The following is a 72,089-nucleotide window of genomic DNA, read 5'->3' as shown; positions in this document are numbered from 1 at the left end:
TCCTTAAACCTCCAAACAAAGGAACCCAAATCCTTTTCTCAAAACACAACGTTCTTTCCTTGTTTGGTACCAATAACTTCTCCATCCCACGGAGATACTCTTCTTCAAGGTTTCTTTCCTTGTGAGCTTCTTTCTGCGCGGCACAAATGCGCAGAGGAAAATCAGTTCGAATAACCATCTCCAAAGCCCTAACCCTTATGGGCTTGATCCTTTCCTTTCGACTTAGGGCATCGGCGACCATGTTCACCTTCCCTGGATGATACTTTATCTCGCAGTCGTAGTCGTTCAACAACTCGACCCATCGTCTTTGCCTCATATTCAACTCCTTCTGGTTGAATATATGTTGTAGGCTCTTGTGATCTGTGAAAATTGTACACTTCGTACCATAAAGGTAGTGTCTCCAGATCTTTAAAGCAAAAATTATTGCGCCAAGCTCCAAATCATGTGTGGTATAGTTCTTTTCATGTACCTTCAGTTGACGTGACGCGTAAGCAATAACTTTTTGGCGTTGCATCAACACGCAACCCAATCCTTGACGCGAAGCGTCGCAATATATCACAAAATCATCTGTACCTTCCGGTAGTGCTAAGATTGGCGCGTTGCAAAGCTTATCTTTCAATATCTGAAACGCTTCTTCCTGTTTGATTCCCCAATCAAACTTCTTGTCCTTCTGTGTGAGTAGCGTTAATGGTTGAGCGATCTCTGAAAAATTCTCAATGAATCTTCGGTAATAGCCAGCCAAACCCAAGAATTGCCGAATCTCGGTTGGCGTCTTTGGCGTTTCCCAATCCTTGATCGCCTCGATCTTGGTTGGATCCACGTGGATTCTATCTCCATTTACCACGTGCCCAAGGAATTGCACCTCTCGTAGCCAAAACTCGCACTTAGAGAACTTGGCATACAACTGTTCCTTCTTTAGCAGCTCCATAATGGCTCTTAAATGCTGCTCGTGCTCAGCCTTCGTCTTTGAATAAATCAAAATATCATAGATGAATACAATCACAAACTTATCCAAGTACGGCTTACAAACTCGATTCATTAGATCCATGAATACTGCAGGTGCGTTTGTCAACCCAAACGGCATAACCAGAAACTCGTAGTGCCCATAACGAGTTCTGAAAGCTGTCTTTGGGATACTCTCCTCTTGTATCCTTAACTGATGGTATCCAGATCGCAAGTCGATCTTTGAGTAAAAGCTTGAACCTTGCAGTTGATCAAACAGATCATCAATTCTTGGCAGAGGGTATCTATTCTTGATCGTCAGCTTGTTCAGCTCCTGGTAGATGATGTTTATTTGAAAATCATCATCCTTCTTTTTGACGAGTAGTAATGGGGTTACCCCAAAAGGGAATTTTGGTCTGTTATCTTCCTTCTCTATCCATTGCTAAAACTTCTCTGTCAATCCTTGCATTTCCGAAAATGTAAGTCGCTACGATGCATTGACTACGGGTGCAGTGCCTGGAATTAAATTGACGCGGGATTCGACTAATCGTTGAGGAGACGTTTCCGGAAAGTCTTCGAGGAAGACTTCGGGGTATTCTCCAATCACGGGGATATCTTCGGGTTTTGGTTCTTCGGCTTCTTTTTCCACGACATGAGCCAAGAATGCAACACATCCTTTGTGCGAAAATTTTTGTGTCTTCTTTGCCTGATAATCCGTAGGAGCGTATCCTGCTCCATGAATCACAATCATTTCTCCGTTCGTCGTCGGGGTGCGGATGACAATCTCCGCTGGGTTGTTCGACAACCAGTCCATCCCAATTATCACATCGAAGCTTCCGTTAGGCTTGTTCTATCGAGAACTGGGTATCTAGGTTACTTACTACTAAAACAACTATATTTTCTGAAGCTAAAATTTGACAATACTGTCAAATAGAGCGTAACATTGACTATTATGAGACGTACCGATATCCACGCTTGGATTCTATCCCCGCTGTTGAGCTTTCATCCACGTGCCTGAGTGTTCTTAGGGCAATACTTCCTGAAATGCCCCACATCACCACAATTAAAACATGCTTGGCCACAGCCTTGATCGTCACCATCCCTGCCTTGATAGTTGTCGTCGTCGTTATTTCCTCCGCGATTTCCGTTACCATCTTGACCTCTATTTCCATGTTTAGTACCTTGCCGACATGTTTCCTTGACATGTCCTACCTTGCCACAGTTACCACATTTTCCATATCTACACCGCCCGTTATGGTGACGTCGACAGTTGTCGCACTTTGGTAGGATACCCGTGTACTCTTTTCTCTGTTTGGCCTTGTCGTCGCCACTCGACTGGGTACCCTGTTTGAAATTCGCCAACTTCCTCTTGTTGTCCCTAGATGACTCTACATGAGTCTCCTTCTTCTCCTCAGAGGCTGAAAATTTGTTCATCCTGATTGCCTCTTCCGTCAGGGCTACACTTAGATTGATGGCCTCAGAGATTGTTGCAGGCTTTGATGCCGTTACCATGCTCATGATTTGGGGTGCCAATCCCCAAATGAAACGCTCAATCCTTTTAAACTCCGGATCTACCATGTAAGGAACGATACGCGATAGAACTTGGAACTTCTCCACATACTCAGCTATTTTTGGACCTTCCATCTTCAAGTTCCATAACTCAGTTTCTACCTTCTGGCTTTCTGTTCTCGAACAGTACTTTTTATGCATTAGCTCTTTCAGCTCGTCCCATGATAGAGCATACGCAACAGCCTCGCCCATTGTCTGAACCTGAAGTTTCCACCATGACAGAGCCCCATCTCGGAACAGCCCGGAAATGTACGTGACCTGATCTCTTGGGGCGCATTTGCTCGCACGCAAAACAGTGTCCGTCTTCTCAATCCAGCGTACGAAGGCTACGGCACCCCCAGTGCCGTCGAAATGTAGGGGTGGCAGCCTAAGAACTACTTGTAGGTGCAGCCGTTGGGTGGGTTATTTCCTGAGGTACCTCCGTTGCGCTCGGAGTGATGGTCCTCGTATTGTGCGATGACTGCAGCAATGATTCCCTGAAGTTCCACCTCATTGGTGGGTATGCGTACATCCCGTCTTGGAGGCATCTTCTAAATGATGATCGTATGGGTCAGGTCATAGTAAGTAAAGTGTACGTAAGTATACAACAATATCAACACATAACATCTCATGTTATAAATAAATCAATCACATAACATCTCATGTCATAGAACATAAACAATAGATCACTGCGATTGCATTGCCACAAATCGAGACCAGAATGTAAGGTTTACAGGTACCCAACTGTATCATACAACATCAATGACTTAATAGGTGACGACCCTAGGCAAGTCGTGCGATCGCTGGACATGTTCAGGAATCTCTGGTTCGTCCATTTTCAAATTCCAGGACTCCATCTCAAGCTTCTGTTATTCCAGTCTTAGAACCATATTTCTCCTTAATCATTTCCTTGAGCTCGTCCCAGCTCAGTGCATAAGCAGCATCTGTACCAAGGGTCTGAATCTGAAGATCCTATCATGAGAGTGTGCCATCTAGAAATGACCCCGAGGTAAAGGTAACACTCTGTTGGGGTGAACAGTTAGTCATTCTTAGAATGGAGTCAATCTTTTCGGACCAACGAACAAATGCAATGGCGCTTACTGTTTCGTCGAAGTTCAAAGGCTTGCAGTTCAGGAACTGCTTATAGGTGTGGTCAGTTGGGGGGGGGGGGTTATTTCCAGTAGTGCCATCGTTGTGCCTAAACCGGAGAGATTCATGTCGTGTAATTGCCTATGAGTTGCGTTTTCGCAGCTCGGCTTCTATCCTTGGCAACGTATTGGTGTTTGTGTCATGCCTGGGTGGCATTATCTTCTGCTGAAATGGCATGAAGCGGGTTAGACAACATTCCAATTGTCTATGAGATACATGGCACCATAAGCCATCATGTAATCACCCAATTTTACACGTAAATATACTCAATGTATGGGTGGGGAAAATAAATTTCTGAGCCTTCACATAGGCTTGCCAATTTGGCTTGATGCTTGTAATAGAATGAACTCGAGGCTACATCGCCTTGGTCATTAGCTATTTCCTGCTACATTGGTTTTCATTAGCTTGACTCGCAGAGTCCACCGGAATTTCTGTGCACTACAATTCGTTATTACGTGGGCCCCCGTAATAATAAATTATCTTGCACAGTTACCCCACATTTTCTCTCGTCCAAGCAGATGATCAACCAAGGAGCAACAGCAGGTGCATTGGCATGAACAGGGTCATGCTCCAATGCGGGGTCAAGAGCAACGCCTGGCTCAGGGCCACGGCTGGCTCCGGATCAACAAACTCCATCTCAAAAATCAGCTGGATCAACCATCACAGGGGGTTGCAGGATCCTCCAAGGGCTGGTCTAAGTGCAGGATCCTCCATCACAGGGGGTTGCAGGACCCTCAATACTGTGATCAAGCTCAAAGCTGTGTGCAGGAAACGGTGCAGCTAATGATGCCGTATTAGGGTCGGCGTCATGTGAATGGTGCTGCACTCCCTGTATATGCGAAAATGCGGATGTCGGAAACTCAATGAGTCTGGGACAGGGGAATGGGCATGAGTTTCCCCCGCAGGAGCGTCCGCAAGCAGTAGGTTATACCAGCAGCAATAGGGCCTCGCCCTCGAATGGGTCCTCCTCTAGTAGATCGTTATCGTCGACTGAGGCCATGTCAGGGGCATATCAACAATGGGATAAGCGGCAAGGGGCACAGGAGCAGGGATCACCGCGAGTGGCAAATTCCCAACAAGATGGCCATCAGTAGGCTCTGCTACGACTTCAGGCAGCGCAAAGGGCTGAATGTCGTCATTGTCTGTGCCGGTAGTATCGGAAATGTGCACCTCGTGCTCCGATGAACTATGTCGTCTGATGCTATGGCCATGGGATTTGTAGTGTCCATCTTTCTTGTACATGATGAAAGCATGACGTTTGTAACATAAACACATATACGTATAACAATCACATCAACATATAAACATGTTAGTCAGCAATAAGCAATCAAATAATTCTCCTAGTCCCACTAGCCTCCCAGCCTCCCAGACTGATATTCCTAGTCCCACTAGCCAAATTCCTCCCAGCCTCCAAGGCTACTCTATCATCTACCTCGACCTCTCAGATCGAGCCTCGGCCCCCAAGACCGAGCCTCAACCTCCATGACTGAGCCTACTCTTCCTAGTCTCACTAGCCATCTACCTCGATCTCTAAGATCGAGCCTTGGCCTCCAAGACCGAGCCTCAGCCTCCAAGACCGAGCCTAAAAATAATAAATAAAATGTGCTCAACATTTGTTTATAAAAAAAAGGTTTTGGATCTGGACTTAAGTGGTATACAGTAAAAATGTTTTCGTGAGAGCCCTAGTGATCATAGTCTAGACTCGAGAAGGAATCCTAGTTCGCTATGATCAGAGCTCTGATACCAAGCTGTCACACCCTGGCTTTGCGGAAGCGTGGTTAATTTGGATTGACTTCTTAATACCATAGCTTAACCATAACAAAGCTATGTGAAATAAAACCATGCAAGATCATCCATTAAGTTTTTAAAAAACCAAATACAACAACATCGTCTTAACAAACACAAACATCAACATGACATAAACACAGTTTAAGGACTGTGACTTGTCCAGGAAAGAGTCACATTCCCCAAACCCGGATGACCTCGTAACTAGTGCAGCGGGAAAACGTGTCATACCGCGCCAGATCCTTTAATTCCCTGAAATACATGTAAGTTGAAAAATCAACAAAAATGTTGAGCGAGTTCATGTGTTTAGTATGTGCGCGCGGATAAACCTTTATAATCATTGTAAGTATGAATGTTTTGTAAACTCTGGTATGAAAGCAAACAAGGAAACATATCAGTTAATGTGTAACCACATGGTCCAACCTGCGGGCGCATGGGAGGGGATAGGACAAGGTCACCACATGGTCTAACCTTAGGGCGCATGGGTGGTGTTAAGACAAGGTCACCACATGGTCCAACCTTAGGGCGCATGGGTGGTGTTAAGTCAAGGTCACCGCATGGTCCAACCTTAGGGCTCATGGGTGGGGTTTGTTATGCTCAAATAGGCCTATCACTTCTATCCCTAGATCGTACTACGAGGACTAATGTTCTTAAGATTTCGCCTACCCAATCACATAACCTAACAGTTCCTTCCTTAGCTGACCATACCATGTGTAAAGTATTCATAATCAAAGTAACATGTATTTCACCCCCGCAGTTTAGAAAACTGAAAACAGTTAAGAGAAAAGGGGGACATGAACTCACCGTCGGTGCGTCTCTACCAAGTATACTCCAATCAGGCAGCTGTGCAACGACCTACATGTGCTAACTCTATTAGACGGACGGCCGTGCCTTAGCTTTATAGTTTAAGTTTTTGGGAAATAGTTAGACAACTATTTCGGGTTTACTTTTCGTATATACTTGGTAGTTAATCTCCTTCCCAAGGATGGGGGATTTAATACATGTGCGTTTGAATTATATCATTAAGTCTCGCTTAATATATATATTTATTTCCAATTCCAAAATATAAATATTTTTCTCAAAAATATTATATTTTCATTTCACATAATTTTCCCCAAAAATAATATGTTGATAAAATACGCGTTCATAAATATTTTCGTATAATGCGTAAGTTACGTTTTATCATTCGAGTGGTAATAAATATTACCAGTGTAACTTATATAGTTATCGTAGAGGCGTTCGTATTATTTTGGATCTGTTAACGTTCGAAAATATTATTTTTACTCTAAAAATAATATTTATGTATTTTCACAAAATAATCATAAACAGTGTGATGAAAATATATATTTACTAAACATATATTTATCACGTTTAGTTTTGTGAAAATCCCACCTCCAATATTTTGTAAATAAAGTCATGGCGAAATTTATATTTCGAAAACATGTCAAAAAAAATAATTCTAACACTTGTAGTGTAAATAATTTTAAGTGTTAGGTTTTTAGAAAAATTTCGCCAGAGTTTCCTCTGTAACTGGAGGTGGCCACGCTTTCAAGCGTATCATTTTCTTTTACTAGATCAATTTCAACAACTTCTTTATTCAATCAAACAATTTCCGACACATCAAACTAGTCGACAAGTATGTGAATCGCATAAATCACATGAACTTGTAGTTTTTCCGAAACTATAATGTAAATCCCATTATATTTTGTGGATCTTTATATAAAGTAATTTGATCTCGTGAAAACCTCGTTTTTAGAGTAAATCCATCTTTACAACTTCTCGTCATCTTTTACAAAGATTGTTATTTTGTCGAAACTTTTCATTTCACAAGTGTTTACACACTTGTGGTTTATAAAAATCATGCTTGTTAGTGTAAGATCCATTTTTAGAAAACATGATTTCTTTGACAGTCGGTCTTTTGAAAATACCACTTGCAGATACGTAGATCTGCTAGTTTTAAACACTATTCCACAAGTAAAACACTTTTACACAAGTTCATGATTCGCGTGTGGTAGAGTTTCACCTTTTAACCCTTGTTCTATTCATAACAACCTTATGTCATGATTCGTGATCATGACCAAACCGGGTTAAACGATGATCCGAGCTACCACAACATAGATCGGGTCTAAATAATCACAAATTTCAATTACTACAACATTTACACAACTAGTGAGCTTTTAACCATCATTTTTCATGTTTTTAGTAGACTTTAATGCTTCATTTTGTAAGATTCCGAGTTTTAACCGTTACACCACATATTAACCGCTTTAGATTAGTTCAAGATAGTGTTTTAAGCATCATACCTCTAGCTCGAGGCTAGGGAAGAATCTACGCGCAAATGAGGTGGATAACAGCTAGGGAAAGAGGTCCTTCGAGCTCCGAGTGCACCAAGCTTCCTAATACGTGACCCTTGATTGTTTGAATGATCTTGGAATGAGGAGATGGCAACCGAAAAATGGATGTAGGGGGAGGGGTGTGTTCGGCCGAGAGTTAGAGAGCAAGAGGGAGAGTAGTTTTGTGGTGATGAGTTATGAATGAGCTTAATGTGCATTTACATGTTCTTATAGACAAAAGTGTGGTTTAATAACCAATGGATCCCTTGTCATCTAGATATTAGACACAAGCTATTATAATAATCAAAACTGGTACATGTCTAGTTACATGGTGACCGATCGGCCCAAGGGGGGGGGGGTTCTAGTTCGTTTGCAACTGAATTGGTTAGATACTAGTTAAGATAAATAGGTTAGTTAAGTAGTTAACTCGGTTAGTTGCGTGTTGTGTTTTAAAGCGGGTGTTAGGGTGTTCAGGGACCCTAACTGGCTCAGAAAAAGATCAATAATGTTAATGTCAATATTTTCATGTTCCGGGTATAGTCCGGTTGTTCGGTTGGATAGTAATCCGTTAAAGCGCTTAATAAAGCTTTAAAGTGTCGTTAATAACATTTTTTTTGTGACACAACTTATTCCCGACACTTTGGAAAGTGTCTAGTAATATTTTTCTCATGCTTTGGCACTTTATTAGCTAGCTAGAAGCTAAATTGTAAATTAAAGTGCTGTGTTTTGTGCTCAGTGTATGTTTTAGGCACATCCGATCACTGTATCTTATTCCTAGAGACGCAGTTCTACAACCCTTGTATCCCTACACTCACTATGGGTGTAGTAAAATATTTCTGGCTCATACAGGCCTTAGAGGCAGTATCTGCCTGATGCTGGCTTTATCAGCGTGTTCAATAGGTTATCCGTTCATAGTGCTACTGTGCTTTTGTGCATCATGTTTGTCACTAGAGTTCAGTATGTAAATAATGTAGTGACGGAAATCAAAGTATGATGCAGATATGTACAAGTATCAGGAATCAAGTAGCAGTTCATCAGTAATTTCAAGTAAGCACAGTAATTAAGCATCAATTAATTTTTAGTTAAATCGTACGGATACCTGGTTTTGTGAGGGTTGTCACATCAATTTTCATAAACTGTTTTCAAAATGAGTCGATTAATTGTATTTACCAGTGTAAACTGACGTATTTTCCAAAAAGGCTAAAGTGCAGGTACTAGGCGGAATAGGTTGGCTACTCCTAGCATCAATAAAGAGTCTTGCAAGCTTAGATGTTTATAAATCTGTTGAACAAAGTTCCTTTTATCTTGATCCGCCTGTGGATCCCTTACAACCGTTTTTGTAATAATTGATATTACTTTCATTCGGTTTCTAATGTTGTTATCTTTAGCTTCCGTTGTGCATTAAGCTGTGATAATTTGACTATGATGATATCAACTACGTCACGATACTCCCCACCGGGCCCACCGGTAATACGTGGAAATATCGGGGTGTGACACCTATAATTTTCAACTAAAAAGTAAATGAATGTCTAGGATTAGTTCACCAAGTTCACAAGCAAAGGGGTTGTTCAATAATGAACCTAACCATATATATATAGAAACGGGATCAGGAGAGAACGATTTGAAGTGTGAGAACAGTGAGAACGATTTTCAGCCATAGGATCTTTGTGATTTGTGGCTAAACTAATGTGGTGGCATTTTTGTAAATAATGGGAAACTTATAACTACCAGGAGGGGTAAAACTGGAAGATCCAAACAAGGGTGCAAATGCTAATCACATGCCATTTTCCCCTATCATATTTAAACGCCAATAACTTTTTTATACGTGATTATTTTTCTAAAAAAATTACACCATAACACTCGGTGTTTTTTTATCTTTCCAACGAGTATACTATTGACATACTTTTCAAAAAAAAAATGAAATGGGTTTTATGGCGTTTTTCTGAACTGGGTGTTTTATGGCGTTTTAAACTAGTTATTTTATGGCGTTTTTTGAACTATGTGTTTTATGGCATTTTTCTGAACTATGTGTTTTTATGGCATTTTAACTAGGTATTTTCATGGCGTTTTTCTGAAACTGAGTGTTTTATGGCGTTTAAAACTGAGTTTTTCATGGCGATTTTCTGAACTGAGTGTTTTATGGCGTTTTAACTGGGTATTTTCATGGCGTTTTTCTGAATTTGGTGTTTTTATAGCGTTTTATTTGAACACCTAGTTCATGTGTGTGGGTTTTTTGACAATATTACCCCTTAGTGTAATTTAGCATCAATGCCACATGTCAACTCCAAAATCGTTCTCACCGTTCTCACACTTTTCACCGTTCTCTCTAAATCCTGACCCTATAGGGTCATGATTTAGAGAGAACGGGGGAAAGTGTGAGAACAGTGAGAATGATCATGGATCGTCAGATCAAAACAATCTATGGACTAGATTGGCGCGGTGGCGTTATTGTAAATAACACCAATTCTATTAAGTGGACGCGTTTCATTAAGGGTAAAAGGGTCTTTTACCACTCAAATTCAAAACGCCAACAAAAATGATAACACGCCATTCAAAATAAATAAAACGCCATTAAATACAAAATGCCAAAAATTAGTGATAAAACGCGTTGGAGATTACAGGAAGAGGAAACAACACAGTAACTGAAATTCAATTATTAACATTTATTAGAAGAAATTTCCTCCTAAATTACGCGTCAGAAACATCATTATATAAACAACGTTAAACATCTCTTCTATAATCACTTCAATCTATCATTATGCAAAAAAACATCTTTTACAAATTAACGCCAAGTTTAACCAAAACGCCAAAAATGGAAACCATCGTTTGGTGGAGATACACTCTGCAATCAGACGATTCATCATACGTTTTGACAACAAAAGGAGGGTGTATGTTAGGACAATCAAAGCAATTTTGAAGATGGAAGAAGAGGTACAGAGGGGTATCATATCGCTTGGCATCGCTCTGGATAATGAATGTCATGAAACACAAAAGCTTATGAAAACATTAACAAAGAAATTTGGACCAATCAAAACAAATGGAAAATCGGACCCAGTCATGACATCATGGCGTTTTGATGAGGAAACAGACATGGTGACCGTTATATGACAGCGGAGAGCAGGGAGACTACCTGCTTGAAAACATCATGACAAAGCAGAGGATTGGGTTCATGCAAGAATTGCCCAATGCCACTTGTTTGAACACAGACATGGACTTAAAAATGGCGTTGATGCAGGACATGTTCAAATGGAGGCTTCAGAATCTTCTACAACAAGAAGCCGATGAAAGTGAAAGTGATGACATGGATGAAAGTCTAGATGAAGACTCCAAGGAAGAAGAAGACGGAAGTGATGGATACTTCTCGGATAAAGTACCTTCTGACGAGGAGTTTTTTTTTTTTTTGGTTTTCTTCGGTGTAATCTTTTTTTTTTCTTAAGATAATTAAATGCTATATTTCTCCATTTAGTTTCAAAACACCAAAAAAATACTACAAAAAGTTATTGCTTACAAAACGCCAAAAATTATAAAAAATATTTTTCATGTTTAATATTTTCTCTGTTATTGTATTTTGTCATCTTGGTCTACATAACGCCATTAAAACACGTGGCAGATCTCCGTCTTTGAAACAATCTACATTGATCAAACAATAATGCATCAGTCCGATGTGAGTTCAAAGAGTCTCATTATTAGCATAAACTAAAAACACAAACATTCAATGTGAAGAGTAAAGCATCATAACTAAAAAAAAACTAAAAAACACACAATCTAATGTGATTAAGTTCAGAAAGTCACAAAATTCATCATCGATGTAACAACAGTTTCTAATGAAATAAACTAACAACATAACAATTAGATGTGAAGAATACATCATACCTAAATAAACTAAAAACGGCACAAATCATAAACATCACAAAACTCATCACCGCTAGCGCAAATCATATAAAATTCACCAAATCTGATGTGATTAAGTTCAAAGACGTCAAAAAAATCATCACCGATAAAGCAAATCCTATGAAATTTATCATATTTGATGGATTAAGTTCTTTAACAACACCAAAATTATCATCGTTTGTAATGAGATTAATAGATCTGAGATAAAAGAAATCTTACATGAAGTCTGATGAAGAACAAGATGAAGAGGTGGTCTACAGCAGTTCAGCTTTTGGATTGTGTGGAAAGCTTAGAGAAAATATCTTATATGTGGAACACAAAATTGCAATGATTTTACCCCAAATAAATTGAAATCAATCAACAGAAATCGAACCTCCAAATAGTTGTTAGATTGCGATGAAGGTGAAGAGTTGAAAAAAAGTAGATCTTAGATGTAGAAGAAGACATTTTACAATAGATTGAGAATAAAGGAGAGAACAAAGATTTAGAAATGGCTGAAATTTGGGGGAAATGAGATTAGGGTTAGGAAGAATAGATGTAAAGGAACAAAAAAAACCCGGTTTAGCAATAAGGAGGCGTGGATAGGCTGAATGATGAACACGGTAGCAAATGAAATGAGGGGTTGACACCTGTCTGAGATGAATGTGGAGGGGACAGGTGTCCCAACCTTTGTTCTTTTATTATATATAGAGATTAATGAATCGTAATGAATTATTAACAATGCCATGAACGCCAAAAAATAAAATTTTTATTTTTTTGTAATTTATGGTGTTGTAACGCATGTATATGAGTTTTTTTTTCTTTTTTTCATTTCTAACCCAAAACTTTTTACTTTTGCAATTTAGACTCTTTGTTTTTTTACTTTTAACCCAAAACTTTTCATCTTTTGTAATTTAACCTCAACTCTTTTTTATATTCAATTTTTATCCACCATAATTGTTATCTTTCCCAAATTTTTCGTTTTGTTTTAAACTTTGTGAGGTAATGCATCACAACGTGCGTGTGGGGTTCAACATTTTTTATGTATTTTTTCCGTTTAACTGGCCCATCGAATACATCTATTTTTCTCTATTTGATAAGTTTTTTGCATCGCACGGGTCCTGGATTAACTTGGTTATTTTTTCTATGTTTTACGTTTCGGTTTAATTTCCCTGTAACGAGCGTGCGTGATTCAAAGATTTTACATCTGCTTTTCGCTCGACGTTATTTTTTCCGTTTTTAGTTATTTTGTTTTTACGAGCTTTTCTAGTGTTGGTGATTGTTGACCGTGGTATAGCATTGATACTACTTGACACAGTTTTACGACAACGACGGCAACACAGGGCCTTAATACTAGTATATACTATTATAAAAATTAATCAAGTGGCTCTTAAATATAATAACATCCCTACTTTAATGGGTGAGTTTCACCCACAAACATATTATATATTTGAGTAAAACGCCATTTTCATCATTGTGGTTTGGCCAGATTTGGGACTTTCATCCAAATGTTTGTTTTTTCGCATTTGGATTCAAAATGTTTGAAATCTTGTCATTTGCATCCAACTCTTTAACTTCAACCATTTTTCTTCGTTAAGTAAGGGGTAGTTATGTCTTTCTTGTTAACTTAAACGACAAATTGGTCCTTTTCATTTTGTGTAAAAAGATCGAATACCATTGAAAAAGACCGAGTTGCCCTTTAAGTTAATAAAAAAGACATAAATATCCTTGACTTAAAAGAGAAAAATGGATGTAGTTAACCAGCAGAACGAAAATGACAAGATTTCAAACCTTATGGATCCAGATGCGAAGAAACAAACTTTTGGACTAAAGTCGCAAAACTGGCCAAACCTCAGAGACGAAAATCACATATATTATACATATAACATTTACCAACTCACATGAACAGTGGTTTCTATTTTTTTATTTTTTTTGTCCTTTGTCCTTTTATCTTTTCCTTTTTTATTTTTATAGCTTTATTTTTTTTTCTTTTTAACTTTTTGGATCTTTTGTCTTTTCTTTTTTTGATTTTTATTGCATGAATATTGGTTGCCACCTGCATGGCATTGGTTGTTTTTAGTTTTTTTCCTGCTTCAACTTTTTTTATTTGCTTTCCCTTTTATCTTTTTGAGTTTTTTTTATAGTTTTGTATTCTTTTATACTTTTGTAATTTCTTTTATATTTTGCTTTTTATTTGTAGTTTTATGTTCTTTTACCTCTTAACTTTCAACGTTGATACTTACGTGTTTATTTTTATTTACGTGTTGGTATAAATTAAAATTGATTTGCGTTGTTTTTCGTTTAGACATAAATTTTTTCGCGGAAATGAGTTGGGTCAAATATAATATGTTCTCATCCGTATAATTATGTATGTTTTTAGTTAGTCAATTTTTTAACGTAATTTTTTTGGAAAATGAGTCGGGTCAAATATAACTCACTTTCGCGCTTATTTTTATTTATGTTTTCAATTTCTCTACGTTTTGACGTAAATTTTGTTCGAAAATGTCACACCCCCAAAATCCCACCTGCGGAGTACAACCGCTTGGAGGCGTGACTGACCAGGATCCAGCCACCAATCATACTGAACAAGCATATAATGATCATAAAAGTTTAACCACTACGATTGGTGTTTCAAAACAATTAAGTTTAAGTTGCAAGCGGAAGCGTAAGTTTAAAGTTATAACATAAGTTCAAAAGTTTCAAGTTTAACATAGCATGCAGCAGTCCGTGTCCCACAACGATCCTCCTCCATGCAAGCTCCCACTGAGTACCTATGGTCCTGCAAAGCATGTAGTAACGAGTCAACAACTAGTTGAGTGAGTTCACGGGTGGGCGTTTGTTTTAGTTATTCCGAAAACAGTTTTCCTTTAACTGGCAATCCTGCCGTGGGGGTTACCCCATAGTTTAAAAACGTGACCTGTTCATTCCCAGTTACTCCGGCACTCCGGCCGTGGGGGCTACCCCATGTTAGTTATCAGGCATTTCGGCCGTGGGGGCTACCCCATGTACATCATCTGGCTCTCCAGCCGTGGGGGCTACCCCATGTGTATACTAGACTCGTTACCGTATCGATTGCTGACTGTAGTCATGTTTATGTGCCCTGAAAACATCAATGTCTATCATCATTGACGTGCCCCAGATCCATTAGTTCACGCCCGTCCTCTGCGGCACGGTGTGAGGCTTGTCAGACCTAAATAGCGCTATCTAACTAATGACCCGCTCGCCATTGGCCCGGCGATTAGTCGATACAAAAAAAGGAGGGACTTCGTGATAGAGTTTTAGTCTAGTACGTTTATCCGTCCGTCCGGACGAGGAATCATATTCCTGAACCACTGACGTCCTACCCAATGAGGACGAGGAAACCACGTTCCTTAACCCCGTTCCCAACCCAGGGAATCCCATGCTTTGTAGAGGGTGTGAACTCACCTTGGTTTGCTCGGCAGTTAATCACAGAAAGTCAATCAAGTCGCAAGTAGTCAATAACGTCCTAACACGGATATCACTTATAATCAGATTCGAACCAAGTAGTGCACAAATGTTCAACACGTTTGGCAAGCACGTTTAACAGTAACAGTTCACAGTATTCTAAATCAACAGTAGCACATACGGTTCACAAGTTCAGCCCAACTACTTAGGCCCAAACACGTAAAAGCAGTTAACACAGAAGCCCATCAGTCTGGCCCATTAACTAAGGCCCAAAAGTGGTCTCGAGTCGCAACCGGACTCGCAAGCATGATCTCGAGTCATGCTGTGTGTGCTGATCTCAGGTAGTTGCGAGTCGCAACTGGTGTCGCAACCGTGGTTTCGGTTCATCATGCTGAGGTCTCGAGTCGCAACGGGACTCGTAACCTGTGGTTTCGGCTTGTCCTGTTATGGTTGCGAGTCGCAACCGCGTGGTCTCGAGTCATCCCGCTGTGGTTGCGAGTCGCAACCGGGTGATTGCGAGTCGGTAGCAGTCGTTTTCAAGTTCACGTGTTGATGCAGATGTAGTCAGATTAGTGGTACAATATAATCAGGCCCAAATCCGGAAATAACCAATAGAATCCCACTAACATATTTCCTAATCAGGCTATTAGTCAAATGTGGATCAAAATCACAAGGGTTTTCAATCTTCAACTATCATTCAAAGTGTTCTTCAAATATTCAAACCCATATTCATCAAGTACTCAACCTTTATTCAACAAAACTATGAACAACCATCAAGATACAATTTACTAGCATGCATTCTAACATGACAAACATACTCCTTAGCCGATTTCATGACATATGTAAACCGATTTCATGAATCACCAAATCTAATAGTTTAAACTCTCTTTAACACATGAATACATTCCAACACTAAACTTTTTAACATACATAAAACATCATCTCATTCATGCATCTTATTTAAGTACAATCATAACATGAACATACTATCACTAAGCATTTAACAATAATCATCAAGAACACTAACAATAAACATCATCTCATGCATTTTATCATTTAGCATGACTAACCTAAATCCATAAACATTAAAAGCACTAACCGGTTAATGAAGTGTGTGTGTGTGCCGATCCGAAGTTCCAAATCCGAGAGTTTCTTGTGTCAACCGAGTGGATCCGAGAGTCTTGGAAATGTGTTTGTGTGCTAGAGTTCTAGTGGGAGAGAAGATAGAAGTGTGTGTGTGTTCTAATGTTCAACAAATGGCAAAAACTAACTAAGGGTAGTTTATATAGTCAAGTTCCAAGTGTGTGCACCCTTAGTGGGTTTCGAGTGGGGGTTCACGGCCCAAAGGCCCAACCGGCCAACGGTTCTCGGCCCAAAGGCCCATTCGGTCACTATTCACTCGAGACCTCATGGTCTCGAGTCGGGTTCTTTGTTCTCGGGTTGGGTTCTCGGTTCCCTTATAACACGTATAAATATATACAATGCACACATAACAAGCACATATCACATAAAAAGGTTCACATTATCATTAAGTTCAATCAGTTACTAGTCACATAGCGTACAAGCAAGTCACATCACGACACAACGAAAGGTTCTAGATTTCGGGTTGTCACATCATCCCCAAGTTGAAAGAAATTTCGTCCCGAAATTTGATGGCACTCACTGAGGAAGCTAGTCAAGTTGCATGGTTTTCCTGGTTATCCTGGGGTGTCACATCCACCCCCCGTTGATCTGGAATTTCGTCCCGAAATTCCGTAGCTTCAGCCTCAGTAGCGTTTGTACTGTTCTCAAACAGTTGGGGATACTTTTGTTTCATCCGATCTTCGCGCTCCCAGGTAAACTCTGGGCCGCGACGTGAGTTCCAACGAACTCGAACAAGGGGTATTCTAGTGCTCTTGAGGACCTTAACATCCCGGTCCGTGATCTCGACTGGTTCTTCGACGAATTTCAACTGTTCGTCGATCGTGAGTTCCTTCAGAGGAACTACGTGCGTCTCATCTCACAGACACTTCTTCAGATTTGACACATGGAAAACGTTGTGAACTGCACCGAGTTCTGCTGGTAATTTCAGTCTGTAGGCCACCTTGCCTACTTTCTCAAGGATTTCGAAAGGTCCAACGTACCGTGGGTTGAGTTTGCCGCGTTTACCAAAACGAACCACACCCTTCCAGGGTGAAACTTTGAGTAGAACCCGCTCCCCAACCTGGAGCTCAAGTGGTTTCCTGCCCTTATCGGCGTATGCCTTCTGACGGTCACGAGCGGCCGCCATGCGTTGTCGTATTTGAGCAATCCGCTCAGTAGTGTCTACCACATGTTCTGGACCAGTGATTTGACTATCTCCCACCTCTGCCCAACAGAGGGGTGACCGGCATTTACGTCCGTACAATGCCTCAAACGGAGCAGCTTTAATGCTGGTGTGGTAGCTGTTATTATACGAGAATTCCACGAGTGGCAGATGTCTTTCCCAGCTGTTGCCAAAGTCGATTACACAAGCGCGAAGCATGTCTTCTAATGTCTGAATAGTTCGCTCGGACTGCCCGTCCGTCTGTGGGTGATACGCTGTGCTCATATCAAGACGTGAGCCAAAAGACTTGTGCATTGCCTGCCACAGTTCCGAAGTAAAACGTGCATCTCGATCAGAGATAATAGAAGTGGGCACCCCGTGCCTCGAAACAACTTCCTTGAGGTATATCTCTGCTAGAGTGGAGAACTTATCTGTTTCTTTAATTGCCAAGAAGTGTGCGGATTTTGTGAGTCGATCCACGATCACCCAAATAGTATCGTTCCCGCGCTGTGATCTAGGTAGGCCAGTAACAAAATCCATGGAAATCTGCTCCCATTTCCATTGTGGTATCTCTGGTTGCTGAAGTAGGCCTGAGGGTTTCTGATATTCCGTCTTGACTCGCGCACAAGTCAAACACTTGCTGACATAAGTTGCTATGTGGGCCTTCATGCTAGGCCACCAATACGTGGTCTTAATATCGTGGTACATCTTGTCCGAACCAGGGTGTACCGAGTAGCGAGATTTGTGTGCTTCATCCATCACAAGTTCCCGTAAACTGCCATAGAGTGGGACCCAAATGCGTCCTGTTACATAATAAGCACCGTCTTCCTTCTGTTCTAAGCGTTGCCTCGACCCGCGTAGGGCTTCGGCTCTAATGTTCTCTGGTTTCAGTGCTTCTATCTGAGCAGCTCGTATTTGCGAAGGTAGACTAGAATGGATCGTGAGTTGTAAAGCTCTTACGCGCTTAGGCGTAGTGTCCTTTCGACTGAGGGCGTCCGCCACTACATTGGCCTTGCCCGGGTGATACCTGATAGAGCACTCGTAGTCATTCAGCAGCTCGACCCATCGTCGCTGACGCATATTCAGTTCCTTCTGCTTGAATATGTGTTCTAAACTTCTGTGATCGGTGTAGATGGCGCACTTGGTTCCGTATAGGTAATGCCGCCATAACTTAAGTGCGAAAACAACAGCTCCCAGCTCTAAATCATGCGTAGTGTAGTTCTTCTCGTGGACTTTGAGTTGTCGTGAGGCGTAGGCTATGACTTTATCTCGTTGCATCAATACACAACCAAGACCCTGAATTGATGCATCACAGTAAACCACAAAATCGTCTGTGCCCTCTGGCAGTGAAAGAATAGGTGCACTACAAAGTCTATCCTTTAGGTGCTGAAAAGCTAACTCTTGTGTATTTCCCCAATGATAAACAACGCCTTTCTGTGTTAGTAAGGTCAGAGGCTGCGCGATCTTAGAAAAATCCTTAATGAATCTCCTGTAGTAACCTGCCAATCCCAAAAATTGGCGAATTTCCTTCGGTGTGCGAGGCGCAGGCCAGTTCTTAATAGATTCCACTTTGGATGGATCAACGTGAATCCCATCCTTGTTCACCACATGCCCTAGGAAATGGACCTCTCGAAGCCAGAAGTCGCATTTCGAGAACTTCGCGTAAAGCTGTTCCTTCTGAAGGAGTTCCAGAATAAGCCGTAGATGTTGTTCGTGCTCTTCTTTGCTCTTAGAATAGATCAGGATGTCGTCGATAAAGACTATAACAAACTTGTCCAGGTACGGTTTGCACACTCGATTCATCAAATCCATAAAAACTGCTGGTGCGTTCGTCAGCCCAAACGGCATGACCAGAAACTCATAGTGTCCATAACGAGTTCTAAAGGCTGTCTTAGAGACATCTTCTTCTCGAACTCTCAGCTGGTGATATCCCGATCTCAGATCAATCTTTGAATAGTAGCTCGACCCCTGCAACTGGTCGAACAAGTCGTCAATACGCGGTAGAGGATAACGATTCTTCACAGTCACTTTGTTAAGCTCGCGATAGTCAATACACATTCTGAAGGTACCATCCTTTTTCTTCACGAAAAGTACTGGAGCTCCCCAAGGCGATGAGCTAGGACGAATAAAACCCTTATCCAAGAGTTCTTGTAGTTGCGTGGAGAGTTCTTCCAACTCTGATGGTGCTAAACGATAAGGTGCACGGGCTACAGGCGCAGCTCCAGGAGCTAGTTCAATCTGAAACTCGACTTGGCGATGGGGCGGAAGACCAGGTAATTCCTCAGGGAATACCTCAGGATAGTCGCGTACAACCGGAAAATCTTCTAACTTCTTCTCTTTTTCTGTGGTATCAGTAACTAGAGCCAAAATCGCAGTGTGGCCCTTTCGTAAGCATTTCTGAGCCTTAAGAAGAGAGATGATATTCTCAACAGCACTTCTCTTGTCGCCACGAATCATGAGAGGTTCACTACCTATTCCAGGAATACGAACGATCTTCTCGTTGCAAAGAATCTCTGCTCGGTGTCGGGATAACCAATCCATTCCAATGACAACGTCGAAACTACCCAAGACAATAGGAATAAGATCAATAGAGAAGGTCTGGTTAGCGAGAATAAGCTGGCAACCCTTAACTACGTGTGAGGCTTCCAAACTCTTACCATTAGCTAGCTCTACGGTGTGCTTGTCGCTCAGGGGTGTAGGAATACGCTTAAGTATCTTACTAACTTCTAGTGACACATAGCTAGTATCGGCACCCGAATCAAATAAGACTGTAACATAAAAGTCGTCGAGAAGGAACTTACCCGTCACCACGTTGGGATCATTCCTTGCTTCACCTTGACCAATCACGAATACTCGTCCCCTAGCACCATTGTTGTTTCCATTGTTACCATTCCCCTGATTGTTGTTGTTGTTCTGATTCAGTTGAGGACAATCCTTCTTGAAGTGACCTTCAGCTCCACACTGAAAGCATCCTTTGTTGTTACCCTGCTGCTGTCGCTGGTTCTGCTGAGGTTGCTGACGATTCTGATTGACGGGGTATGCGCTTCTGCAATCCTTTGCAACATGGCCAGGCTTGTTGCATCGATGACAGTTGCCCCTGGTGCATGGCCCACTGTGGTGTAGGTTGCAACGATTGCATTTGGGGTGATTTCCTTTGTACCCACCATGACTCTGACCACCAGACGATTGCTGACTAGGGCTCTTGTGATCATCCGTCTTTCTCTGCTGAGACTGAGATTGCACAGAAGTTGAACCCTTGCTTGAAGTTCCATCCCATTTCCGTTTATCCCCACTAGAAGTACCAGAAGTAGTTGCAGCACCTATACGCTTCGGTAATTTGTTCTGCTCCACCGCTTGGTCAGTGAGACGGTGAGCCAACTGTACAACCTGCTGGATAGTAGTCAAGTTCGCTGAAGTCACATGACTTTGGATCTCTGGCACCAAGCCCTTGAGATAAAGTTCAATTCGCTTATATGGAGGGTCCACCATAGTAGGACACAACAAGGCAAGCTCATGCGATCTCTTAGTGTATGCCTCAATCTCTGACCCAGACATCTTGAGATTGTAGAATTCATCTTCCAGCTTGTGAATGTCGTCACGACTGCAGTATTCCTCCCTGATCATTTCCTTGAAAGTTTCCCATGGGGTGGCGTTGGCAGCAACCAACCCTAACATCTGCACTTGAGCTTTCCACCACGTGAGAGCCAAACCCTCGAGAGTACCAGTAGCATACTTTACCCTGCGCGCTTCAGGGCATTCACACATTTCGAACACAGACTCCAGTTTCTCAAACCAGTGTAGGAGACCTACTGCTCCTTCGGTGCCGCTAAAAGTAGTGGGTCGACAGTCCATAAAGGTCTTAAAAGTGCACACCGGTGCCTGAGCATACTGACCTAAGGTAGGTGAAAGAAAAGACAGAGTTTAACACAAAGGTTGGTTCACGAGAGTAGGATCCAAATGATCCTAGAACAATTTCGGACTGCAGGATATACCTCCCGCGTTTGCAGCTGCGAGTGCTGCGGCAACTCGCTCGTTGATCAAAGCCGTCAACTGGGCTTGTGTCATGTTAACGCGTCCAGACATGGTTCTTCATAATAAGAGTAATACGTGTGAGAGAGGTTCGCGAAAGTACGATAGTAGGACAGAGTAAGCACGCACGTGTTCAAACAACAGTAGCTATACTAATCAAGCATACCATGAGCAATGTACTACGTAACTAACAAGTAGGCAATATACATACATCATATTACCTAGAACGTCGAGCCTTGCATGAGGAGCGAAGTGTCGTTGTGGACCGTTGAGCACTAAACCGGTTATAGTCTGGTTTTAACAAAAACGTTTCTCCTTTATTAAAACCAAGTTCACTATAACCAATGGCTCTGATACCAATCTGTCACACCCCCAAAATCCCACCTGCGGAGTACAACCGCTTGGAGGCGTGACTGACCAGGATCCAGCCACCAATCATACTGAACAAGCATATAATGATCATAAAAGTTTAACCACTACGATTGGTGTTTCAAAACAATTAAGTTTAAGTTGCAAGCGGAAGCGTAAGTTTAAAGTTATAACATAAGTTCAAAAGTTTCAAGTTTAACATAGCATGCAGCAGTCCGTGTCCCACAACGATCCTCCTCCATGCAAGCTCCCACTGAGTACCTATGGTCCTGCAAAGCATGTAGTAACGAGTCAACAACTAGTTGAGTGAGTTCACGGGTGGGCGTTTGTTTTAGTTATTCCGAAAACAGTTTTCCTTTAACTGGCAATCCTGCCGTGGGGGTTACCCCATAGTTTAAAAACGTGACCTGTTCATTCCCAGTTACTCCGGCACTCCGGCCGTGGGGGCTACCCCATGTTAGTTATCAGGCATTTCGGCCGTGGGGGCTACCCCATGTACATCATCTGGCTCTCCAGCCGTGGGGGCTACCCCATGTGTATACTAGACTCGTTACCGTATCGATTGCTGACTGTAGTCATGTTTATGTGCCCTGAAAACATCAATGTCTATCATCATTGACGTGCCCCAGATCCATTAGTTCACGCCCGTCCTCTGCGGCACGGTGTGAGGCTTGTCAGACCTAAATAGCGCTATCTAACTAATGACCCGCTCGCCATTGGCCCGGCGATTAGTCGATACAAAAAAAGGAGGGACTTCGTGATAGAGTTTTAGTCTAGTACGTTTATCCGTCCGTCCGGACGAGGAATCATATTCCTGAACCACTGACGTCCTACCCAATGAGGACGAGGAAACCACGTTCCTTAACCCCGTTCCCAACCCAGGGAATCCCATGCTTTGTAGAGGGTGTGAACTCACCTTGGTTTGCTCGGCAGTTAATCACAGAAAGTCAATCAAGTCGCAAGTAGTCAATAACGTCCTAACACGGATATCACTTATAATCAGATTCGAACCAAGTAGTGCACAAATGTTCAACACGTTTGGCAAGCACGTTTAACAGTAACAGTTCACAGTATTCTAAATCAACAGTAGCACATACGGTTCACAAGTTCAGCCCAACTACTTAGGCCCAAACACGTAAAAGCAGTTAACACAGAAGCCCATCAGTCTGGCCCATTAACTAAGGCCCAAAAGTGGTCTCGAGTCGCAACCGGACTCGCAAGCATGATCTCGAGTCATGCTGTGTGTGCTGATCTCAGGTAGTTGCGAGTCGCAACTGGTGTCGCAACCGTGGTTTCGGTTCATCATGCTGAGGTCTCGAGTCGCAACGGGACTCGTAACCTGTGGTTTCGGCTTGTCCTGTTATGGTTGCGAGTCGCAACCGCGTGGTCTCGAGTCATCCCGCTGTGGTTGCGAGTCGCAACCGGGTGATTGCGAGTCGGTAGCAGTCGTTTTCAAGTTCACGTGTTGATGCAGATGTAGTCAGATTAGTGGTACAATATAATCAGGCCCAAATCCGGAAATAACCAATAGAATCCCACTAACATATTTCCTAATCAGGCTATTAGTCAAATGTGGATCAAAATCACAAGGGTTTTCAATCTTCAACTATCATTCAAAGTGTTCTTCAAATATTCAAACCCATATTCATCAAGTACTCAACCTTTATTCAACAAAACTATGAACAACCATCAAGATACAATTTACTAGCATGCATTCTAACATGACAAACATACTCCTTAGCCGATTTCATGACATATGTAAACCGATTTCATGAATCACCAAATCTAATAGTTTAAACTCTCTTTAACACATGAATACATTCCAACACTAAACTTTTTAACATACATAAAACATCATCTCATTCATGCATCTTATTTAAGTACAATCATAACATGAACATACTATCACTAAGCATTTAACAATAATCATCAAGAACACTAACAATAAACATCATCTCATGCATTTTATCATTTAACATGACTAACCTAAATCCATAAACATTAAAAGCACTAACCGGTTAATGAAGTGTGTGTGTGTGTGCCGATCCGAAGTTCCAAATCCGAGAGTTTCTTGTGTCAACCGAGTGGATCCGAGAGTCTTGGAAATGTGTTTGTGTGCTAGAGTTCTAGTGGGAGAGAAGATAGAAGTGTGTGTGTGTTCTAATGTTCAACAAATGGCAAAAACTAACTAAGGGTAGTTTATATAGTCAAGTTCCAAGTGTGTGCACCCTTAGTGGGTTTCGAGTGGGGGTTCACGGCCCAAAGGCCCAACCGGCCAACGGTTCTCGGCCCAAAGGCCCATTCGGTCACTATTCACTCGAGACCTCATGGTCTCGAGTCGGGTTCTTTGTTCTCGGGTTGGGTTCTCGGTTCCCTTATAACACGTATAAATATATACAATGCACACATAACAAGCACATATCACATAAAAAGGTTCACATTATCATTAAGTTCAATCAGTTACTAGTCACATAGCGTACAAGCAAGTCACATCACGACACAACGAAAGGTTCTAGATTTCGGGTTGTCACAGAAAACGAGTAGAGTAAAATATAATACGTTTTCATTAGACGGTATAAATTCGAGTCACTTTGCGTTTTGACATCGCCGCAACGCGCCGTAACTATTTTCTTACGTGCTTATCTTATTGCACGTGTCGGTATAAATTAAAGTTGATTTACCGTTCGATGTAATTTTTTTTCCAAAATATGTCAAGTCAAATATAACACGTTTCTATGCTTATTTTTATATATTTTTTTTCTTTCTTGCTTTTTTTTTTCTAGACTTTATTATTTCTATTTCTATAATTTTCTTTATGTTTAGTGTTTTAGTTTTATGTTCCTTTTTTATTTTCATATTATAAATTTGCAACAAGTTGTTGCTTTATATTGTTGTAATGTATGTATTGCGGGTTTTTCAAAAAAAACTTGCATTTTCCACTTTTAACCCAAAAGGTTTTATCTTCTACATTTTAACCCTTTTACCTTTTTACTTTTAACCCAAAGTTTTTCATCTTTTACAATTTAACCCAACACTTTTATATTTTCAACTTTGATCCCCCATATTTTTTCATTTTTCGCAACTTTTTCGTTTTACGTTTCTTTTTATATTTTGCGAGTCAACATGCCGCAACGTGCGTGTGGGGTTCAACGTTTTTTCCCGTTTGACATGTCAATCCCAGTGCGTCTATTTTTCTCTATTTGACAAGTTCGTCGCAACGCGCGGGTCCTAAAATGTAAACGCTTTTAGAATGTTTTCGTGATTATTTTATGAATGTTTTGTAAATTTTGTTTGGATCCAAGTAATTTTGTATCTTAAAAAACCTCATGAAAATCTACAACGAGCACGACAAAACAAGTCGGGTCAAATATAATATGTTTTCGTGATTATTTTATGAATGTTTTGTAAATTTTGTTCGGATCCAAGTGGAGTCAAATTGTGGTTTCTTTTTTCCTTTTTAAAGGCTCTAATTAATCTCTTTTCATTATGCCTGTCAACTTTTGCGTTATACCCGTTACATTTTCTATGTATGACTCGGGTCATATATAATACGTTATGATTTTACTCTATAATTGGATCTACTTTATGTTTTGATTCAATCGTAATGTTTATATAGGTTACATTGAGTTTAATCAAATACATTAAAATGCGTGTTTTCATATGGTTAACGCATCACATAACATTTGGACTAATTCATTCGATGTTTGCGAAGAATCCGCGACGCAACGCGCGCGGGTCTTAATGCTAGTTGAAGTTATATTTAAGATAACGTTTAAGTTTTCATTTACAATTAATTTAAAATCAGTCCATCTCGCTGTCCAATTTAAATTTATGTCTATGGTTTTCGATCGATGTAAAAGATATATCAATATTCTTTTGAGTTTATTTCTTTTGGTTGGTTATTATATTGAACCAGAATAGATATCAAACGAAACCCCGCAGCGTAGCGCGGGTAATCTCACTAGTTATATAAGGGTGAGAGGGGCACTCCTCTAAGAGGGGAGTGACCTCTCTTACACACACCCAATCAGCACGCGCCACGTCAACTCCCCACTTAACTCCCCCACACCCTCAATTTGATGGCGGCACTCCTCTTTTGGGGACTTGTTTTTTTATTCAAAAAGAAAAAAAAAGAAAAAAAAGGAAAATAACTTGATTGATTGAAAATCTGGTGGGCCACCATCTCCCTCTCTCCCTCTCTCCCTTATGCGGTAACTAGTCCCCGACCTTCCATCCCCTCCATGCGGTGAATGATGATGGCGACACTCCTCCCCGCGCGGCAACTAGTCCCCGACCCCCCTCCCCGAGAAGTGCCCCGCTCACCCTAACAATTAACAACTTTTGTTAACGTTAACAACTTTAACAGTAAGTACTTTTGATTGGTACACGTGTTCAAAAATTACATGTCCATGTATTAACCTTTTTTTTTACTTTTAAAAATTTTCAAATCCACCCCTTACACTATAATAATACACACCTTTAACCCAATGATTAAATTTTATCTTATAACTTTTATTCGTTAGTTTTTTACAAAGCAATATATATATATATATATTTTTGAAAACAGATTGTCTCTAACCATCAAAAAAGATCAGCACCAACATTAGTACTATTAGAACCCTTACTAATATTCATTTATATTTGTATTGGTTTTCAATTGATGTAAAACACGTAACGACATCCTTAAGGACTTATGTTGACTTTAATTTTTTTAAGTTTTCTCTTCCGGTTGCTATATTGAGTGTCGGTACCATATTAATGAACCCAACCAATATCGACTGGATTCTCACTATTACCATTGCATTTAGGATTTCGTTTGAAATTTATTAAAAATCAAGTCGCCCCGTCACGAAGCGGGAATGGAACCCACTAGTTTTACTTTTACCTATTTATGATGTTAGGACTTATATGAAAAATAGAGAAAGTTGAAGGGGTTTGTAGAAATATACACCATCTATCCATCCATTATTTTCTAGAACCAACTATTTATCCATTCGATCGCAGCAGCTACATACACAAACCCTAGCCCAAGAAACCCTAAATTCGCCCGCCTGAACATGTCGCACTTTGGAAGAGCAGGCCCGCCGGACATCAGAGACACCTATTCGCTCCTCGTTCTCAACATCACCTTCCGTATGTTTACAATTTCTTTTGTAAAATAAAATCCCCAATTTCTGTAACCGATTTCGTCTTTTTCAGGTACAACTGCTGATGATTTGTTTCCCCTTTTTGATAAGTACGGAAAGGTTGTTGATGTATTCATCCCCAGAGATCGCAGGTATTGTTTTTCCCGATTTCATTTGTTGAATTGTTATATCTGCGTCGATGTTGTGTCATCTTGTAAGTTTATCTCGTATACATGCGTACTCCATATATCCGTAATCTGTTTGGATTTTTTCGTGACGAATTTAGCATATATATATATATATATACATGTATATGTATATTTTCTTCTAGCGAGGAAGTTTGTCTTAGAGAGCAAGTTCAATTCCCACTTGTGTCATATTGGGGTGGGTATTGGGCAATGATGGAGACAAATCCACCGAGTGGGGTTCGATCCTGAGCCGGTTTTCATCCGGCTGTCACTTCAGCGAGGCATCTCGTGTGGAGGCAGTACGGTTTCCGGGGGAACGCCGTAACCAAGTCTGACCAACCTAGCGCGGGCCCGGTTAAGACAACATAGTCTGGGTAGATCTTGGCTAGGGCCACGGTTTAGGCGGTGTGACATTGGGTCGCTCAAAAAGAAAGTCACCGTTCAAAAAAAAAAAGAGCAAAAATAAGAATTTAAAAGGGTAACCTGTGTTACATCTTATGCTAAATTGCTTTTGAAATGAAAGAAGTAATGTTTTCTAAAGGCTCGTTTTTGTTTTTCGATATAAAAGCGTATAACTGGTGTTTTCAGTTCTGTTAGAATGGAAGTGATACTGTGTATGTTATACTTTTTGTGCTTGTAGGACTGGAGATTCTCGGGGGTTTGCTTTTGTTAGGTATAAGTATGCAGATGAGGCTCAGAAGGCAGTGGACAAGCTTGACGGTGAGTACTGTATTTTTTTTTTTTTTTTTTACAATATGCATTGTGATTCAAAGCCGTTTATGTTTATGTGGTTTTTTCAGGAAGAGTTGTTGATGGCAGAGAGATAATGGTTCAGTTTGCCAAATACGGGCCAGATGCTGAAAGAATGTGAGTCAATTATGTTACTGACTAGATGCATTAACTTATAAGCTGTCTGGCAAAAGTTTATCTCAGTCTTATTTTTTTAATATAACTTGTCTTGTCTTATTCATTTGATGATTTGTGGTTTGAATGTATAAGTTTACTTTATTTCTTAAATAATAATATGAGTTTGTATTTTTTGATACTTTGTTTGCTTTTAGTCACAAGGGAAGGATAGTGGAGCCAGTAGAAAAGTTGAAAGGAAGGTCAAGGAGCCGAAGTCCCAGGCCAAGGTAAAGATTCTTTTGTGCAAGCATATGCTTGTTTTGAAGATGCGGTTATTTTGAGTCGTTTTGCTAGGCAGGTTGTCTGTATTATTTTTAAAGCTATTTAAAAGAAGCTGTGAAATGCTTATTTATCGTTTTGCCTACTGATCAAGGTTATAAGATTTAGCCAATGAATACAATGAAGATATGCTACTAGATTAGTGTTGTAGTAATCGCTAGTCGCCGACTAGCGATTAATCGGGGATTAATCAGAATTAATTTGAATTAGTCGGGATTAATTGGCGCCTAGTTGGGATATTTACAACTAGATAATGGTTTTCTTGGAGATTATTCTCGAAGTTTTATCTGTTGAAACTTCATGTTGTTATTTAACTGTTTAGTTAGTCGGGATTAATTGGCGCCTAGTTGGGATATTTACAGCCAGATAATGGTTTTCTTGGGGATTATTCTCGAAGTTTTATGTGTTGAAACTTCATGTTGTTATTTAACTGTTTAATTGGTTTTTTATATTGTTTTGAACTTACATGGTTATACTTTTGTAGTTTTACCTCTAATGTTGGTTTAAGCTTTTTGTTTGCAAATTTCAAACAATTTTTGACTATAACATTGATGTATAAGCCTTAAAGGTCTAATTTTGATTTCACTTTATTGATAACCAACTACCATGGAGTATTTCTGTTTCTACTAATAATGCTTTGTTTTGATCATTTTTTAAGTTCCAGGTACAGAGACGACCACAGGGACAGAGATTATAGGCGGAGAGACCGTAGCAGAAGCCGGGACCGATATGATGAGAGATATCGAGGTAAGGACAGGGATCGTTACAGAAGCAGAAGTCGCAGCAGAAGTCCTGATTATCGCAGAGAACGTAGAAGAGGGAGATACGATGATGATAAGGGCAGAAGTCCGTCTCCTAACAGGTACACCCACACACACTTGCATATACACATTCGTATCTGTATGAATGAATGCTTCATGATACTCTATTGAACTGTGTAGGAGTGTTTCTCCTCCTGCTCGGGGCAGTGCTAGCCCGCGCAAGAGCGTGTCTCCGCGCAGGTCACCTTCTAGAAGCAGAAGTCCCGTAGCTCGTGATGAAAAGGAGCGCTCGCCTACTCCAAAAAGTGTTTCACCCCGTGGCAGGTCTGACTCTCGAAGCCCATCACCACAACGATCTGATGCTGACGTGAGTATTTTTTATATATGTATTGTTATTATTTCTCAAAACATATGGTAGGCTGTAGCTTATAAGTTATATTCATGAGGTGTTGATAATCGAACTTTGTTTTACAGGAGTGAAAAGTGAAGTAAATCGTTGAAGACTGCATGAATTAAAAGCGATGTTCCTTTTTCTGATGAGCTGGATGAATTCTTGAACTCGTATGCGTATTTCTAAGGTTAAACTTTTTTCCGTTGTACTCTTTGCATATGTAGTTTTTTATGTTCTGCAGTATGGATTTCTTTCTCTATCTGTGTTAAGAGTTATCCTTTTGGATATTTGTGAGTGTCTGGTTTCATGTTTGCGTGCATATTACTGAAGTTTTTTGAAATGGACTATAGTTGCTGTATGCTGTTGGTGAGAACCGGTCCAGCTTGCAGCGGTTAAGCTGTTGGTTGATGTCTTTTCTTGGTGGTTGAACAATTTATTACGGTTGTGAGTGATGATGATGGTGATGGTATTGTCATCTTGGGCGGTAAGAGACCAATACCTTAATAATGCTGAAGTCAACTTAGGATTTTGACTTACAGTTGCTTTGTTTTTGGGCCAATAAAAGGGGTTTGTGGTAGCTGGATGATATTAAAAGATGGTTGAAGTTGATATGACGCAGCACCTGATTTTCATTATTTGTAGCTGCTGAGTATTCAAAACCCGTGACTGGTGGTCGTTTAAACAAGTCTTGGGGTTTCATTATTTGTAGCTGCTGAGTATTCAAAACCCATGACTGGTGGTCTTTTAAACAAGTCTTGGGGTGGTTCGAGTAGACAACACGGTAAAATTACAATAACAAGTAAATTTTGGTGACATTGATTTATTTTTTGGCCGATTCCTTAAGGTTGCTTTATAGGTCATTAACCAACTCTAAAAATCATTAGAGCAGATGGGTTGGTAAGTATGTCGTGTGCTGACTTGTTACTTGTGAGATTATTCAGTCGTTTGTTGGTCGTGATTTTTAAGCAATTCGTAATTGTAGTACATGTGCATGTTGAGATTTCTGTTTCCAATTGGTTGTGTAAGTTGTGATTTTGTCTTCATTTTTGAGGTCTTTTAAGTTGTGTCGATAGTCAAAAGATTCTCGACGGCTGCTTACCCAAGCCCACAAATAAAATACATAGAATTTTAGTGTTCCTAGTTTTATAGGTCTTTTAAAGATTGTTAATATAAAAGCTAGTAACTAAGAGCTCCATTTCAAGAAAGCAAAAACATTCATTATGAAAATGTTTAATTTAATCTCTACAAAGTAATCCAAGTATGGCTTTTCATAACAATTGTTTGCGTTTATGGTGAGAGTTGTTTGATAGTGTAGAAAGTTGCGTGTGTATGTTGAACGGCTGTAGAAAGGCGTGCGATTAGAAAGTAAAGAGTGTGGGGGGCCATTTTTTAGCATAACAAAAAGAGTTAATAGCTAAAATGGTCCCTGAGGTTTGCTCACTTTTGCCACTTTAGTTCAAATTCCAAAATTTTTAAATCTGGGTCCCTGAGGTTTGCATTTTTTTGCCATTTTAGTCCAAATTTAAAAAAAGTCGAATTTTATCAATTTTTTTACTGAAATTTGTCTTTATCCTTATTTCAAACAAGGGCAAAATTGTCATTCTATATTATTATTAAACAATTTATATTAAAGAAAATAAAAAAACCCTCTTTAAAAAAACCATCTCTCTTTTCACAAGCACCACCACCACCTCTCTCTCTCCCTCTACTCCTCTCTGCCGCCACCACCGCCACCTCCTCACGTCGGCGACATTAAAACACAGATGAAAGATCAGTGGGTTAGACACTAACGGATGAAAGATCAGTGGGTTAAAACACAGATGAAAGATCAGTGGGTTAGGGCAAGACCCAACACTGCCGGATGGATCTTTCTCTTCTCCGTCTCTCTTCCGGATGGATCTAGGTTGTTTGCAGGTGGTTGGTGATTAGGGTTGTTTGCAGGTTGTTTTGGATTAGGGTTTCGGTGAGGGTGGTGATGGTGGAGACAGTGGGGGATTGTTTGCAGGTTGTTTGGGATTTGGGTTGTTGCAGGTTTGGGGTTAGGGTTCCGGTGGAGACACCGCCACTGCCGGCAACCACCTTAGCCACCATCTCTGTCGTTTCCCTCTTTCTCTCTCCGACTTCCTCTCTAATTTCCTCTCTTCGATCTCCCTCTCTCTCAAAGATTTTCGGTGTGTGTATGTGTATGTGTCTGATTAGGGTGTTAATGGGTGATGGATGTGTCTGATTGGGTGTTAAGTCGGTGGTGGTGGGTTTGTGGTGGCGGTGGTTCTCACAGAGGTAGCAGGGGTGGGGGTTTGGGTTTTGTGGGGATGATGGTAGTGCAGTGGTGGTGGTGCGGGGGTGGAGGTGATGCCGTCGGGGATGGTGGTTGAAGCCGTCGGGATGGTTGTGGTGGTGGGAAGATGAAGATGAAGTTCTGGAAGTTGGAAGTCCTGGATGTTGAAGATGAAGTTCTGGGTTCTTGCCCTTTTAAGGGGTTTTTTTTATTTTCTTTAATATAAATTGCTTTATAATAATATAGAATGACAATTTTGCCCTTGTGAGAGATAAGGATAAAGACAAAATTCAATAAAAAATTTGATTTTTTTGAAATTTGGACTAAAATGGTAAAAAAATGCAAACCTCAGGGACCCAGATTTAAAAAATTTGGAATTTGGACTAAAGTGGCAAAAGTGAGCAAACCTCAGGGACCATTTTGGCTATTAACTCTAACAAAAATTTAATTTATCTAGGTTTGTTACAAGTAAAATATATGTAACAATGTTCTAGTTTTTAAGTGTGAACTCATTATTCCATATTGGTGTAGACAAAAACTAATAAATGTCGTTCGAATCGAAGTCTTTCAAAATAAAGTTTATACCAAAAATTTTCGAAGACGGTAAACTCCCAACACACAAAGTAATTACTTAAAACATAAATTTAATGAAATTAAAGTTTACATGAGTTATTTGATATTGTTGTTCTGATCATTTATTATGCTAATATCAGAACCTCACAATGGAATCATCTCTTACACTGGAAGATTTAATTACAGAAACATTGTTAGAAACTTGGTTATCAATGAAGTAAGAGGCCGCGATGATTGATTGAATTCACAATTCTTTAACTCAAGTGTTAACTTATTCAAGAAATTTATCGGTAAGGCTTACTTTTATGAATACAATATGGGTGGTAGACGATATACAACATGTTGGTGTGTTATAAGTTTATCAACTTGTGGCCGGATGTAGCCTTGATAAATATTGCCTTGTGAGCTTTTTGACCACCGGCTCCTCATCTAATGATCCACGGATTTGAGCCCACACCCGTTCTAGTTGTTCAAATCATTCTGGTTGTTCGACTTCTCTAGTTAGCTAATCATAAACTTTCTAATGTAGTGTTACATGTTGCGCTAGAAGACAATATACTAATAAGCCTTGCAGACAAGGGTTTAGGCGTCTGTCTTAAAGCGTTCAAGAGGGCCATCAAAAAGTAGAGAACACTGTGGCGGAAAAAGAGCAACCTTTGATCAAACTGAAAGAGAAGATAGACAACCTAGAAATGAAAGACACTTGGTATAGCTCAAAACATTTTTCTGATAATCTTATTCATACGCAAGCATCCTTAAATACAAAAAGTGAATGAAGGGAAATAACATACAACACAAAAGAACTGAAAAGTAACAAAAGACTCGGTAAACCAAGCAACAACCCAATGTTAGACTGACTTGACTAACTTATTCAAAAGTAAATCAACAACCAAAAACCCACGAGAAATGTGCATGCACTTATTCTTTCATTCCCTCCCTCAAACTTGATGGAGGGTCATCATCCAGTTTGCAAACTCCAAGCTCCTTCCTCGGGTGGGTTTAAGAAGACTTCCCGATTCAAAGGTTTAGTGGGAACGTCAGCTCTCAAGAACCACATTGCTCCAAAGTAATTTCCCTTTTGCTCACCAAATCTCGCAAGAAACGAAATCCAACTCCAATGTGCTTAAACCTCCCATGAAAAACTGGATTATTTTGATAGCTTTATTGTGGAAGTATTGTCACATCTAACAGCGGTTGCATCTTCGTTCTTGACTCTAAACTCTTCAAGTACCTCTCAAGCCCACATCACCTGACCAGCACAAGTTGCATCAGCAACATATTCCACCTAGCTCTGTGGAAGACAATGCAACTATATATTGTTTCTTTGAACACCATGCCACTCCAGCATTATCCCATAAATAAACATATCCAGAAGTACTCTTTTTGTCATTCAAATCCCTTGAAAAATCATTGTTAGTGCATACTTTCATTTCTCCTTGTCCTCGCCTGTACCAAATTCCAAAATCCATAGTGCCCTGCAAATATCTAAGCATCCTTTTGGTAGTGCAACATGCCTCAATTTGTTTCCCACCATTTATGGTTTTGATCTACATTAAACTTCTCACCATTTGCTTAAAAACAATTTCATCTCGAGTATCTGCACTAGCCACCAACTTGCATTTGCATCCAGGTGTAACTGGATTTACAACAACATTGCATTCCACCATCTTTATAAATCTTTTTAGTATCTCAGCTGCATACATTCTTTGAGAAATGCGAGTCTCAAACTCGGTTTGGACAACCTCAATTCCTAAGAAGTACTGCATCAAGCCCAAATATGACATCTCAAATTCCTTTTCTATGGATGATCTAAACCTCAACAGCATTCCTTGATCATTTCCTGTGTAGATTAAGTCATCGACACACATTAACATACAAAACACTACCCCTTGAATCTTTCTTTATTAACAAAGTATGTTTATTTCCGCTTTTCATGAATCCTTCCTTGATAAAGAATATGACTCGATGCGACTGAGCCGGGCCCTGGGTATGCTTGCTTAAGTCCATATAAGGCCTTTCGAAGCTTATACACCTTGTTCTCACTTCCCTTCGTAGCATGGCCATTGGGTTGTTGGAGATACACATCTTTTTCGAGGGTTCCATACAAGAAAGCAGACTTATCATCTATTTGCAATATATCCCAACCCCTCTGAGCTGCCATCGCAATCATGATATGTATAATATCCATTATGGCAAGTGGAGTGTAAACCTTGATATAATCAATTCCATATTCTTGCCTGTACCCATTGGCGACCAAGCAAGCCTTATATATCTTTCCCATTTCATTAAACTTTGTTCTATACACCCATAAATACCAATGCACTTTACATCCTTTGGAAGGTCCACCAAGTCCCACGTATGGTTTCTTTCCATAGACTCTAACAAACCGCCAACAAAGCAGCCTCTGCATAGGTTATAGGGTCTTGGTGATCAACCTCAAGAACATTTACTTCATCATCGACATCATTACCTGTTATATAGTCACGCAAGTAACTTGGTTCTCTCCTTTGTCTGCCCTCCCTAGCTGATGTAGGGCTTGGACCTGGAACATATTTAGTAACACCACCTTGCATGATAGTGGATCCACTAGTATTCACATTTGGCTCAACATAAGAATTACCTTCATTTTCTTCTGAATTCACTTCACTGTCACGCCTTGTCAGATCTTCATCAACCTTTCCAGCTTGAACTTCAATCTAATTCTACGCCTTAGTTCCTTCAAAGATCACATCTTTACTAACTATTATTATCATAGTTGAATGATTAATAAGTCTGTACCCTTTGGACCATTCACTAATTCCCGTTAAGACACAAGTAATGCTTCTCCCATCCAACTTCATGCGTTTCTCTTTGGGCACGTGAACATGAGCTATGCAACCCCTCACCCGAAAGTGCCCAACTGTTGGCTTAGAACCCATGGCCGGCCCTGGGGGTGGGCGGGGAGGACCACCGGCTAGGGCCCGATATTTCGAGGGGCACGTTTTTTTTTTTATGAAAATAACTCGATATGTATATGTAAAATATTAGTTTAATACGGTACACCCATACAAACACCAACATAGGCCCCCTTACAAAACTATTCTTATAGTTTAGATTGGTTATTAACCCCTTTGGCATTAGGTTTAGACCTTTAGAGAGCCCAATACCCAATTTCATTAAGGCCTAAGGGCACATTTTTTCGAGCTCGAAAAGGGTACACGAATTCTCAAGGCCGACCCTGTTAGAACCATTCCAAGATTCTTGTGGAGTGACGCTTGAAAGACTCTTGGTTGGACACCGATTTAAGACATAGAAGGCCCAAACCATTGCCCCAGCCCGAAACATAATTGGAACTTTTGTGGCAGCCAATAATGTAATCACCACATTAAAGAATCACGCCATTTTGTCATGGAATGAACCATGTTGTCAACTGTTGTTCAATCTCATTCTCCAGGCAAAACTCATTAAACCTGCCAGAAAGACACCCTCCTTCAGAATCCATTCTAAGACATTTAATTTTCTTTCCCATTTTTTGTTTCAACTTTACTTTTAAACAACTTGAAATAATCAAAGGCTTCAAATTTCTCACTAATCAAGTAGATTACGACTATAATCATCAATAAAACTTAAGAATACCTATTTCCACTATGAAATATAGGTAAGACTGGACCATAAATGTCCGAGTGAATGAGTTCCACGAGTTAGAAAACAAGCAACGAAATGGCGAGCCAACCGGTGAATCCAACCCCAATTTCGAAGCTACAATGACATGAATAGATTTCAGCCATATACTACTGTATCTAAACGGATGTAAAAGTATAAACTGATCAAGATTTAAGAGCTTCTGATACAAGAAATAACCTGGACCATGATGCATCGATCCAAGAAAACCTTGTCCGGGCATCTTTCCACGCCGCCAGCAGTTCGTCTTCTTTATTCCAAGGTATTTACAAAAGATTTGTCCATTTGTGTTTCTACATTGTAGGTTAAAATACTAGGGAATCACTTGTCTCCAAGTTTTAGGACAAAACCCAGATAAACGAAACAATAATCAAACAAAACCTAACAAAAAGATATGTGAAATAGCAAACCTCACTATCAACAACGGTGCCATACTTCTAAAACAGAGGACGAATATCATCAGCAGTACAAGTCCAGGGAACATTCAGCAATCTCGTTCTAGAACCCTCATCTTCTACAAACGGCGGGTTGTGATCAAAATATGAGAAAATTAGGTCTTTGAGGTTTGAGATTAGAGAGGAATATGAATCCAATAGGTCGATTAAGGGGTGATAGGATTTGAGATTGGAGGGAAACCAAATAATTTTGGGGAAAAAGTAGGTCAAACGGAGGGAATTGAATTTTTTTAAATTGCTTTTCAAATGTATATTAAAAAAGTAGAATGTATAAGATACGGTTGGGGAAAACCACATCTTTTGGTGCAATTTTCTTTTTTTTTAAGTTTGTAAGATGCGGTTTACGGGATCTAACTGCATCTTCTGCTTTTGCCATGGCATCTTTGGCTCATTTGTGTACTAGTGCCGGAAAACCCTGGTTCCACCGTAAGTCGCCGGACTTTCGCCGGAATTGGAGAGGGAGAGAGAGGGGGTGATGGTGGAGGGTGGAGGAAGGTGATGGTGGGTGGAGGTAGAAGATGAAGTGTGGTGGTGTGGTTTTATAAATAAAAAGAGAAAAATGCCCGGAAAGTCCCTGTGGTTTGGCCTTTTAAGAAAAAGGGTATTTTTGTCATTTCACATCATTTTAACAGAGAAAAGTAACTGAAGTTAGACCCAGGGACTATCCGGGAACAAAAAATGAAAACTTGGGGACTATTCAGGTAGTTTTAGAAAGTTGGGGACTATAGGTGAAAAAAGGCGAAACCACAGGGACTATCCGGGCATTTTTCTCTTTTTTATTTGTTTACATGTGAGATAGTAAGTGCAACCGCAATATCAAGTGGGAATCTTGGTAGATTCCGAACCATGCTACCTTTCTGCAACAATTCTATCTTAGATGGACTTAAAATTATTGGCGAGTGGAGTGGGGTGTGGTGTCACACCTCAATCGATGGCGGAATCATCGGGGCATGACACTGAGCGAAACAGATTGTCCAGAAGTTTCCATAACAATTATCATCACTATTCAGTTTAATAACACGTCCCATACCGTGTCCCAAATAACAAACAAATTATTACAGATAACAACCAGTCAAGTATTCTGTTCCGACAACTCAGATTTAAATAAAACAAATAAATATTGTCCAAATGCTCCTAAAGACCCAGCCTGACAAGATCTACAGACAACTATGCTCTAGTTGCTTTTTCCTGACAGGCAACTATTTGTTGGGGGCCTCTAGAGCTTTATTCTAGCCTCGCTTTCCTAGCAAGCAAACATCTTAAACACCTGTCACATACGTTAAAATAAAGTCAATACATATAATGTAAAGGTGAGCATACAAGTTTGATAATAGCATATAGAGTTCGAATAGTTTACGCATAACCAACACGTACACAGAGGAAAACGAAGCATGTTAATTATCGACATGGACCTATCGATACCAGTGACTGCGGGTTGACTGTCCAAGACAGTTCGCAATACATGATTACCACCGTAATCCATGCAAGTAATTATCCTTAACAACCCCCAGTGTGAACGGGTGCTGAGTCCAAACTATAGTACTACGTCGTTAAGGCAGGTACACAACATTCCACGTGTAAACACAATCAACAAGCATTCATTTAGTCACGTAATACATGCATAATCAGTTAGCGTTCAAATAGTTTGAGTAGTGTGTTCGATTGTGATTTTTGATAAGTAACGCATGTAACACCCAAAAGTTCTAAAAGCAAAAAGGGATCGAGTATACTCACAGCGATTGATTGATGGATTGAAGGGAGCGCTTGAGAGTAGGGTTAGCCTGAACAGTTCGATAGCATAACGATAAATACACGCAAAATGGAAACAAGTGTAAGTGGGTCGAACAGCCTGGTCGATCGAACAGCAGGTTCGATCGAGTGGGTTGTTCGTTCGGCTGGAAGATCCGTTCGGGCAGTCTGTTCGATCGGCCGGTAGGCTCGATCGGCTGGACTGTTCGAGTGGATTGTTTCTTCCCTTGAGTAGGATGTGTTTGTGTATGATGGTTTGACCTTTTGAAGTTTTCGTTGTAGTATTTGAGAACACTGAAGTGTTCTTACCTTTCAGGTCGATCGATCGAACGGTCTGTTCGATCGGCCGGCTTAACCGATCGGTTAGGAACTTCAGTAGTAGTCCTCAGCATAGGATGTCACTCGATCGAACAACATACTCGATCGAACAGCATGCTCGATCGGGTGGCATTCCGATACGTCCAACGAATTGAAAATCGATTAAAGGTTGAAGCATAGTATCTCATGATCCGATGAGTAATGTTATCAAACGGCTCGTTCGATCGAACATCACATCGTTCAGCGCTATACTTCATAGAATTGTCAAATTGTGGGGCCATATGCTAGCCGATCGGCTGGCCTGGTCGATCGGCGGGCGTGTCTGATCGGTTGGGCTGTTCGTTCGAACAGCCTAACCGTTCGGCCAGCATCCTGACCTGGTCGGCCTGTTCGTCTAACACTTGGCTGTTCTGATTATTTGACGTTATATTGAGGTAGTTTGATAACGAGCTGAACCTTGGAACCTTCGTTCTTACTTGTTTCCCCTGCTCGGACAGGAATCACCCAAGTCCGGCCGGTAAACTGTTCGGAACGGTAGTTTAATGTTTAACCCGAAATCGGTGAACCTCGTTGATAGAATCCGAATCTTGAACCACTCATCCACTAGAATGTTTGGTGAGTTGACTCAAGCTCCGTTTCTACTGGTTTGAAGGCATTGAGTGTAAAAGAGTTGAAAGAAAGTCGGAAATCCTTCCTTCAATCCTTCACCCCATGTAAATGTTTAGATCTTTGATAGATCTTAGCTTGTTTATGTGGAAATCGGTTAGATCCAAGCTATTCATGGTGGATTGAGGCCAAAACATGATGTTCTTGAAGAACACCATGATGACATCATCCTAGAATGCTTAGATCTTGATGATTTCACGGTTAGAAATCAAGATTTGAAAGATAGAAAGGTGTAGGAGCATGTTTTGATCAAGAAAGTACAAGATTTAGAATGAAAACTTACCGGAATCGGAAGAAATCTGAGAAAAGGTGAGGAGTACGAGCTGGCTGGTCAGAGGGTTTCCAAAAGTGGAAAGAATGACAATGACAACCCTATTTATAGGCTCCGAAAGAGGAAAGGGCTGGCCGATCGGACAGCCTGCTCAATCGGACAGTCCGTCCGATCGGCGGGGCTGTTCGATCGGCTGACAGCCTGATCGATCAACAGCCTGGTTCGAGTGTTCGGTGCGGCGATTTTCGATATTTCGATTTCGATTGAAGACGAGACGAGTACGATAGAGTTTCCAATTCAAATTACTTTCAGTCCAAACTACTATATCTAACATACAATCATCTATATTTCACCCTATCCTTACGTTACCATTCGTCATACTTCGATTTCGATTGCATTCGATTTGAGTTTCGATTGATTCGATTGATCACCACACAAAACATAAAGTAAACATGCACAGGTAACACATAAGGCACACACACACGTATAACAACAACCAAAGTTTGCGTAATTTGAGATTCGAGTTCGATGATGGTTAGATCGATTTGATTATTGATTAGTTAACTTTATCGCATTGTTACTTCCTGCTATTCACAGTCGTAAATCGGTTCGCGTCGATTAAACATTCGATTACTTCGATTCATTCTGATTAACAACACTTACTCCACATAATACAATTAAACATAAAATAGACTAATTACAGTCAAAGAAGTCAAAGTTGACTTGGACTTTGACTTTGACATTCGAAAACACGGGGTGTTACAGCCTCCCCTTGTTTAGGGAATTTCGTCCCGAAATTAGGCTCGAAGATGCACAGCACCGTGAATTACCAATTTGACGCTTCAGATCTTTATTTGAACAACTGCGGGTACTTGGCCTTCATGTCGCTTTCGAGTTCCCAAGTGAACTCTGCGCCTCGTTTGCCTTCCCATCGGACTTTCACGATAGGGATGCGCGAGCGCCTGAGTTGCTTGGTTTGGCGATCCATGATTTCGACAGGCTTTTCCACGAAGTGTAGCGTTTCGTTGACCTGAAGATCGTCGAGGGGTACAATCAGATCATGATCAGCTAGGCATTTTCGGAGGTTTGACACATGGAAAGTTGGGTGGACGTTACTAAGTTCCTCCGGTAGTTCGAGTCTGTAGGCGACTTTTCCGATCCTTTCCAGAATCTTAAAAGGTCCAACATATCGAGGCGCTAGTTTCCCTTTCTTGCCGAATCTGACCACACCCTTCCAAGGTGACACCTTTAGGAGTACGTAGTCGCCAACGTCAAATTCAAGGGGCTTGCGTCTTTTATCGGCGTAACTTTTCTGTCTATCCCTGGCTTTCGACAAGTTGTCTCGAATTTGGAGGATTTTGTCAGTCGTTTCTTGTAGTAACTCGGGACCGGTTAATTGCAAATGACCGATCTCGTGCCACACAATAGGCGAACGACATCTTCTTCCATATAAAGCCTCGAATGGTGCCATTTGTATGCTGGCATGATAGCTGTTGTTGTACAAGAATTCAACTAATGGCAGGTATTTGTTCCAACTACCACCGAACTCTATGACACACGCGCGAAGCATGTCTTCAAGAGTACGGATCGTTCTTTCAGTCTGTCCGTCAGTTTGAGGATGGAATGCAGTACTCAGGTTAAGCGACGTACCAAGGGCCGCTTAAAACGTTTCCCACAATCGCGAAGTAAACCGAGCATCACGTTCTAAAATGATGTCACGAGGCGTACCATGATTACAAATGATCTCGTCGGTGTAGATTCGGGCTAGTCGTTCTACCTTGTAGTCTTCTCGTATTGGCAAAAAGTGGGCTGATTTGGTCAGACGATCAACTATAACCCAAATGCTGTCGTGACCTGATGGCGTGGGCGGAAGTTTGGTTATGAAATCCGTAGCTATACTCTCCCACTTCCATATGGGGATTGGAGGTTGTTCGAGTAAGCCGGAAGGTCGTTGATGTTCAGCCTTAACTCTCGCACAAGTCAGGCAACTTCCAACATAAAGGGCGATATCCCATTTCATACCCGGCCACCAGTACTTGTAACGAAGATCCTGGTACATTTTATCGGCACCGGGATGAATAGAATACCGGGATTTGTAGGCTTCGTTCATTATAATCTTTCGCAAATCGGTCCGCTTAGGGATCCAAATTCGGTCCAGATAATAGAATATCCCATCTGCTTTGCTTACAAGCTGAGCTCCATCGTGATAGATTCTCTCCTTCTTCAAAGTGCGTTCGTTAAAACAAGCATGCTGAGCTTCGCGGATGAGAGCTTTGAGATTGTGCTGGGCTTGGGTATTGCGAATACTGAGCAAATAACTCCGTCTGCTGAGTGCGTCGGCTACAACATTTTCCTTGCCTGGGTGATAACGAAGCTCACAGTCATAATCGCTAAGAAGTTCCACCCATCGGCGTTGACGCATGTTAAGTTCCTTCTGATTAAAGATTTGTTGTAAACTCCTGTGATCGGTGAAGATCGTACACTTGGTACCATACAGGTAGTGTCGCCAAATCTTCAATGCAAAAACAACTGCGCCTAGCTCGAGATCGTGGGTTGTATAGTTCTTCTCGTGGATTTTGAGCTGACGAGATGCGTAAGCTATAACCTTGTCCCGTTGCATAAGAACACAGCCAAGACCAAGGTTGGAAGCATCACAGTAGACAATGAAATCATTGTTTTCGTCCGGCAACGTGAGAACAGGAGCATTGCAGAGCTTGCGCTTAAGGGTTTGAAAAGCAGATTCTTGTTCAGTTCCCCAAACAAAAGACCTGTCTTTATGAGTAAGAGCGGTAAGCGGCACAACGATCTTAGAGAATCCTTCGATAAATCGTCGATAATAGCCCGCTAATCCAAGAAATGATCGGACTTCAGACGGGTTCTTCGGCATAATCCAGCTCTTAACTGCTTCAATCTTCGCGGGATCAACATGAATACCCTGACTATTCACGATGTGACCCAGAAACTGAACCTTCTCCAACCAGAATTCGCACTTGGAGAACTTGGCATAGAGTTGGTTCCCCTGGAGTAATTCGAGAACCAAACGTAGATGTTGCGCGTGTTCGACTTTCAATTTGGAATAAATCAAGACATCGTCGATGAACACGATGACGAAACGGTCAATGTAAGGCTTACACACGCGATTCATCAGATCCATAAAAACTGCGGGTGCGTTGGTTAGACCAAAAGGCATAACAACGAACTCATAGTGGCCGTAACGAGTGCGAAAGGCGGTTTTGGGTATATCTTCCTCTTGTATGCGCAACTGATGATAGCTTGAACGTAGATCGATCTTCGAGAAACACTTGGCACCTTGCAGCTGGTCAAATAAGTCATCGATTCGAGGCAAAGGGTATCGGTTCTTGATGGTCAGCTTATTCAATTCCCGATAGTCGATGCACATCCTGAACGACCCATCCTTCTTTTTGACGAAAAGGACTGGTGCGCCCCAAGGAGAGGTGCTCGGGCGAATAAAGCCTTTTTCAAGTAACTCTTGGAGTTGGTTTGAGAGTTCCCTCATTTTGAATGGCGCGAGTCGATAAGGGGCTTTGGCAACAGGGTTAGCTCCAAGAATGAGGTCGATACGAAAGTCGATATCACGACTTGGCGGCAGTCCGGGAAGATCATCAGGGAATACCTGAGGAAATTCACGAACCACTGGAACGTCTTTGACTTCAACCTTCTTTTTCTTTTCCTTCTCCGCTACTACAATGTTGGCCAAGAAAGCCTGTCTTCCTTGCGGAGATACTTGCTAGCTTGGATACACGACATGAGCTTGAGACCTTTTGAAGCTGTTTCACCATACACACATAATAGATCACTGTTCGCGAGAGAGAATCGAATCATCTTTTCAAAGCACACAACTTCAGCATGGTTTTCGCGAAGAAAGTCCATGCCTACTATGACGTCAAAACTTCCGAGTTGCATCGGAATAAGATCAATTGGGAAGATGTGATTGTTGAGCTCAAGGGTACAATCACGAAGAACAGAATTTACAGCGACAGTTCTTCCAGTAGCAACTTCGACTTCGAATACCGAGGGGAGATAGGAGCGCTTACGACTAAGGAGCTTCTCGAATTCAAATGACACAAAGCAGTTATCGGCTCCAGTATCAAACAAACATGATGCATAAATACCATTCACAAGGAACGTACCATTAACCACGTTGTTGTCAGCCTGGGCTTGACGGGCGTTGATGTTAAAGGTTCTGGCACGGGCTGCTTGCTGTTGCTGCTGAGGCTGCTGCTGTTGCTGCTGCTGTTGGGGTTCTTGTTTCACAACCCGGTTCGGGCACATGTTTGCGAAGTGGTTAGGGTCACCACATGCAAAGCAGACTCGAGCATTGACCGCGGGTGCTTGAGCTGCAGGTTGGCCTTGAGGGGCTCGAAGTAAAGCTTGATGAGCGGCGGCTTGAACTGGGGCTTGACGGGGACCATAGCGACAATTCGCAGTGAAATGCCCGTAGAGGTTGCAGTGGGCGCAGAAACGACAGGCGATTCCCACCGGATGATGGTATGAGCATGTCGGGCAGAGCGGGTGGGGACCTGTGTAAGCGCGCTAAGCTGGCGGCGCATTGATCACTGGAGCTTGTCGGTGGTGAGACTGCTGCTGAGCCTGTACGGCTTGCAGAGGGGCAGCAGTCGTTGTCACAGCACAGTTCTTGTTGCTGGAGCTGTTGTTGTTGTGCTTCTTCTTTCTTCTTGATGACTTGGAGGGTTGAGCAGTGGTGGTGTCGATGGTCGATGCGGTGGTGGCTTGGTGCAGAGACTTGGTATGCTTATCCCAAAAACCAGACTTTACCCGCTTGTCATTGATCTCAGCGGCAAGCAGATAAGTCTCTTCAATCAATGATGGCTTGGCAGCATGAACGAAATCGGCAACACAATCGGGTAGAGCTCGAATATACTTCTTGATGGCCATGTCGGACGTCTTAACTTGATCGTGACAAATGATGCTGAGCTGTTTAAAGCGTGCAGTCAAGGCAGCGTTATCTCCATCCTTCTGCTTAATGTTCCAAAACTCGTCCTCCAGCTTTTGGCGTTCATGGGGAGGGCAGAATTCGTCCATCATGATGGCTTTCAACTCCTTCCATGTCAGCTCATAAGCTGCATCATTCCCGCGTTTGTTTCGTTCGGCCGTCCACCAGTCTAGAGCTCGGGACTGGAAGACGCCTGTAGCATTGAGGGTGCGGAGATTTTCTGGACAGCCGCTTTGGCGCAGAGTGACTTCGATAGAATCGAACCATTGAAACATAGCTGTTGGGCCATCTTCTCCGGTGAATTCCTTTGATCCACATGCCTTGAACTGTTTAAAGCTGAACCCAGTCTTGTTGGTATCCTTGGGAGCATCGATTCGCGACTCCTCAGACGATTTGCTAGCGTTTTCAAAGACGTCGCTCACAGCTTTTGCCACACTCTTGGCAATGATAGTAGCGAGACCCCTGTCTCTCTTCTCTTGGCGAGTAAGTGGGGTTCGGTGTCCAGATGATGACATGGTTTGCAATAGACATCGTCGTAGGTCTCAGACACAACAATCGAATCTCACCTCACATGTCTACTACTTACTAAAGCTTAGAATCACATCGAATCACGCATCACATAATCATATAAACACAAATTCACAAATTCACGTAATCACAGAGGCACAGAAGCACATAGAGCACAGAATCACGGAAGCACATAAGCATAGAATCACGGAAGCACATAAGCATAGAACCACAGATGCAGTCAGAATACAGAAACCTATCATTCAAAGCTCGTGCGTCGTTCGTATATAGCGATCGCGTATAGTATATCGTATAGTATCGTATAATCGTATAGCATGTCGAGTATAGCATAGTATGTCGTATATCGTAGCATAGCGTCGTCTAGAACTGTAGCGACTTGTTACCGTTTTGAGATAGAGAAGCAATGCGCATCGTGTGTGTCGATCGAAGTGATAGCAAAAATCGAACAAATACCAAAATTTAAACACGTAAACAGGTAATTACACATAAAACACATAAAATCGACAAATCATCAGAGTCTGCGGTTGCGGGCTCAGAATCGAAACACATAAAAATCGGGAAATAGATTGTCTGCGGCTACTAGACATCGACTACCCAAAGCGATTCGACTATTCGCAGTAGACTTGTCGTCACTTTTCGACTTTCGGGATCGCGTTTCTGCCTCGATTCTTGGGCATTCAACGCGTATTCCCTAGGTCATACTTGTGAGTTCAGGTCGTTGGAGTCCGTCGAGTCTTTGGTGAGATGGGTAAAAGTTGGAACAAGTTGCCAAGGTTCGGGTTTCACCCCTGGCTTAGCAATTTCTTCCTTGTTTTAGTAAAATTTGAGGAGATTATTCATCAAAATATGGATTCCACTCCTGATTTGGTATAATTCTCCTCGTTCGTTATCGAAAATAACGGGGAAAACGTAGATAAATTGATAAAATCGGCATTAACCAAGTAATTTAGTCGGGAGTTTGCGGTTTGCACACCTAATCCTGACTAAATCGCTTGATCCTTTTTGAAAATTCGAGTGCAGTGATAGCGAAGAATATTAGAATATAGCACATAAGGTTGGTCTGTTGGTTCCTAACTATAGTCTAGGTCTCTAAGACAGCGACCCGGACTAGGTCGTGTCTAGTCTAATTCCCTATAGTTATGGCTCTGATACCAATCTATCACACCCCAACCGATGGCGGAATCATCCGGGCATGGCACTGAGCGAAACAGATTGTCCAGAGGTTTCCATAACAATTATCATCACTATTCAGTTTAATAACACGTCCCATACCGTGTCCCAAATAACAAACAAATTATTACAGATAACAACCAGTCAAGTATTCTGTTCCGACAACTCAGATTTAAGTAAAACAAATAAATATTGTCCAAATGCTCCTAAAGACCCAGCCTGACAAGATCTACAGACAACTATGCTCTAGTTGCTTTTTCCTGACAGACAACTATTTGTTGGGGGCCTCTAGAGCTTTATTCTAGCCTCGCTTTCCTAGCAAGCAAACATCTTAAACACCTGTCACCTACGTTAAAATAAAGTCAATACATATAATGTAAAGGTGAGCATACAAGTTTGATAATAGCATATAGAGTTCGAATAGTTTACGCATAACCAGCACGTACACAGAGGAAAACGAAGCATGTTAATTATCGACATGGACCTATCGATACTAGTGACTGCGGGTTGACTGTCCGAGACAGTTCGCAATACATGATTACCACCGTAATCCATGCAAGTAATTGTCCTTAACAACCCCCGTTTGAACGGGTGCTGAGTCCAAACTATAGTACTACGTCGTTAAGGCAGGTAGACAACATTCAACGTGTAAACACAATCAACAAGCATTCATTTAGTCATGTAATACATGCATAATCGGTTAGCGTTCAAATAGTTTGAGTAGTGTGTTCGATTGTGATTTTTGATAAGTAACGTATGTAACACCCAAAAGTGCTAAAAGCAAAAAGGGATCGAGTATACTCACAGCGATTGTTTGATGGATTGAAGGGAGCGCTTGAGAGTAGGGTTAGCCTGAACAGTTCGATAGCATAACGATGAATACATGCAAAATGGAAACAAGTGTAAGTGGGTCGAACAGCAGGTTCGATCGAGCGGGTTGTTCGTTCGGCTGGAAGATCCGTTCGGGCAGTCTGTTCGATCGGCCGGTAGGCACGATCGGCTGGACTGTTCGAGTGGATTGTTTCTTCCCTTGAGTAGGATGTGTTTGTGTATGATGGTTTGACCTTTTGAAGTTTTCGTTTTAGTATTTGAGAACACTGACGTGTTCTTACCTTTCAGGTCGATCGATCGAACAGTCTGTTCGATCGGCCGGCTTAACCGATCGGTTAGGAACTTCAGTAGTAGTCCTCAGCATAGGATGTCACTCGATCGAATAGCATTCTCGATCGAATAGCATGCTCGATCGGGTGGCATTCCGATACGTCCAACAAATTGAAAATCGATTAAGGGTTGAAGCATAGTATCTCATGATCCGATGAGTAATGTTATCAAATGGCTCATTCGATCGAACATCACCTCGTTCAGCGCTCTACTTCATAGAATTGTCAAATTGTGGGGCCATATGCTAGCCGATCGGCTGGCCTGGTCGATCGGCGGGCGTGTCCGATCGGTTGGGCTGTTCGTTCGAACAGCCTAACCGTTCGGCCAGCATCCTGACCTGGTCGGCCTGTTCGTCTAACACTTGGCTGTTCTGATTATTTGACATTATATTGAGGTAGTTTGATAATGAGCTGAACCTTGGAACCTTCGTTCTTACTTGTTTCCCCAGCTCGGACAGGAATCACCCAAGTCCGGCCGGTAAACTGTTCGGAACGGTAGTTTAATGCTTAACCCGAAATCGGTGAACCTCGTTGATAGAATCCGAATCTTGAACCACTCATCCACTAGAGTGTTTGGTGAGTTGACTCAAGCTCCGTTTCTACCGGTTTAAAGGCATTGAGTGTAAAAGAGTTGAAAGAAAGTCGGAAATCCTTCCTTCAATCCTTCACCCCATGTAAATGTTTAGATCTTTGATAGATCTTAGCTTGTTTATGTGGAAATCGGTTAGATCCAAGCTATTCATGGTGGATTGAGGCCAAAACATGATGTTCTTGAAGAACACCATGATGACATCATCCTAGAATGCTTAGATCTTGATGATTTCACGATTAGAAATCAAGATTTGAAAGATAGAAAGGTGTAGGAGCATGTTTTGATCAAGAAAGTACAAGATTTAGAATGAAAACTTACCGGAATCGGAAGAAATCTGAGAAAAGGTGAGGAGCACGAGCTGGCCGGTCAAAGGGTTTCCAAAAGTGGAAAGAATGACAACCCTATTTATAGGCTCCAAAAGAGGAAAGGGATGGCCGATCGTCCATGCATCCCGATCGGAAAGCCTGCTCGATCGGACAGTCCGTCCGATCGGTGGGGCTGTTCGATCGGCTGACAGCCTGATCGATCAACAGCCTGGTTCGAGTGTTCAGTGCGACGATTTTCGATATTTCGATTTCGATTGAAGACGAGACGAGTACGATAGAGTTTCCAATTCAAATTACTTTCAGTCCAAACTACTATATCTAACATACAATCATCTATATTTCACCCTATCCTTACGTTACCATTCGTTATACTTCGATTTCGATTGCATTCGATTTGAGTTTCGATTGATTCGATTGATCACCACACAAAACATAAAGTAAACATGCACAGGTAACACATAAGGCACACACACATGTATAACAACAACCAATGTTTGCGTAATTCGAGATTCGAGTTCGATGATGGTTAGATCGGTTTGATTATTGATTAGTTAACTTTATCGCATTGTTACTTCCTACTATTCACAGTCGTAAATCGGTTCGCGTCGATTAAACATTCGATTACTTTGATTCATTCTGATTAACAACACTTACTCCACATAATACAATTAAACATAAAATAGACTAATTACAGTCAAAGAAGTCAAAGTTGACTTGGACTTTGACTTTGACTTTGACATTCGAAAACACAGGATGTTACATGTGGAGCCTTAGATTCCACACAAAATGGGAGTGGAGTGGGGAATTGACATGACATGAGATTATTGGCTAGTGGAAAGGTTTACCACTCCCCATTTGGGGAGCACCCCTTCCACCCCAATCTTACCTTGTTAGTCAATTGGATAAACAAGGGCTAGATGTATAATTGGTGGTGGTGAATGGAAGGTAATTAATGGCAACCTTTTTATTGCTCATGGAAACAAAAGGGGATCATTGGGCATGGTGGAAGTATCTGTAACAACCCGGCTTTTTGGATCGTTACCTATCGCTGTCATTTCGTTTGTAAACGCTTGTACTCTTGGCACTCGATTAACGCAATGGGTTAAACGCATATTTCAACGTATTTTAAACGCATATTTCAACGCTTATCTAATTACAATTATCGCATTTAAACACTCTTTATAACGCATATCAATTAAACGCATTTTATCGCATCTTACATCGCTTAGTTAGACTAAACGCTATCGCAACGCAAACTCCACGCAAACTCAAAACGCGGATTTAATTATTTTATGTGCGTTATTTGTGTGATTATTTGTTAAATTTTATGTGGTTATCAACGCAATGCTTATACGCTCAAACGCTCACTCACAACTCGATTAAACGCAACGCAACGCTTAATAAACGAACCGAAGTTAGAAAAACTAACAAACGCAACTCGGCCGTCCGAATGGACATCCACTCGGATGACCATCCGCCCGGATATCCATCCGACCGGATGACCATTTGACCGGACGAAGCCATCCGAACACAACCCCTCGTGCACCGCCTTAAATCTCGGTCTCCCCCTATAAATACTAGCCGTGCACCCCCATTCTCAGAATTTGACACTCCCATTCGCTCCCAAGCTCTCAGTCACGATTCAAGGCCAATTTGTAAGCTTTTTCTCCCAAATCTTCGCTAATCTTCATCTCTAATCACTTCTACTCCATCTTCTTCTTCAAAATCACACACACACTTAAACTTTTTCTCGAAATCATCTGATTTGGACCTCTTGAAGGTGAGTTCCACTCGTTTGCTTATGCATACTGTTGTGGAGCACCATTTAATCAGGATTGGTTCCATATCTAAAGGATTTTCACACTTTTCAACTAAGTTGTGAAGGATTTCCACACTTTTACAACTTATTTTGAACTTTTCTTCGGTTTTTACACAATATTGATGGAATCTGGACTCAATCAGACTCTTGACTCGTTCCTTAGTCGAGAGCCGGCTTGAAAATGGATTTCCACCAGAGAGATGGACCGATTAACGGGTCACACATGAATCTTCATCAAGAACAGTGCGTTGTCCGAATGGGGTGGGCCCATCCGACAAATGAACTAGGACTGGTGTATTCCGTTGTTTGACACGTCGTCACGCCGTCTACGTTAACCCCAAACTTTTGACTTAGAAAACTGTACGGAATTTCAAACCATAGGCCATCCGCTCGAATGACCATCCGTTCCGATGACCATCCGACTAGATGACCTGACTCTGACAAATTCAATTGTTTAAACGCTTTTGAATAAACTGCAAATTTTAACAGTTGACAAACACCCACTCACTGTTCGAATGGCCACCCGTTTGAATGGCCATCCGCGCGGATGACCATCCGCCCGGATGACCATCCGTCCGGATGACCAACCGTTCGGATGGGAGCCATTCGTTCGGAACACCTGTTGAACACTTAACCCGTTCGACATTCTGTTTACAACCATTCAGCCCCTAGGAAGACTTATGCTTCTGTTTTCATGAACAGGCTGACTCAACGCTCCCTTTACTCCAATCCAGATTGTGTTTACTAGCTAAACATGAACTGTGAGTATACTCGAACCCATTTTCGTTTAACGCACTTTTGGGTGTTACATACGTTCTATATCAAAACACAACACACAACGCAAACAGTTTATAAACGCTAACCGCTTCTGCATGCTATACGTGATTTGTTGAATGTTTGTTACTATGCTTATACAGTGTTACACTAGACCGCCTCTAGCAACGATAGTACTATAGTTTGGACTCAGCACCTGTTATGACAAGGGTTGCTAGGGATCACATTATTTTACTTCACGTGTTCGCTTCGGTGAACATGTGTCACGCATACTCTACCACGCAGTCTCGTGGTTAGGTTGTATCATTGTTGATAGTTACATGCTTCGCTCGTTAAGTGTTACATGCTGGTTATGCGTAAACGTTTTCATACTATTATTATGCAAACTTGTGTACTGACGTGATGTCGTGGGTCACGCAAATTTAATCCCTAAACAACTGTAGTTAGTGGTAGTAGGGTATCGAACTCAGGGAGTATGTGGAAAATGTGTTGATTGTGTAGCTTTGTATTTATACTAAAATTAAACTAAATTGCAGAAAATTAAAATTCAAGGTTGTGGATTGTTGTTTTAGAAAACTAAATTAAGAACTAATTCAAATCAAAGTAGGTTGTAAACAATTAGGAGAGAACAATGATCACCCTAGGTTTCAGTTTCTTTAAACAATTGTGTGCAATTTCACTAGAAAGAGTTACATAGACATAACTCGTGTATGTGTGATTGAAGTGATAAAAGGGAACAAAGTACTCGGATTAGATAATGCGAGGTTGTTTCCCGATGACCTATTAACCAATAACCAACCCTAACCCTTCCCGTGATATCTCGGTTGCCAACGGCACCAAGAACGTACGATCAAGACTAGAAATTGTGATATAGATTAACGCACTACAAACAATCAAACATACACCATGACATTCAAGCAACGCAAAATATCATTCTAGAAATGCAGAAATTAACACACAAAAGTCTTAGAAACATTCACCTAGGATGATCACCGAAGAGTTTAGCCGGACATGGCTCGGTGAATCATCATCAACATCAATCTAATGTTCATAAAGATTAAAAACACAAACCGAATGTTTAGAAATGTTCACAAACCAAGCAAGTACTCCAAATTCGCTCCCAAAGTCTCCAAGAACCGTCAATGATGAGATAATACCAAAAGACACACAAAAAACGAGTATATTGTGGCAGTTACACATTTCACGTTCAGGCACCACCGTAAATTACGGCTCCACCGTAATTTACGGTGGCCATCAGATTGTTACGGTGAATCAAGCCTGTGTTACGGTGCAGGAATCAACAAAAATCAAGTCTACCGTAAATTACGGTAGAACCGTAATTTACGGTACTCAGCATCCTTGACTCCTATGTTTTGTCTTGTGTTCTTCTCTCGACCCGTTTTCCACCAAAGCATCCATAAGCTGCCTTTTATCCATCTCTTATCTCCTAATTCGCACCTGAAACATAAGCATCGTAGTTATCTAATTCAAGATAATTACGCGGTTAAATGGAGGATTATTTCATATCTTAACATGCTTAAGGGTTGTCCCAAGGACCACCCGTCACATCCCCACACTTAACCGTTGCTTGTCCCAAGCAACTCATCAACATAGCTTCGAAACAAGTGATCAAATCAAACCAAACAAATCATGCAATTTCTTAATCAACCCCTTTGTTAATGCCCAAGCAATGCACCCCTCACAATTTCTCTCCTCTCGGCTACAAGTGGAAACTAGCAAAGATAAGCTAGGCACACACTAGGCAAACGAGTGGTTGCGCAATCATAAGCTTGTACCTGAATCAACTATTCTCCTATAATGGGTCAAACATGAATGCAAATCAAAGGGGCTTAAAGGTTGTAACGTGGCTAGGTGTATGGGTAGGAAATGGAATATATATGAGTAGCGAAAATTCGACCCGGTCTTTTTATTACAACTACCAAAAACAACTAACAATGCATACTACTATATACAAGACAATGAAACCTTCTTTTTTTTTTCTTTTTTTTTTCATTTTTTTTTTCTTTTCATTTTTTTTTTCAACACACAAAACGATAATACACTAACCATGACTATTTCAAACTCATAAACTACTAATTATATCACTAATGCTATAAGACCGGGTCAAATTTGGGTACATTTTCAAGTAAGTAGCTAGGGGAAACAAATGATAGGCTTTAGGCACAAAATTGGGCAACTAAATGACCAAACCCCCGCCCCTCTCACTACCATGCTCATATATATAACTTATGAGGTCCAACCCCCCAAATCCCACACTCACTCACACAACCGACGAGGCTACCTAATGCCCTTATCCTTTCTACATTCATGTCTAACAACGGATTCAAATTGCATTCAAGCACAAGTTCTAACACACCCCCACCCGTAGCCACTCTCATCAAAGATTATTTATATACACGTGTGGCTACAACTCTCACCAAGAATGAAAAGGGTAATAAGGGTTGCCGGTGCATTGACTTGGGAATAAATTAGGGCGACAAGATTTCACATTGTTTTGCTCGGCTTAAAATTTTTCAAAAATCTTCAAAAAAATTCCCCCCATCCCCACACTTGGGATACATTGACCCCAATGTATGGCTTTGGGAGGCTTTGATCACTAACCCACTTCAACATCCACAAGAAGCTTCTCATCTCAAACCCCAAATTTCTTTTTTTGTATTTTTTTATTTTATATTTTTTTTATGTTTTTCATTTTAAACACAACACCACCAACCAACCAAACCCAACAATCAATCATATGATCAATCACCACCCATCCTCCCACCATAATCAACATACACCAACAAATATATACAAACTATACAAGAGAGAGAATACCACCTGATCAATAATAACGCGGTCCTGGGGGCCCAAAAATGGACGACATCATATCGTTCCATTCTCCAAACCCGAACGAGCCGCTACTGCTTCCCTCTTGTTGTTGTGGTCCCTCTTGCCTTCTTGGATCAAGCCACTGAGAATGGTGGAGTTGTGGAGTCGGATACGAAACGCTGCCATCATACGGTGGCAATGAGGCATAATCCACATGTTGTGGATCCTCAACCACCGGCCTTCCGGCATGCCAATCCGCATGCATCCGCCTCATCTGATCATCGTGATATCGGTTATTCATTTCCACCTCCTGCGAATATGCGTGGGTTCGGTGCCATAATTCATTGCGGTCGAAGCTATGTTTAAGCGCCCGCTCAATACTAGCGCTATTCCGCGTGCCTTGATCAAATAACGACCTCTCCGAACCCGACCAAGTATCAAAGATGGCCGCCGGCGGGCGTTGGCTCTCGATCACCTCCTGCATTGAACCACTATAAGCCCACCCCGGCTCATATGGTTGCTGCGCATAGTCGTAAAATGTGCCACCATGACCACCATGAAAAGCCCCAAAACCAACATTTGCACCACCCGTTGGCTCGTCTGCGTAATCGTCATCCCCACTCGGAACTAACTCTTCATCACTCTCAGGTTCATCCGGTTCTCCCGGTAACAACTCCCTTGCACCTAATTTCAACGCCCTCCACCGTTGACCCTCCGATTTCAGCTTGTGATAACGTTCAGACGAAGTATAAGTCCAAACACTTCCCAACCTATCCAAAGTAAAAGGCAAGTGCCTTTTCGTTAAACCACGGTCTTCAGATGTGAGTGCCTTCTGCTGTTTCATTAAGCCCGTTATGATGCGACAGTACGGGACAATGTCTCTCCCGTATTTGTTCCGACATATCCACAAATGGTGCATGATCAGGTAGCGGATTGGAAACCGTGGGGACCCGTGCATCAATGAGTACAGAACAGGTATCTCTGGAAACCTCACCTGTTCTTTATCCCCTCTCCTTGGGATGACATTAAGTAAGCAGATCGTATGCAAGAGCTTGGCTTCTATCTTCAGATTTTTTCGGTATAACACGCCACCATACCTACCGGGCAAAAACAAATCAGCCAACATACTGTTCCATGTCACGTGCTTCTCGGGTTTGAGCAATAAATCATCAAGCGTGGGAATCATGTACTCCCTAGTTGGAAGGCTATCATATTTTCCCAACTTCTTCAACGTATCGAATGACATTTCAACTGGTACCCCATGTACCGTCCCAACCAACTTCATTTGTGATGGCCTGTGGAAGTTGTGACATTTAAGCGTTGCCATCCACTCCTGAATCTCAGTCAAAAACAAATTGCTCTTATCCTTATCCCAACACTTGAGTGCTCCTTCCCAACCCAAAGCACGGAACTTGTCATACACCCCGAACTGGCCCAACTGAGGCTCATCAACATCTCTTTCACAGATGAATGCGGCCGCTTTATTCTTTAACTTGTTCATGCAATCGTTATACAAAGTTGGCTGCCAAATTTCGGGTTGGTCATCCAATGACCCCGAATTCCACACCGGTTTATCTCTTGGGTCTAACTGCATCTCTTCTTCTTCCTCGCTTTTGCTTTCACTAACCCTACCAAGATATTGCCTCTTCTTCGATGGCTGCTCCTTCTCCTTGCCTTTGCCTCTTGACGAGGATGAACTTGAACCCGGCTTTTCCTTTGTCTTTGCCATTCCTACACACATGAAGAAACAACAAAATAACACAAAAATTAACATTCTCTTCACAAATCATCCCCACACTTGCTTGTTGCCATGGTTGTAGATGTTAGTGAACCCAAAATGTATCAAGGATTTTTCAAAAATTGGGCATGGTGTCTCTACAATGTAGAACATCCCAAAAGTTCACTACTTTAACCATAATTCCTACATCTACAACCATCAACCATGTTCAATAACAATTCCATACTCATATCCTAGCAACAAGCAAGTGGGCAAGAACATATAACCTAAATCACCTTGTTTTTCACAATGCATCTCCATAATAGAGTAAAATAAGTGTTCATACCTTGTTTCAAGATGAGAGGATGCTTGTGAAACTAAAAATCCCAAAACCCCCAAATTATCTCAACCTAGGGTTTCAAACTTCGACCCCAAAACCGCGGTTTCTCTGGAATTCCTCCTCACAATCACGAAGCTTGTGAAAAATTAGTCGATTTAGACCAAAATCTCACTTGATTTGGGCAAGGATTGAAGGTTTTATGAAGAAAAGAAGGTGGAAGAAGAAGAAGGAGGATGTGGGTTCTTGGAGAAGAAGAAGTTGGTGGAAAGTAAAGAATGAATGAGTGGATGGGGTTAATGCACGTGAAAGCCTGTTTGTTTTCGTTTTTTTTTTTATTGTTTTTTTTTTTTTTTTTTATATACATACGGAACCGAACCGACGGAAACCATTTCATCGCGTACCGTAATTTACGGTCTCACCGTAAATTACGGTGAGACCTGGATGTCAAATATTCACCGTAATTCAGGTTGTTTCCACCGTAAACTCCAACCATTTTTTTTTTCCACCGTAAATTACGGCAATACCGTAATTTACGGTAACCTGCAGGCCTCAATTTTCACCGTAACACAGAGGGTTTTCACCATAAAACTCAAAAAATTTTTAACAACCACCGTAAATTACGGCTCCACCGTAATTTACGGTGAACACTGGGCATGTGCATTTCGGCAAAACTTGAGGTTTATGTGACCAAATTTTTTTTTTTAGATGTTTTAAATTTTTTTTCGATTTTTTATGTTTTTTTAAGTATTTCAAAAACTTGGAAAAATCACCCTACCCCCTCAAAAATCCCGTGTTGTCCTCAACACGATGTAAGAGCAATTCGCGACCCGAATTTCCCCACACTTGTTTCGAACACGGACTTCGAGGAACTATGGCAATTATGCAACTATACAAACAAAACAAAACAAAACTACTATGTACACTATCACCAAACCTGGGCCTCTTACGAATGTTCCTCCTCAACCGGGCGTAGGATGTAGCCCGCTTTGTCAAGCTCCAAATTGTTGATGTCATTGCCATCCAAATACGGCTTTAACCGGTGACCGTTCACCGTTTGTTGTTTCAATGTTCGCTCGTCTTGAATGTCAACATCCCCGAACCTTCCCACTCGTCGGACAACATAAGGGCCCATCCACTTGCTCTTTAGTTTCCCCGCGAACATTTTCAACCTTGAATTGTATAACCACACTTTTTGACCCACTTCAAAGTTCTTCTTCTTTATCTTCGCATCATGAACCTTTTTCAGTTTGTCTTTGTATGCGGATGCACACTCATACGCTTGGTCCCTTATCTCTTCAATTTCATTCAGTTGAAGCTTCCTCGCCCGACCCGCTTCATCATAGTCCGCATTCACTGTTTTAATTGCCCAATATGCCCTATGTGCCAACTCCATAGGCAAATGACATCCTTTCCCGTAAACCATTCGATACGGAGTGGTATCAAGTGGGGTTTTGAAAGCCGTGCGATACGCCCACAATGCGTCATCAAGCTTGGTTGACCAATCTTTCCTATCCGTTCTAACCGTCTTCATTAGAATTTCTTTGATTTGGCGGTTAGATACCTCCACTTGACCACTCGTTTGTGGGTGGTACGGTGTAGCCACACGGTGATTCACACTATATCTCTTCAACAACTTTCCAAAATTGAAATTTTTGAAATGTGAACCACCATCACTTATTATCACCCGAGGTACACCGAAACGAGAAAAAATGTTGGATTGCACAAACTTACATACAACGGAATGATCGTTGGTCCTTGTGGCAATAGCTTCAATCCATTTCGACACATAATCAACCGCAACCAATATGTATAAAAACCCATTTGAGTTTGGGAAAGGACCCATGAAGTCTATTCCCCAAACATCAAATACCTCCACTACCAAAATTGGTTGCAACGGCATTTCATCACGTTTCGAAATGCTTCCCATTCTTTGACAATTGATGCAATTTCGGGCATACTCACGAGCATCCTTGAAAATCGTGGGCCAATAAAACCCACTCGATAACACCCGATAGCCTGTCTTATTCCCACTAAAATGGCCCCCACATGCGGATGAATGAGCATGGGTCAATATCTCTAAAACTTCAGTTTCGGGAACACATCTTCTTATCACTTGATCAGCCCCGATTTTGAACAAGTCGGGTTCATCCCATATATATTGCTTCACTTGACTAGAAAACTGTTGTCGTCTCTTCTTAGTCCAATGATTTGGAATCGCACCCTTGGCCAAATAGTTAACATAATGAGCATACCAAGGGGCAACATAAGTAGAAACGGCCAACAATTGTTCATCGGGGAACCGTTCATTGATTTCACTTGCATCATCTACACCTTCCAACGGGATTCGGGACAAATGATCCGCGACAACATTCTCACATCCCTTTTTGTCTCGGATCTCAAGATCAAACTCTTGTAACAATAAGACCCACCGAATCAACCGCGGCTTTGCATCCTTTTTCTCCATCAAGTACCGAACCGCACTATGATCCGAGTAAACCACTACCTTGCTTCCCCAAATATACGAGCGAAACTTATCCAAAGCATACACCACCGCTAGTAACTCCTTCTCGGTTGTGGTGTAATTAAGTTGCGCTTCGGATAAAGTTTTGCTTGCATAGTAAATAACCACCGGCTTCTTGTCAACCCGTTGACCCAAAACTGCACCAATAGTGGTATCGCTTGCATCACACATTATCTCGAACGGCTTTGACCAATCAGGTGGTTGCAAGATAGGCGCCTTGACCAAATGTTCCTTCAAAACAGTAAACGCTTGCATACATTCATTAGTAAAGTCAAACGGGACATCTTTTAATAACAAATTGCATAAGGGTTTGGTGATAACACTAAAACCCTTAATGAAACGTCGATAAAAACCCGCGTGTCCCAAGAATGACCGTACACCCTTAACATTTTTAGGAGGTGGCAATGATGAAATTACCCGTATCTTTGCCTTATCCACCTCCATCCCCCTTTCCGAAATCACGTGTCCCAACACAATGCCCTCTTGCACCATGAAGTGACTTTTCTCCCAACTTAGCACCAAATTTTTCTCAACGCACCTTTTTAAAACCTTTTCCAATTCGTTGAGACAAGCATCAAAAGTGGTGCCAAAAATGGAAAAATCATCCATGAACACTTCAAGCGACTCTCCAACCATGTCCGAGAAAATACTCATCATACATCGTTGAAAAGTTGCCGGAGCATTACACAACCCAAACGGCATTCGCCTAAAGGCAAAAGTGCCGTATGGGCATGTGAAGGTGGTCTTGTGTTGGTCATCCGGGTGTATGGCAATTTGATTATAACCCGAATACCCATCTAAGAAGCAATAATATTTTTGACCCGACAATTTTTCAATAATTTGGTCAATAAACGGTAGCGGGAAATGGTCCTTAGAAGTGGCGGCATTCAGTTTTCTGTAGTCAATACACACCCGCCATCCGGTAACCGGTCGGGTGGCAATTTGTTCACCACTTTCGTCCTTGACTACTTGAATACCGGCCTTCTTAGGCACAACCTGGGTGGGACTCACCCAAGCACTATCCGAAATCGGATAGATGATTCCCGCATCCAACCATTTAATTACCTCCTTTTTTACTACCTCCCTTAGGTTCGGGTTCAACCGCCTTTGAGCTTCTCGTGTCGGTTTGGCATCTTCGGTTGTGATAATTTTGTGCATGACGATGGATGGACTAATTCCTTTAAGATCGGCAATCGTCCATCCAATAGCACCCTTGTTCGCTTTTAACACCTCCATCAAGGCTTGCTCTTGTGCCACTTCCAAATTAGAGGCAATAATGACCGGCAAAGTGTCATTATCCCCTAAAAATACATACTTCAAGTGGCCCGGCAAGTCCTTAAGCTCTAACTTTGGTGGTTCCTCCAACGATGGTTTTGTACCCGAATCGATTTCCACCGGTAGACCCTCGAATTGATGGGTCCATGGTGGTCTACCTTCTTTCAGCGCCATCACATCTTGTGCCTCCTCTTCAACCCGTAGTGCATAAGCATGTACCTGTTCAGAAAAGTCACACAGGCAAATATCCAAACCATCCTCCTCATACTCATGCGGGTTGCATCCATCTACTATGTCTGCCATAAAACACTCGTCAACACCATTAGCATTAGAATTGTTAGTGAAAACATTCAAACGCATTTTTCGATTTCCGAATGCCATATCAACCGTACCAAATCTACAGTCGATAATAGCATGCGCGGTGCTTAAAAATGGCCGACCCAAGATTATGTTTTGTTGTTGTTTAGGGTCCGCCGATGAGTAGTCCAAAACCAAAAAATCCACCGGGTAGTAAAACTCATCAATTTTAACAATAACATTTTGAACCATACCCCGGGGCAACTTATGAGACAAATCGGCCAAAACAACCGTTGTCTCTACCCTTGCTAATGGACCAAAGTCATATTGGTCGTATAATCCCCCCGGTAAAATGCTAACTCCGGCTCCGAGATCTAGCAACGCCTTAGCCATTTGAAAATTACCAACTTGTACATTAATCAATGGCGTGCCCGGATCTTGGAGCTTAGGAGGAAGCTCCCCATTCAACACCGCACTCACTTGCCCGGTCAAATCTACCCGCTTAGGCACTTTTTTCTTGTTTTGCCTCTTTTGTGTGCATAATTCTTTTAAAAATTTTGCATAAGCGGGAACTTGTTTTATTGCATCAAGAAGTGGGAGATTTATTTTAACTTGTTTGAACATATCCCACATTTCCTCTTTTTGAGGACCCCTTGACACAATAAAATTTTTCTTTCCCGGGTCAAGTAAAGCCGATGGGAATGGAACTTGACTCGGTTCACCCTCTATTTTTTCATTCTTTTCATTTTTACTTTTTTCACTTTCACCCAACCCCGGTTTTTTAATAGTTGTTTCTTGTGGTTTAACCGGTGCAAGTTCATCATCACTTTCCATTCCTGTGATGTCCTCAACCACCCCCTCGACCAATTCGGGTGACAAATTGGCCTTAAACTCTTTACCACTTCTTAACACACTAACATGGTTAATATTAACATTACCTCGTGACGAACCGTGTGAAGGGTTTACCTTTGTGTCGCTTGGAAGTTGACCCTTACCTTTCTTTAGTTCCGCCACATCGGTTGCTAATTGCCCCATTTGAGTCATTAGTGACTGGATGCTTTTATCGCGAACCTCATCTTTTTGCATCCGCACTTCATCAAGTTGATTTCGCTTTTGCATTTCCAATTGCATGCTTTTAAGCATCTCCATCACCTCATTTCCACCCGAAGATCCCCTTTGATCTTGACCCGTTTGGTATTGTTTTTGATACCCTTGGTTATTTCCGCCCCGGTACCCACCTTGGTTATTATAGGATGGCCGTGAACCAAAATTACCTTGGCTACCTTGAAAATTTGGGTTCGCTTGATTTGACGGGTTCCCATATCTAAAATTCGGGTGATTCCTCAACCCGGGGTGGTAGGTATTAGAATTCATGTTGTTGTAGTTCCTACCACCTCCTCCTTGGCCTTGACCTTGGACCGCATGAACTTCCTCATATTGCCCTTCCAACATTCCTTGGCAATTTTCAGCCGCGTGACCTATTTCATTACACAAAGCACACACATCATAAATTTGATTAGTAGTTTGAACATTACCTTCATCTATGGCATGCACTTGTGGTCGGTTAGTTGTCGGTCGGGCTCTCCTCGAAGCTTGGGCTTTCCTTTTTGATGTAGTTGCCATACTCTCCAAAAACTCCCAATCTTCATTCTCATAATTCGTTCCAAATGTCCCTCCGGTGATAGACATTAAATCTCGTGCATCTTCGGCACTTAACCCCTCATGAAAAGCGTTCATTAACTCCCATAACTCAATCCCATGATGAGGGCAGTTTTTAATCATCATGTTAAAACGCTCAAACGCCTCATGGAACATCTCACCGTGTTGTTGTTGAAAGCTTCTCAACCCCTTCCGCGCATCATTAGTCTTTTGGGCGGTGTAGAATTCATCCAAAAAGGTTTGTTGCATCTCCCCCCATGTATAAATTGATGCTGAAGGTAATGTATAGAACCATTTCTTAGCTTTCTCTTCCAACGAAAACTGAAATAAGACTAACTTGACTTCATCGGCCGAAAAACCTTGACTCCCAAAAGTGTTGCAAATTGAGTCATAGGCCTCTAGATGGAAATACGGCTCCTCCGTTGCTAACCCTTTATACTTCGGTAAACTTTGCAACGAGTTTGTTCTTACTTCAAAAGTTCTCCCTTGGTTGTTGTGAGGGATAACCACCGGTGAGGGGTTTTGAGTAATGATTGGCCTGAAATGTGCCTCTATTCCCCTTGCTTGTTCTCTAAGATGTCTTCGTGGCACACCATACCTACCTCTCGGAATAATCGGCCCATTCGGTCTTGGTACTTGCCCTTGCGGTGCGATCGGTTGTTGAAACTGTTGTGGTCGCATCGGTGGGCGCTGAGGCGGTCTTTGAACTGGTTGTTGGTGTACATGTTGTGGCCGGACCTGTTGCAATGGAATCGGTTGTGGCATTGGTGGCCCTTGTGGTCTTGGCCGAATATGTTGTGGTATAAGTTGTTGATGTTGCATTCCACCAACACTCGCCATCCCTTGAGATTGACTTTGAACATACCCAAAATCTCCTTGATCACCATAATCTCCATAACCATACCCATCATCTTCATACCCCTCAAAGTCTTCAAATCCCTCATCATAATCACCCCCTTGCATTCCCGAGGTTTGCCCAAATGGAATGTTTGAATACTGAAAACCCGATTGTTGTGGTCTAAAGGATGGGGTAGTATGCACAATAGTTGAATTGGGTGCAATTGTGAAGGTAGATGATGATTGACCCGTAGTTGGGGGAAAGAAGTGAGATAATGGTGGGATTGTGGTGGATGGATCGTAAGTGATGGTAGGCTCATTTTGAGTGGTGATTGGTTGAGTGGAATTGGTTGGTGTAAACCCAGCGGTGGTATTAGGTAATGTAGTGTTTGGTGATGGTTGGGTGGAAGTAGGTATAAAGGATGAGGTTGTTTGACTGGTTGTAGGTGGTATCTGAGAATCAGCCATGATGTTTCTCGGTGTAATGGGTGAAGTGGGTGAACCAATGATTTTGTTTTCTCTCACTAAAACTCGGTTTTGTCGTAGCGTTCTTTCAATTTCCGGATCAAACGATAGCGGTGATGACCTGTGAGAGCCTCTAGTATGCATACACCTCAAGTACCTGCACACTAAACACAACCAGCGTAAACCCGAAAATAACAAACAAAACTATGAAATTAACACACGTTGCGCACTACTCCCCGGCAACGGCGCCAAAATTTGACGTGATGTCGTGGGTCACGCAAATTTAATCCCTAAACAACTGTAGTTAGTGGTAGTAGGGTATCGAACTCAGGGAGTATGTGGAAAATGTGTTGATTGTGTAGCTTTGTATTTATACTAAAATTAAACTAAATTGCAGAAAATTAAAATTCAAGGTTGTGGATTGTTGTTTTAGAAAACTAAATTAAGAACTAATTCAAATCAAAGTAGGTTGTAAACAATTAGGAGAGAACAATGATCACCCTAGGTTTCAGTTTCTTTAAACAATTGTGTGCAATTTCACTAGAAAGAGTTACATAGACATAACTCGTGTATGTGTGATTGAAGTGATAAAAGGGAACAAAGTACTCGGATTAGATAATGCGAGGTTGTTTCCCGATGACCTATTAACCAATAACCAACCCTAACCCTTCCCGTGATATCTCGGTTGCCAACGGCACCAAGAACGTACGATCAAGACTAGAAATTGTGATATAGATTAACGCACTACAAACAATCAAACATACACCATGACATTCAAGCAACGCAAAATATCATTCTAGAAATGCAGAAATTAACACACAAAAGTCTTAGAAACATTCACCTAGGATGATCACCGAAGAGTTTAGCCGGACATGGCTCGGTGAATCATCATCAACATCAATCTAATGTTCATAAAGATTAAAAACACAAACCGAATGTTTAGAAATGTTCACAAACCAAGCAAGTACTCCAAATTCGCTCCCAAAGTCTCCAAGAACCGTCAATGATGAGATAATACCAAAAGACACACAAAAAACGAGTATATTGTGGCAGTTACACATTTCACGTTCAGGCACCACCGTAAATTACGGCTCCACCGTAATTTACGGTGGCCATCAGATTGTTACGGTGAATCAAGCCTGTGTTACGGTGCAGGAATCAACAAAAATCAAGTCTACCGTAAATTACGGTAGAACCGTAATTTACGGTACTCAGCATCCTTGACTCCTATGTTTTGTCTTGTGTTCTTCTCTCGACCCGTTTTCCACCAAAGCATCCATAAGCTGCCTTTTATCCATCTCTTATCTCCTAATTCGCACCTGAAACATAAGCATCGTAGTTATCTAATTCAAGATAATTACGCGGTTAAATGGAGGATTATTTCATATCTTAACATGCTTAAGGGTTGTCCCAAGGACCACCCGTCATGTACTCACCTTTACTTTATGTATTGACTTCTATTTTAACGTATGTGACATGTTAATTGGATGTTATGCTGGAAATCAAGATAGGCAGTCTAGAAACTCTTCTAATAGAAATCTAAGTTGTCGGACTTGTTTTGTTTAAGAGATGTGACTCTGTGATAACTATTTGTGGAGTGTTTATTTATTGGTATGGGACAATGATCCTTTTAAATATTGCCATTTAATAGTTGTTATTGATTCTCTTGAGCAATCTGGTTCACCTAGTGCCGCGCCTCGATGTTTTCTCCATCGGTTGGGGTGTGATAGATTGGTATCAGAGTCATAACTATAGGGAATTAGGTCGAGTCGTGTAGAATTGACCTAGACCATAGTCTAAGTATGAACAGACCAGCTTCGTGCGAACCCAGTAGGGGTTACAACTGATGTGTGTAAAATACAACATATAAATTACATCAAATGAGGCATAAAACTAACCCTTTTTAAGTATTAATGTTGGAAAAAGTGTGTTTTTGTCTTCCTTTTGTATTTTCGGGATTAAATGAGCTCAAATTAACAAAAGAAGCAAAAAGACAGCTAAATCTAACATAAATACAAGAAAAGGAACAAAAGTGGATTGCCCGACCCCTCGACAGCATCCTCTCAAGCAAAACAGAGAAGGCAGGAGACTGAACACGCCCCGTGCTCAGCGAGCACGGGGCCGTGCCCAAGAAGCAGCAGAAAAGACAAACCTGTAGAAGCTTCTATTGCTCACCACGGGGCCATGCCCAGTGAACACGGGGGCGTGCCCAAAGTACTGCAGGCGCATTAATTGTAATTGCGAATTACAATTAATGAGGAGAGATAGTGTCAGACAGGCACAGGGCCGTGCCCAGCGGACATGGGGCCGTGCCCAGGCCTCTGTTCAGCCTATAAATAGGAGTGCTTGGCTTCATTGCAACTCATCCCTTGGCACACCACCTCTCTCACACTTCATCCACCACCCACCACCATCACAACACCATCATCCACCACCATCATCCATTGTCCATCATAGAGTGTGTGAGTCGTCTCGGGATCCAAGATTGATCGTAAGAGTTCTTGACAATCAAGGCCATGTTTGCCTAAGTCTCTTACATCACTTGGTGAAGACAAGTTTTTAGTATAATACTTTTTATTTTTAATCTTTTGCACTTTTTATTTGGTTTTGTATTAGTGACTTTAATAACTAGTTTCTTATGTTGAAGGTGACTTTTCCTTATCGTTTGTCCGTGGTGTCTTGGCATTATTTTACTGTCTATATAAAATAAAAGATTTTCACCATTCATATCTCCACGGTCTATATGGAGGTATGTTGGCTGCCTGGTCGGGGGTTAAGGGAACGGTTTGGTAAGGGTCTTGCCCTTGTTCAGCGTTTAGAGGTCCTGCAAGGGACCTGGGTCAAATTTAGTAGGATCTCCTTCAATACCCAAAGGTATTGGATGCGGGGATCCAAACTCTTTGACCCCCTCATAAGTAAACTACTATTAATACTATAACCCGGCTATTTAGGACTGTATCCCTGCTGACTCAGACTACTTAGTCGAGGGTAACGTCACCTCCAAAAGAGGGGCCTACCATAATTTGCATTAATAACTTAATTCATTTTCTTTCAATAATCCGACCCTTTAGGATTGTATCTTTGCTGACTCAAACTACTGGGTTGAGGGTAACGTCGCCTTCAAAAGAGAGGCCTACTACAATAACTAAGATAATCTCTTAAACAAGTGCAAAAGTGCAAAAATAATCAAAGGTTATACTAATACACGAGTTGGATCCAAGTGATTCATCTTGTCTATCTATTTTTATTTTTATTTTATTTTTCAGCATTTAGTTAGTTTTATTTTCTTAGTTTAAAAATCTTTTTCTAACATTTTGATTTGATTAGACTTTGAGGATAAACCGGTACTAAAAGCTCTTGTGTCCTTGGACGACCTCGGTATCTTACCAACACTATACTACGTCCACGATGGGTGCACTTGCCCATATGTGTGTTTAGTCTTAGTAAATATCGTGTTTTATAAATTTAAAACTTGGCTAAAAAGTGTAAAAAGGGCTTAAAATATATATCCAAATTATAACACACTTCACGCACATCACTACGAACCCACTTTTGATATTCTCGTTCGAACTCGCGAAAAATTACATCTTCGTACGAACCCGCATACTACAGTTTGATACAAAGGAGCCTTTCCTAAGGCAAAATACTACAAGCCTATCCTAAGGCTACCACAATATACACATTTTTGAAAATGCTCGCATAACACAACCGAGCGATTGGGTCGAGATTAGGTGTGAAAACCAGGAACTCTCGATAAGATCACTCACTCTACGCGTATTTTACTCCCAGCACGAGAATCTTCGTTGAGTTAGGAGTGACATCCGTATCTCGACGAAATCCTCTATCTCTATCTCGTGGTTTTGCCACACTTTTAGGAGCAAAGTTGTTAAGTTAGGGGTGAAGCCCACATCTTAATAACCAGTTCCACTCCCTACTTTGATTTTAGAAACTCCCACCAAAGTCTCGACTGTTCTGATGACTCGAGTCATGTAGTAACTGGAAGGATGAGTGCCGTTCATCGTGTTTTAGTGAGAGCACAGTCTATTAGGCCAAAGCGTGTACTCGAGGTCGTTGTGAATAGTTGAATCACTCTGGGTAGTCGATGCCTAACACCCAAGGCACTCTATTTTCGATTTAAGCCTACAATCGCTGATTTTTACGCGTTATCGATTTTATGTGTTTATATGTTTCGATTTTGGAGATTTTACGCTTTGTCTCTTTCCGCTCATCGTTTTACAAAACGCGCACAACTCGCACAACTTCCGTAATCTCAAACATTAACTAATCGTGAACAAACTAAGAACTCTCGTACGTTATACTACTCGCTACGCTACTCGCTATCGCTCGCAACACACGAACACACTACGCGACCTTGAAAGGTAGGTGAATACGTGCAAAATATGTAGGTGAATACGTGCAAAATATGTGTTTACGTGAATTATGTGCCCATACGTGCTTATGTGTATACGTGCTTATGTGGATTATGTGCCTATGTGCCTACGTGTTCCTAAGCTTTACCTAACAACAACAACAACAACAACAACAACAACAACAACAACAACAACAACAAGAACAACAACAACAACAATAACAACAATAACAACAACAACAATAATAATAATAATAATAATAATAAAGTATGTTGATTAAATGCCAAACTTTTCAAAACCCAATATAATCAAATCTCGTCTAATCCCTCTTGGGATGACATCTGCTGCAGAACTCACACTCGACAATGTCTTCCATTGGCTCACACACTCAATGTGCTGCCCGCCGAAACCATGCTGACAGGCGTTTGCTTCACTTGTGGCCAAGGAAATGGACAAGGTCATACCTCAGATTGTCAGTGAAATCAATGAGGTCAGCAACAAATCTTCTGTCGAGTCAAAGAGCGACGCACCTCGAACTCCTTTCAGCTTTAAACAATTCAAAGCCTGCGATCCTGCAAACTTCACTGGCGAAGATGGACCCAGTGGTATGTTCTAGTGGTTTGACTCTATTGAGGTCCCCTTCAGGCAAAGCGGATGCCCAGAAAATCTCTGCACTGTTAATGCTACTGGAGTTTTCCAGTCCAGGGCACTGGATTGGTGGACTGCTGAGCGCAATAGGTGCGGTAACGATGCAGCTTATGGCCTCTCATTGGTGGAACTTAGGGAGCTTATGATGAAGAAGTTATGTCCTCCTCATGAAGTCCAGAAACTGGAGAATGAATTTTGGCACATCAAGCAGGAAGGAGGTGACAACGCTGGCCTCACCGCTCGTTTCAAGCAGCTGAGTATTATCTGTCCTAGTCAGGTGGCCACGCCTGATATGAAAATCAAGAAGTACATTCGAGCTCTCCCCGATTGTGTAGCCGACTTTGTTCACGCAGCAAAACCTGCTACTATTGAGGAAACCTATCAACTCGCAGCTGAGGTCAACGACAAGTGAGTCTTGGCTGGGTATTTCAAAACCTCGACCAAGAGTCTCAATCAAGCAACCGCAACTCCCAGCACCGACAATGCAGCATCTCAAGGTTCAAAGTCTTCACGTCAGAACCGCAACCGAAAGAGCAACAACAACAAGAACTATGCTACTACCGCCGCTCCACTCAACGTTGTCGCCGTACAGCCAAACAACCAGAGCCGTCCAGCGACTGTTACCAACGCGCCACCCGCTAAGCATACGTACACCGGTATCCACCATCTGTGCCCTACTTGCACTTACCATCATCCGACAGGGGTTAACTGTCGTTTCTGTGCGAACTGCAACGTCTATGGGCACTTTACTGCTCACTGTCGTTCAGGCCCACGTCAGCAAGCTGCTCAGCTCTTCCAGCACCACCAGCTCAACCCCTTGCTCTCCAGGGTAACCCAGCAGTTCCAGCACCCGTTGCAAATGCTCGAACTTGCTGCACTTGTGGTGACCCTAATCATTTTGCTAATGTCTGTCCTCTCCGCGTTGTGAAACAAGAATCGCAGCAGCAACCACCGCAGCAACAACAGCAACAACAACAGCAGTAACAACAACCTCAGCAGCAGCAACAACCACAACAAGCAGCCCGCGAAAGGACCTTCAACATCAACGTCCGCCAGGCTCAGACAGACAACAATGTTGTCAATGGTACGTTCCTTGTTAACGGTATTTATGCTTCGTGTTTATTTGATACTGGAGCCGATAACTGTTTTGTGTCCTTTGAATTCGAAAAGCTCCTAAAGCGTAAACGCGCTAATCTCCCAACAACGTTCGACGTGGAAATTGCCACCGCAAGAACCGTCACCGTCAGTTCTATTCTCCGCGATTGTACTCTCGAACTCAACAATCACGTTTTCCCAATCGATCTTATTCCTATGCAACTTGGTAGTTTCAATATCATAGTAGGCATGGATTTTCTTCGTGAAAATTGTGCTGAAGTTGTTTGTTTCAAAAAGATTATTCGTTTCTCTCTTTCAAACGGCGACCAACTCTGGGTTTATGGCGAAGTATCCTCGAAAGATTTGAAGCTTATGTCGTGCATTCAAGCGAGCAAGTATCTCCGCAAGGAATACTTGGCTTTCTTAACCCATATCGTAATAGCGAAGGAGGAAAAGAAAACGGTGAAGGACATTCCTATTGTTCGTGATTTGCCTAATGTTTTTCCTGACGATTTATCTGGTCTACCCCCTACCCGCGATATCGATCTTCATATCGACCTTAGTCCTGTCGCTTACCCTGTCGCTAGAGCCCCTTATCGGCTCGCACCATCCGAAATGTGTGAACTTTCTAGCCAACTTCAGGAACTACTTGATAAAGGCTTCATACGCCCTAGCACATCGCCATGGGGCGCACCTGTCCTTTTCGTGAAAAAGAAGGATGGACGACTTATTTGACCATCGCCATGTGGATCGATTATGGGGAACTCAACAAACTTACTATCAAGAATCGCTACCCTCTACCTCGAATTGACGACTTATTTGCTCAACTGCAAGGCGCTACTTGTTTCTCTAAGATTGATCTACATTCTGGTTACCATCAACAGCGAATTCAGGAGCAAGACATACCGAAAACCGCTTTTCGTACCCGTTATGGCCATTACGAATTCGTGGTCATGCCTTTTAGTCTCACCAACGCACCCGTGGTTGACGTGTGCGCGACTACACATATTTTTACAATGAAATTACACACGATTTGGTTTTAAATTTATAAAAGTGATTATTACTTTTACATCAAAACACACACGAAAGAGGCAAGTGTACCCCGTCTTGTATGTAGTAAAGTATCGGTAAGAACCAAGTATCGATCCACGGAAATGGGCGGAGAAATAATACTAGACCTTTGTCACTAAATTACCGGTAAAAACATAAGTTGTTTAAGCATGTCAACTAAGTCGGTTTTGGCACTAGAAGCATTCGGTCAATTTTCCATTTTCGAGACAATTAGTATCCCTTTCGGGAATCCTAACATGACAATCATTCGGAAAGCTAAAACGATAAACACACTTTAACCACCTAAAATTGTTCTTTAACGTGCAATTGATAAATGTCTATAAAAATCTCCTAAAAATAAGTTAGTAATCCGTTAGGAGTTTTATAACCTCACTTAAACAAGGAAAGCTACACCGATAAACACAATGCAACCACCGAGACAAGCATAAACTAGATTAAATCACAACCGAGCTCATTTTACAAATCTTGCACATAAATTCACCAAGATAGCAATTTTGGCCGAAACTACTAACTAAGCTAACAAATCATGCCAAGAATTCATAACAACACCATCTAACCCGTTAGGGTCCTTCCGTGAGGGCAAGCTTTCTTGATTAACAATAATTACATTTTATTAAACCACTAACCATTTCTAGTATCATGATGCCCACATTTTAACCAAGTTAAACTAGTTAACCAAATTAAAATTTTACTAATACATGATTAATTAAGCTTCATTTTTCAACTATCTTAACTAACCAAGTACCAATCATCCAACACAATTACTTATAATCAAGAAATCGATATCAATAACAAGGTTGCAAACTAATCATCAAAGATAATCATAGAAAATACTTCCAAATGTCATTACAAACAAAGATTAACATACTAATGGTTATAATCAAGCAAGGAATTGTTGTGTTTTTGCCCAAAGGCTACAATAATACATAAACATTAATCTAAATGCTTGAAAGATTAACAAAATCATGGAAAGATTAGAAAACCAAACCATAAACAAGCATAAGATTAAGAATCTGGAAGTAACGAAGCTAATCGGCACAATGTGGCTTGAATCCGGGTGAAAGCAGAAGCCTCCGGAGCCTGAAAATCGCCAGAATCGCTCCTAAAATGTCCAGAGTTACGAACAGAATGTTTCTGTTCACTTTTTATATTTTTTCGATGTCGCACGGTCGTGCACCGATCGCACGACCGTTCACGTTTTGCATTATTGGAGTTACTGTTCATGACATCAGCAGAGTTGACTGGTCTTCGGTCTCGCACGACCGTTCTTCATGTCGCATGACCGTGCGTTTCCGGGATCTTGTTGCACAGACTGCAGCACTGGTCGTTCATCACCGGGAATTGGCTGATCATCGGATACGCACGGGGTGCAAGGTATGGCACGCCCGTGCGTCACCGGGATTGTCTTGCACGCCATGTTGCACTGGTCGTTCATCACCGGCTAGTTTGCAGTTGTCGTAGATGCACAGTCGTGCATCAAGTCGCACGACCGTTCCACTTTCCCAGGTCAGAATTCCAACAGAATGTTCGCAGCTTTGTCGTTTTGTCCGGAAAGTCCTCGTTTTCACTATCATCTTGTCTGGTATGCTGTTTTAGGCCTGTAAACAAAAGTATACTTGATTAAGTATCCGAATGGCGGTTTTACGGCCGAAAACGCATAAAATGGGGATAAAAATGGGGGACTAAAATATGTGTAAATTGGCGAATATCAAATCTCCCCACACTTGAACCTTGCTTGTCCTCAAGCAAGCTAAACTAAAATGCAATAAAAGATAGAATCAAACAAGAACGATAATTTACATACTATTTTATTGAAAACACTATAAACGGTTAGCCGGTTTTTTGAGAGACAACATCAAAAGACTCAAACCCAACAAGCATATGCAAATATATAGCGACAATCAAAAAGTCGTGACTTCACATTTAATTGACTCAACATGTTAATCTTCACACAACTCACAATGTTCACACACACTCGGTTTTATTTATGAGCCATACATAAAATGTGTACGTGCAAACACTCAATGCCTCGTCAATGAAATGTGTAATATCATAAGCTTGTCATAAGATCTCGTCTCCACCAACTAACATGCGAAAAAGTGTAAATCAAGAGGTCTTTACGGGTTGTAACGTTAGGCTTGGGCGAAGGGTATGGAAATGGATATTTAAAGTGGCGAAATGGTTAAAACTCGGTTTTAGCGTTTAACTAGCGACAAACAATACAACTATACATACTAACGCCTTAAAAAGGCGTCTTTTGTG

The 72,089-nt window shown here is 41.5% G+C and overlaps 2 protein-coding genes, 1 long non-coding RNA gene and 1 other non-coding gene across 9 annotated transcripts; 2 read left to right on the top strand and 2 right to left on the bottom strand.

Annotated features, from left to right (window-relative positions):
- Positions 1-26,708: 26,708 nt before the first annotated feature.
- LOC110941083 (serine/arginine-rich splicing factor SC35) lies at positions 26,709-30,399 on the top strand. Of its 5 annotated transcripts, none has more exons than XM_035990093.1 (10): positions 26,709-26,868; positions 26,935-27,013; positions 27,690-27,769; positions 27,850-27,916; positions 28,111-28,182; positions 28,899-29,096; positions 29,176-29,362; positions 29,470-29,573; positions 29,737-29,870; positions 29,952-30,399. In XM_035990093.1, exons 1-8 carry the CDS (start codon positions 26,793-26,795, stop codon positions 29,473-29,475), a joined length of 765 nt encoding a protein of 254 aa, XP_035845986.1. In that variant the 5' UTR covers positions 26,709-26,792; the 3' UTR covers positions 29,476-29,573; positions 29,737-29,870; positions 29,952-30,399. The 5 variants fall into 5 exon arrangements, with proteins under 5 accessions (XP_035845986.1, XP_022038389.1, XP_022038390.1 ...); XM_022182697.2 differs by having other exon boundaries at positions 28,893-29,096; XM_022182698.2 differs by having other exon boundaries at positions 29,470-29,870; positions 29,952-30,370.
- A 2,547-nt stretch (positions 30,400-32,946) lies between these two features.
- On the bottom strand, positions 32,947-36,847 carry LOC110941084. 2 transcript variants are annotated; one of them, XR_002593815.2, is made up of 4 exons: positions 36,308-36,847; positions 36,078-36,190; positions 35,853-35,975; positions 32,947-35,686 (listed from the first exon to the last, which is right to left on the bottom strand). It is a non-coding gene; the product is annotated as an uncharacterized LOC110941084 (long non-coding RNA). The 2 variants fall into 2 exon arrangements; XR_002593814.2 differs by having other exon boundaries at positions 36,078-36,847.
- A 16,265-nt stretch (positions 36,848-53,112) lies between these two features.
- LOC110941085 lies at positions 53,113-55,829 on the bottom strand. The gene is made up of 2 exons (XM_022182700.2): positions 55,596-55,829; positions 53,113-55,263 (listed from the first exon to the last, which is right to left on the bottom strand). The coding sequence occupies exon 2, from the start codon at positions 55,259-55,261 to the stop codon at positions 53,546-53,548; it is 1,716 nt and encodes a 571-aa protein (XP_022038392.1). The 5' UTR covers positions 55,262-55,263; positions 55,596-55,829; the 3' UTR covers positions 53,113-53,545.
- Positions 55,830-61,435: 5,606 nt separating this feature from the next.
- On the top strand, positions 61,436-61,541 carry LOC118492826. The gene has a single exon (XR_004894827.1). It is a non-coding gene; the product is annotated as a small nucleolar RNA R71 (small nucleolar RNA).
- The last annotated feature ends 10,548 nt before the right edge of the window (positions 61,542-72,089 follow it).

Source organism: Helianthus annuus, chromosome 5 (genome assembly GCF_002127325.2).
Source record: "Helianthus annuus cultivar XRQ/B chromosome 5, HanXRQr2.0-SUNRISE, whole genome shotgun sequence".
Classification (NCBI taxonomy): Eukaryota; Viridiplantae; Streptophyta; class Magnoliopsida; order Asterales; family Asteraceae; genus Helianthus; species Helianthus annuus.
Note: the sequence above shows the minus strand (reverse complement) of the source record. Positions and strands in the feature narration are given on the sequence as shown.

Bases quoted from the DNA above. Each gene is read 5' to 3' on its own strand.
- LOC110941085 (XM_022182700.2), bottom strand. From the start codon at position 55,261: ATGGCAAAGACAAAGGAAAAGCCGGGTTCAAGTTCATCCTCGTCAAGA.
- LOC110941083 (XM_022182697.2), top strand. From the start codon at position 26,793: ATGTCGCACTTTGGAAGAGCAGGCCCGCCGGACATCAGAGACACCTAT. The intron at 27,770-27,849 runs GTGAGTACTGTA...TGGTTTTTTCAG, and splicing joins GGCAGTGGACAAGCTTGACG to GAAGAGTTGTTGATGGCAGA. The intron at 29,097-29,175 runs GTACACCCACAC...TGAACTGTGTAG, and splicing joins AGAAGTCCGTCTCCTAACAG to GAGTGTTTCTCCTCCTGCTC.